The sequence below is a fragment of the Capsicum annuum genome, chromosome 5, assembly GCF_002878395.1.
Source record: "Capsicum annuum cultivar UCD-10X-F1 chromosome 5, UCD10Xv1.1, whole genome shotgun sequence".
In the NCBI taxonomy this organism is placed as follows: domain Eukaryota; kingdom Viridiplantae; phylum Streptophyta; class Magnoliopsida; order Solanales; family Solanaceae; genus Capsicum; species Capsicum annuum.
The window spans coordinates 81,914,167-81,986,255 of NC_061115.1; the positions used below are offsets into that span (position 1 = coordinate 81,914,167).

The window sequence follows — 72,089 nt, forward strand, 5'->3', positions numbered from 1 at the left end:
TTGGCAACAAGAGGCTGGATATGAATGGTTTACAAGTGGAGATAGAACTATCAAATTCTTTCATAGATAGTTAAAGGAAAAAGGAACAGGTTGAAGATAAGCAGAATTCAAGATGAATAAGTCAATTGGCTGGAAAAAGATAAACATATAGCAGATGCAGCTATTGGTTTTTAGTTGAAGCAATTCACAAAAGATAAGAAAGCTAATGACTTTTATCTATTAAATGATATCCCTGAGCTCATATTAAATGAGGAAAACATTATTCTGGAGGCTATACCCAGGGAGGATAAAGTGAGAAAGGTTGTGTTTAGACTTAATGGGGATAGTGCATGTGGAAAAGATGGTCTTTCTAGTGCTTTTATTAATCTTGCTGGGGCATCATAGGGCCTGACATTTTTAGAATGGTTGCTAATTCTCTTGCAGGAAATACTCTCCATAAATTTATTCCTCATACTAATTTAGTCCTTATTTCAAAGAAAGATAATATGCAATCTTTTTCATATTTGCGGCCTATTAGTTTAACTAATTTTATAAATAAGATTCTATCAAAAATTACTCATGATAGATTTGAAATCCTTCATCCTAGACTTAATTCCCAATCAATCAAGTTTTATAAAGTATAGAAGTATCATTGAGAATGTGTTTTTGACACAAGAGTTGATTATAAATATTGGTAAGAGAGGAAAACTAGCTATGTGGTGCTGCTAGATATGGAAAAAGCATATGACAGAGTTTCCTGGTTCTTCTTGGTAAATGTTCTAAGGAAAAGAAATATTTATAACAAGGTAGTAATGTGATTTAGAGGTTGATCTCAAATAACTACTACTCCATCTTGATGAATGGGCAAACAGTAGGCTTTTTTCACTCTACTAGAGGGATTAAATAAGGGGATTATTTTTTCCCAATTCTTCTGTTGAGGTGATAACTAGGATTCTTAATCAACTTTTTGAAGATCCTTGTTATGTGGGATATGGAATACCTAAATAGAGCTCAAACTTAAATAATCTAGCTTATGCTGATAATAGTATAAATTTTTCTTCCTCTAATGGTTATTCTATTGATAAAATTATGCAAATTTTGTAGAAATCTAAGCAACAGTCAGTTCAAAAGGTGAACAAGAATAAGATCTTTTTCTATATGTGTCAAAATTTGGATAAAAGTTAAGTATTGATGGTTGAGCAGAAACAAGTATGGTCAATAGGTCTTATTCTTTAAAATACCTAGGTTGTCCTATTTCCTACACAAAGAAGAGTAAAAAGCACTATGCTAATCTTCTTGATAGAATAAAAGGTAAACTTTAGGTATGAAAGAGAACGATGCTACCATATGGAGGTAAAAAGGTGCTTTTGACAAGTATTTAGTAGAGCATCCCAGTTTATGTTCTATCTGAAAATGTTCTTCCAAAGTGTGTTATCAAAGAGCTATATAAATTTCTTGAAAAAATATTTTGGTATAATAAAAAGAATGAAAGAAGTAAGCATTGGTCTGCATGGGAGAATGTGTGTTTTCATGAAAAAGAAGAGGGCTAGGCTTTACGAGGCCTTAGTGATATTTCTCAAGAACGTTTTGCTAAACTATGATGGAGATTTAGAACATAATATAATTTGTGGACTAACTTTTTATGCAACAAATATTGCAAGAAACAAATCCCTACTTTAGTTCAATGAAAGGTTGGTTCACTAGTGTGGAAGGCTATGATAGAAATAAGGAGAAGATTAAGATTTTTCTATGGTGGAGCCCAAGAATGGTACCTCTACTAGTTGGTTTGACAACTGGACTAACACTGGCTCATTGTTCCTGCAGCCTTCTAATGTTTTGACTTGTCATCCCTTGAAGGATATTAGGGGGTTTTAGAGAAACAAGGCTAGAATTTTGAGAAAATACAGGAAGTTGGACCAAAAGATATGGTTGACCATGTCAGAACAAAGCTGAATCTTGTACAATATAAGAATGTATGTGATAAACCACGATATACATAACTAGTATTAGTAAATTCACCACCAAAAGTGTTTGGGATATATTAAGGCATAGATTAGATATTAGTGAAGATTTGCAATCCATTTGGTTCCAAGGAGTTCCTTTTAAGTACTTATTTCTTACTTGGATCATTTTCTTGGGAAAGATACCAATGGAAACTCTTATGAATCAGTGAGGACCTAATATTTCTAGAGATTGTGCATGTTATAATATTCTTAATGGGGAAACCATTGACCATTTATTCTTAAAAGGGGAGACAACAGAGAAAGTATGGTAGTATTATTATGGTACAATATGTGTAATTAATATTAGACTTAATGTGAAGCAAGTATAAGATTGTGGAGGGGGAACATGGTAATTCTTGAGTGAAAACAATGTACCAGATGATACCTATTGTTATTCTCGTGTTTCTATGGCAGTGAAGGAACAATAAAATTCATGGTGGCTCTTATAAGTGGAGGAAGATATTCGCAGAGATCAATAAGTGTGTTGCTAACATTTGTGAAACTAAGAATCAAGATACAGGTTGCTGGAAAAAACTAGGATTATATAACACATGTTCTTTATGCTTATAGACCAATATATATGTAATCACCCTTCAAGTTATTTCCTGTGACTCCTCTTATTTTCATCATTAGAGCTTTCCCATAGCTGTCCCAAGTTAGTTATGACTTGTTGGAACTGATAGTTCAATTATCCGGCAGTTCGTTTAGTTTTTAGAGCCATTTTCCTTTTAAAAGTCATTGTTAGTTCCAAATGGACACCGAGCAAAAACCTTAGTGAAATGATATTGGAAGCAAATTTTGACTATGCCAGCAGCTCCAAAATATTAATTTTAGGTTTGTTATACCTTTGGTTTGGGTCTCACTACACTCGAATTTATTTTGACCTATTAGTTAGAATGTTTATAAATTAGGAATTTGGGTGTAGGACTCACATATGGTTGAAATAACCTTGGATGGAAAATCTAAATTTGCCAACGCGTTTGAAATATTGAAATAAATATCATTTCATATTTTGCTTGCTCATATTGGATTTCGGATACATCCTGAGGCATTGGCCAAAATTAAGAATTTATTCTTAGTTTCAACTGTCATCTGGTGCAGTAGAAGGTACCATAATAGCAGCGGGTGTATCACAATCACAATGTCGCAATTGCGGCCCGTATGCTTGCAATTATGTGAACCAAGGACCTAGGAAGGGGTATTTAAATGCTCTTTTTGTCGAGAATTGCCCATTTTCCTATTGCTTAGAGTCCCATAAACCCTAATAGAGTGTGTAGTCCACAAATTGAGTCTTATGTGTTGATTGTGAGCTTGAATAACTTGCATATTATGGTACAATATCTGTAATTAATATTAGACTTAATGTGAAGCAAGTATAAGATTGTGGAGGGGGAACATGGTAATTCTTGAGTGAAAACAATGTACCAGATGATGCCTATTGTTATTCTCGTATTTCTATGGCAGTGAAGGAATAATAAAATTCATGGTGGCTCTTATAAGTGGAGGAAGATATTCTAAGAGATCAATAAGTGTGTTGCTAACATTTGTGAAACTAAGAATCAAGATACAGGTTGCTGGAAAAAGCTAGGCTTATATAACACATGTTCTTTATGCTTATAGACCAACATATATGTAACTACCCTTCAAGTTATTTCTTTTAACTCCTCTTATTTTCATCATTAGAGCTTTTCCATAGCTGTCCCAAGTTAGTTATGACTTGTTGGAACTGATAGTTCAATTATCCGGCAGTTCGTTTAGTTTTTAGAACCATTTTCCTATTAGAAGTCATTGCTAGTTCCAAATGGACACCGAGCAAAAACCTTAGTGAAATGATATTGGATGCAAATTCTGACTTTGCCAGCAACTCTAAAATATCAATTTTAGGTTTGTTATACCTTTGGTTTGGGTCTCGCTACACTCGAATTTATTTTGACCTATTAGTTGGAATGTTTATAAATTAGAAATTTGGGTGTGGGGCTCACATATGGTTGAAATAACCTCGGATGGAAAATCTGAATTTGCCAATGCATTTGAAATGTTGAAATAAATATGGTTTCATATTTTGCTTGCTCATATTGGATTTCGGATACATCCTGAGGCATTGGCCAAAATTTAGAATTTATTCCTAGTTTCAACTGTTATCTGGTGCAGCAGAAGGTACCGCAATCACGGCTGTATCACGATTGCAACATCACAATTGCGGCTCGTGTGCTTGCAATTATGTGAACCAAGGACCTAGGAAGGGGTATTTAAATGTCATTTTTGTTGACAATTGGCCATTTTCCTATTGCTTAGAGTCCCATAAACTGTAATAGAGTGTGTAGTCCACAAATTGAGTCTTGTGTGTTGATTGTGAGCTTGAATAACTTGTATATTCATGATTAACAATGAATCTAAGGTATGAATCTTTAATTTTAGTGTTGAATTTTTAATTATTTGACCAAAAGCCCAAATGGCTTGAGGGCTTGACTTTAGCCCAAGTATGTTTAGTTTGCACCAAATTCTTGAGGGATATAACTACCTAATGGTATTTGAATAATGGGTTGATCTTGAAAACTCATTTTTATATGTGGGACCCACCTAGGTTTTTTTTATGTTGTTTTGAACCCAAAGCACAATGGTGCAATACGGGTATTGATATTCTCATAATAATGCATTGATTATGTTTTGATAGCTTGGATCCTCAAAGAAGCTTCGCGAAAAGGGAAAGCAAAGGTTGTCAGTTTGTGAGCTATATTCGGATTTTAGGTAGGCTAGGCTTACTTCTTGTTAGATTAAGCTATTATAGTATGACTTTGATATCTTGTTAAGATTGGGAGGGGATTTTGGTGTTGATAAGGTAGATGGTAATGTTTGGGATTGAACTCATAAAGTATGATGATTGACTTATAGACTAGAACCTTGGTTAGTTGAAATTTTTATCTCATAAATAGCATGAGAATGCTCTAGTTGTTCTAGTTAGACGGGAGGGACCTTGTTACTTATATTAAAGAGTAAGTTGACCTTAGCTGTGCATAGTTAGGAAAATTGCCCCTAGTTGCTTTAGATGAATTAAGAGTAATACTTGAGGAAGAATTGTACCATAGAACTAATGTTGATTGATAGACCTTTAAGATATCACTTAGATGGATTAACTTAGTCTCGGGTAGAAGTTAGACTTGAAGAGAAATTTAGGGTATTAGAAGCAAAGCTTGACCCGCCTTAAGCTTAGACTATGTGCTTTCATTAGTGACCTAGATATTTGTTAAATGCATAGGATGTGCCTTTGGTAATATGATGTCTAATCCCGGTAAATAGTTTATTCATGATGTTGCTATTGGAAATAACGTGCATGATTGTTGCTAATTATTGATAATGCTTGGATAGAAATGAAATGTCTTATAGATTAATCCCATGGCTATGCTATCACTTAAGTCATTGACTAAATTACCATGTGAGCCCTGGATTATGTTATTACTCATATTATGTTCAATCCTAGTGACTAACTAATGTTTGTGCTAAGAATCCTCTTGTGTGCTAATAATGTGAATTATGCTAATAAAAAGGGGCTCTAAAAGATATAAATATGGCTTTATATTTTACCATGCTAATGATTATGTTATGCCCAGTAATATATTGGGTGTTTATACCATATGAATACATATGTGTAGAATTAAGAATTCACCTAGTGGGTGTATTTAGCCTTGCATAAATGGATTAATTAAGGAATGATACCTATTAGAATGAGCTATGTGGTAGCTAGTTAGCTATTAAGTATTTATATCACTTGATGGCTATAAGTCCAGAATACTAGTTAATAAACCTTGTTTAGTGAAAATGTGGTAACTAGCAATTATGGTTGTTACGTGACTGATGATTTTAATAGGTTAGCATTGGTGATTATTAGTGATATTGATGACTAGGTTATGATGGCTATTAGTTGTTAAATGAGGATTTGTAGATTAATAATGCTAGATAATAAGAGACGTTAGTTGATAGATAAATAAATGTTCAAATGATGATTAGTGACCTTTTCTAGCTAGTGACTAGTACGATTATGATGATTAGAAATGAGCATTGGTTGAATGGCTTCTATGGTCTAGTAGTGAATCCTGACTTAGTACTGAATGTTGTCTATTTAGTGATTAATGGTTAGATGTCATCTCGTGAATAAGTATTATGTAAAGAATCGGTTAGCCTAATAATTAGAGGTCATTGATGACTAGTGCATTGGTAGTTTTTTAATAATCATCAGTTAGTTAATAATGAGTAGGTAGAGTATATTAATGAGATAGATAGCTATATGGTGATATGGTTATAGGTATTAGTACTTTATATATGTTATTCCATTAGGGTATTGGTTAATGATTATAGATATGGGCAAATAGCCATTGATGGGAATATGGAAAACCATGGAAAAGAAAAAGTTGGTTATATATCTATATATATTGATGATTTGATCCTTTGATGCACTCTCCGATGGTATAGGACATCGTGATGGGTTCTTTAAGTTATGTTTTTTGGTTGTACTCTCTGGTGGTATGGGATGCCGTGGTGACTTCTTTTACTTTATGCTCTAATGGATATTTGTCTCCAACTTGGTAATTATGCATTTGTATTCATATTAGTGTCGTTTTTTGCTTTTGGATTATTTATTTCTTATATATGATGGTCTTGCGTGTATTGATATGATATGTCATATTATCATTCTAGTTTGATAATTTATTTTATATAGTGACAATGAAGATGATTCAGGTTTGATTCTGTACCTTAACTTAGAGATATTATCTTGCTTTATATCATCTTTATATCATAATTTAGCTCAGTCGATCGATGATGCCTACTGAGTACCGATTATTTTAGTACTCATACTATACTTCTGTACCTTTTTAGTGTAGACTCGAGCATTAGTTGCTGCCGTTGAGTTGAGAACGTACAGTGTTGATCTTCCAAAGATAAAGTGAGCTCCTGGAGTTTCGAGTCTCTTGCTTCCCTCTATACTTGTTTGGTCTTTTATATTTGAGATGGATATATTGACTATTTTAGACTTATGGGTTGTATTTCCTATTATCATACTTAGATGTTCTTGTACTGATATTACGAGGTCGTGGGATTGATATTTATATTTTTATTGTCTTCTTTTAGTTGAACACTGTTGATTATAATTGTGTTTGTGTATTTGAGCCTCGTTAGGAATTTCTACTAAAGTAACCCATTGCCTTAGCTTCGAGTCATAATGTTGCCTTACCAACTATGGTTTTTAGTAGGTACCATCATGATTCATGAACTGGGTCATGATAAATTGGCATCAAAGCCTTGGTTTTAATGATATTGTTGGTACAAGAGCAAGTGTCTAATAGAATCCTGTGAATCAGAACGTTGACGTTCGTTTCCTATCTTTGGAACATTCTTAAGAGTCATTCACTTCTTTCACTCATATCGTGCTAAGAGTCTGAGTTGGTTTGTAAAATATTTCCTTGACTTTACTCTTTTGCAGATGCCAAGGACACATGCTACCTCTATGTGAGATGGGGATTATGAGATTGAGCCTAGGGATCCTACTTCTGTTCAAGGATAGCCTCATGAGGTGTCCCCAGTTAGGGACCAGGATGGACCGTCTCCCCCAAACCCATTCTTGCACTTGAGCCAAAGATTTCTCTACCGCAGCTAGAGGTGGTCCAGGGACCAGTCCAGGCTTTGCCAAGTTATATTTCCTCTCCATTGCTTAAAGATGCCTTGATTCAACTATTAGGTATTATTGGTGGTGCGTCATCAGATGGTGCACAGACTATTGGGGTAGGAGTACAGCCTGCAACTGTAGCTCCTGGAGTTAAGTTTCTTCTCTGTCAGCAGTTGTTCAGTCAATGGCTTCTTAGCCAGTTGCGACCTAGCCTGCTATGTCTGCTGAGGAGCAAAAGATGCTGCATAGATTTTTGAAGTTAACTCTGCCTAGATTTTCTAGTTCTCCTGGAGATGATGCATTTAAGTTTCTCACTGCTTTCAAGGATAGGCTCTGTGGATTAGGCCTTGTTGATACTCGTGGTGTAGATTACACCATATTTTAGTTGGTTTATTTGCTCGACACTGGTGGAGAGGTTTTATGAGTTCTAAGTCAGTTGGATCTTCTCCCCTATTATAGACTCAGTTCTTCGAGACACTCTTAAAGAAGTATATGTCGCGCAGCCTTAGAGATCGACTGAAGGATCAGTTCACCATATTGAAGAAAGGTTCTATGACAATCACTAAGTTTGAGGCCCATTTTGATGAGTCGACCAGGTATGAGACTTCTATTTTGGATACTGGGTATGAGAGAGTTTACTGCTTTATGAGAGGACCGAGACTACAGGTAGGACCTTTGTGGAGTTTTTAGATCATGCTAGAGTGATAGAAGACATGCATCATGAGGGTCGTGATAAAAGGCCTAAGTACCAGGGCATATTTGGTGGGAGCAGTAGTAGTTCTCGATTCAGAGGTGGTATTTCTCATGTTACATATCCTTCGCATCCATATTTTTATCCTCAAGTTCAGACTACTCGACCAGTTCTGGCAGCTCTTCAGACTACTGACAGAGGTTGATTTGGTACTAATGGTCACGCTGGTAAGGGCGGTGATCAATCTTTGAGAGTTTCATCTATGGGTCGTGCTAGACGTTGTGGTTACTCCGGTTTAGCTGGATCTATGATTTTTGGTTCTGCTTGTGACTCTTGTTTTACTTGTGGTCTTTCTAATCATTTTTTGCAAGAATGCCCTAGTCGTGGGGCGATATTTGTTCTAGCCCAGGGTGCTACCCCTATTTAGATAGTTTATCCCTCAGGTGGTTCACGAGGTCATAGAGGTAGTTATCAGGGTGCTCGAGGTGGTACTCAGGTAGGACAGAAGGTTGTCCACGTTCCCAGCTAGGTGGCGGACGTGGTCAGTTATATGCATTTTCCGCTAGACCTGAGGCTAAGACTATGGATGATGTAGTTATAGGTATGATTTTGGTGTGAAGCGAGTCGGTTCTTGCTTTGTTTGATCTTGGATCCACTTATTTTTATATATCTGCTTATTATGCACCACAGTTGGACTTGACTAATGATTTATTATCTGCATCATTATATGTGTCTACTCTCGTGGGTGAATTTTTAGTAGTGGATCAAGTATTTAGATCATGTGTTGTGACAATTAGTGATGCTGATACTTATGCCGATCTTATTATTCTGGTTATGCTTAATTTCAATGTGATTTTAGGTATGGACTGGTAATCCAACTATTACATGATCATGGATTATTTTGCCAAGATCATTACCTTATTCATGCCCGGCGTACCCCCAATCATATAGCAGAAAGCGATTAGCCATGAGATGATAGGGATTATTCTTATATTTGATCTAGAAAACTTATATCGAGAGGCTGTGATTCATATCTTGCTTATATATGTGATACTCGTAAAGAGAGTCCGTCACTTGACTTTGTTCCTGTTGTTTATGAGTTCTCTGATGTGTTTCCTACCGACCTATCTGGTATTCCCCCTGACTGTAAGCTTGAGTTTTCTATTGACCTTACCTATTTCTATGGCACCTTACCATATGGCCCATACCGAGCTTAAGGAGCTAAATTCTAAGCTTCAAGATCTTCTTGGTAAGGATTTTATTAGATTAAGTGTATCCTCATGGGGAGCTCCTGTACAGTTTGTAAAGAATAAAAATGGCTCTATGCATATGGGTATTAATTATAGGCATCTTAATAAGGTGACTGTGAAGAACCTTTATCCTATGCCTTACATCGATGATTTATTCGACTAGCTTTAGGGTGCAACCATGTTTTCTAAGATCAATTTGAGATTCGGTCATCATCAGCTAAGGATTCGGGTTGAGAAAATCCCAAAGACTGCTTTCAAGACCCGTTATGGTCATTATGAGCTCTTGGTAATGTCTTTCGGGCTGACTGATGCCCCAGCCACATTCATGGATTTGATGAATTATGTGTTCAGGCCCTATCTGTACTCCTTTGTTATTATGTTCATTGATGAATTCTTGAGTATTTGAGGAGTAGTAAGGAGCATGTGTAATATTTAAGGATCTTTATCCAAACCTTGCGAGATCATGTGCTTTTGGTCAAGTTCTGTAAATGTGAGTTTTGGCTTAAGTCAATGCCATTCCTTGGAAATATGATATCTAAAGCTGGTATCATGGTAGACCCAACAAAAATTTCGATGATTCATGATTGGGCTAGGCCTACGTCTTCAACTAAGGTTCATAGATTCATTGGTTTGGCCCGATTATTATAGGCACTTTGTTGAGAGCTTTGCCACTATTTCAGCCCCTATGACTAGATTGACTCAAAGGGAAGTTCTTTTTCGATTGTCAGAGGAGTGTGAGTTGAGCTTTGGAGAGCTCAAGGATTATCTTACTTCTGCTCCAGTGTTAACTCTTTTTGTTGAGGGTGAGGGATTCACCATGTTTTGTGACGCTTTGGGTATTGGTCTTGGTTGTGTTTTGATGCAGCAGGGTTGTGTCATCACTTATGCTTTTAGACAGCTTAAAGTGCATGAGCACAATAACCCTACTCATGATTTAGAGTTAGTGGCAGTAGTTGTTGCACTCAAAATTTGGAGGCAATATGTGTATGGGGTGCATTGTGAGATTTTCACTGATCATCACATCCTTCAGCATCTTATGACCCAGTGAGAGCTTAATACTTGACAATGTGTATGGATGGAGTTGCTAAAGGACTATGATGTTTCCATCTTATATCATCCGGGTAAGGCAAATATGGTAGCTGATGCCTTGAGTAGCAAGGCAGTAAGTATGGGTAGCTATGCATGCATATCAGTTTCTCAAAGGCCAATGCACGGGACATTCAGTCCTTAGCCAATTTGATGGTTCACCTTGATACTTTGGATCCTACAAGGATTTTGGCTTATGTGGAGGCGAGGTCCACCCTATTTGAGTGATTTATGATCGTCAATATGAGGATAGCAAGCTGTGTTTCCTCCGTGATCAGGTGGTAAGTGGTGAGTCTGAGAGGCATATCATAGATTTTGAGGGTATCTTGAGATTCCAGGGTCATATTTGTGTTCCTCGACTTGATGACTTGATTCAAATTCTTTATGAGGCATATATTTCTAGATATTCCATTCATCCCGGTACTGCTAAGATGAATAGAGATTTGAGGTAGCATTACAAGTGGGATGGTATGAAGATAAACTTGGCAGACTTTGTGGCTTGTTGCCTATGTGGTCAACAAGTTAAGGCCGAGCATCTACATCTTGGAGGAATGACTCATAGGTTGCCCATTCTCAAGTGAAAATAGGAATAAATTACTATAGATTTCAATAGTGGTTTACCTCATACTTCACGTGGTCTTAATGGTATTTGGGTTATTGTGGATCGTTTGACCAAGTCGGTATATTTCATTCCTATTCAGATGACCTTCAGTGCTGAAAATTTAGTACATAATTATGTTCTGGAGATAATTCATTTGTATGGGGTGCCCATTTCAATCATATCAGATCGTGGTTCTATGTTTACTTTGCAATTTTAAAGAGCGTTCCAGGAAGAGTTAGGTACTCGAGTGGATTTGAGTACCATTTTTCATTTGCATACTGATGGTTAGTTCGAGCAGACTATTCAGGTGCTTAAAGTTATGCTCTGAACCTGTGTTATGGATTTTGGAGGACAGTGGGATCAGTACTTAGCATTGAAGAGTTCATATACAATAACAACTATCATTCAAGTATTGAGATGATGCCTTATGAGGCTTTGTATGGCAGGAGATATCATTCTTGATAGGATAGTTTAAGACTTTTGAGGTGAGACCTCGTGGTACAGAATTGTTTCAGGACACATTAGATAGAGTCAAGGTGATTCAAGATAGGTTAAGAGCAGCCTAGAGTAGGCAGAAGGCTATGCTGACCGTAGGCTCCGTACCTTGAGATTCGAAGTTGGTGATCGTGTGTTCCTTTGTGTTTCACCTATGAGTGGTGTGATGAGGTTTAAAAGGAAAGGTAAGCTCAAACCTCGGTATATTGGTCCTTTTGAGATTCACCGCGCAAGTGGCAAAGTGGCCTATGGTTAGCCATGCCTCCAAGTTTTACTGTTGTTCATCCGATTTTTCATGTCTCCATGTTGCGAAAATATATTCCTGATCTATCTCATGTGCTTAGGTGGGACTTAGTCCAATTGGATGAACAGTTGACCTTTGTGGAGGAACCCATGCTTATTTTAGCTAGTGACATGAGGCAGTTGTGTACCAAATAGATTCCTATAATTAAGTTTCAGTGGAGGCACTGCCCAGTGGAGGAGGCCACTTGGGAGCTTGAGAGCGATATGTGGACCCAATATCCTCACCTGTTTGAAGCTTCAGGTATTTTCTTCATCTTTAACATTTGGGGACGAAAGTTTCTTAGTAGTGGATATTGTAATGATCCTTCAAGTTATTTCTCATGACTCTATTTATTTTCACCATTACAACTTCCCCAAGTCATTTATGACTGCTAGAACTGATATTTCGGTTACATGGTAGTTTGTTTGGTTTTTAGAACTATTTTCCTATTTAAAAGTCGTCGCTAGTTCCAAATAGCCCCAGGGAAAAAACCTCAGTAAACTAATATCAAATATGAATTTTAACTGCGCCAGCAGCTTTGGAATATAGATATTATATTAGGAAGACCTTGGGTTTGGGTCCCACTGTACCCGAACGTATTTTGATCTATTAGTCAAAATATTGATAAATTGAAAATTCAAGTATGGGGCCCACATAACGTCAAACCGACCTCGGATGGAAAGTATGACTTTTCCAATGTGTCCAGAATGTCAAAATTAGTGTGGTTTCATATTTCGCTTGCTCATATTGGATTTTTGATGCATCCTTAGGTATTGGCTGAAACTTGGAATTTACTCCAAGTTTAAGTTTTCATCTGGTGCAGCAGAAGGTACCGCAATTGCGATGCTGCAATTGCAGCCCACCTTCATGTGATCACGTGAACCGAGGACCTGGGAAGGGGTATTTAAATGCCTTTTTTGTCGAGAATTGGCCTTTCTGCCATTGCTTTGAGCCCCATAAACCCTAATAAAGTATGTAGTTCACAAATTGAGTCTTGGGTGTTGATTGGAAGCTTGAATAACTTGCATATTCATGATTAACAACGAATCTAAGGAATGAATCCTTCAATTTAGTGTTGAATTCTTGACTATTTGACCCAAAATCCCAAATGGCTTGAGAACTTGACTTTAGCCCAAATATGCTTAGTTTGCACCAAATTCTTGAGGGATATAACTCCCTAATGGTATTTGAACAATGGGTTAGTCTCGAAAGCTCATTTTCCATATGTGGAACCCACTTGGAGGTGTTTGGTATCGTTTTGGACCCGAAGCATAATGGTGCAATATGGGTATTAATATTCTTGTAATAACGCATAGATTGTGTTTTGATAGCTTGGCTCCTTGATGAAGCTTTGCAGAAAGGGAAAGCAAAGGTTGTTGATTCGTGAGCTATATTTAGATTTGAGGTAGGCTAGGCTTACTTCTGGTTAAATTCTTTATTATAGTATGACTTTGATATCTTGTTAAGAGTGGTAGGGGTTTTAGCTGTTGGAAAGATAGATGGTAATTTTGGGATTAGTTAAAGCACTTAGGCTATTGAACTCATAAAGTGTGATACTTGACCTATAGACTAGAACCTTGGTTAGTTGGACTATTTATCTCATGAATAGCATAAGAATTCTCTAGTTGTTCTAGTTAGACGGGAGGGACCTTGTCACTTATATTAAAGAGTAAGTTGACCTTAGTTGTGCATAGTTGTGAAAATTGCCCTAGATGTTTTGGATGAATTAAGAGCAATACTTGAGGAAGAATTGTACTATAGAACTAATGTGGATTGATAGACCTCTATACATGACTTAGATGGCTTAGCTTAGTCCCTGGTAGAAGTTAGACTTGAAGAGGAATTTGGGTGTATTAAAAGTGAAGCTTGACTTGCCTTAAGCTTGGACTATGTGGTTTTATTAGGGACCTAGATACTTGTTAAACGCATAGGATGTGCCTTTAGTAATATGATGGCTAACACTGATAAATGGTTTATTCATGATGTTGGTATTGGAAATGAAGTGCATGATTGGTTGCTAATTATTGATAATGCTTGTATAGCAATGCAATGACTTATAGATTGAGCCCATGACTATGCTATCACTTAAGCCATTGACTAAATTACCATGTGAGCCTTAGATTATGTTATTTCTCATATTATGTTCAAGCCTAGTGACTAACTAATGTTTGTGCTAAAAATCCTCTTGTGTGCTAATAATGCAGATCATGCTAATAAAAAGGACTCTAGAAGATATAACTATGACTTTGTATTTAACCTTGCTAATGATTAGGTTAAGACCGGTAATATATTGAGTATTCATATTATATGAATTCACATGTTCATGCACCTATTAATATATTGTGTTGATAATAAATAATGAGGTACGATGGTATGTCTTTCCTTCCTTCTCTTTCACTCTATCCCTTGTTGGACTTGCATTTATTATTGATCTATTTGTACATATATATTGATGTTATAATGATACCCAAATATTTTGGAGGATTTATTAATAATATGATGATACCCAGCAAGTCCAGAGGATATATTAGTGATATGACGATACCCAGCAAGTCCAGAGGACATATTCATGATATGATAATACCTGGCAAGTTCGGAGGATATATTGATGATATAATGATACCCGTCAACTACGGAGGATGTATTGAAGATATTATAATACCCAACAAGTTTGGAGGATGTATTGATGATATGATGATACTCAACAAGTCCGGAGGATATATTGATGATATGATGATGCCTGGCAAGTCTGGGGGATATAACGATGTTATGTATGGTAAGCATATATATGTTTATGTATGGTTATGCCTTTATATGATTACATCTATATTTACTTTGAGGGTATGATGATTTTCTTGGGATGTCAGTTATAATTCTTCCATACTAATCACTTGCTAAGTGGCGTAGCTCATGTTAGTGCTATATAGTAAGTAGAAGTAGAATATGTCGAATATTGAGTTAAGACTAGTTGGTAAGTGAAATCTTGCATAGAATTAAGAATTCACCTAGTGGGTGTATTTATCCTTGAATAAATGGATTAATGAAGGAATTTTACCTATTAGAATGAGCTATGTGGTAGCTAGTTGGCTATTAAGTGTTTATACCACTTGATGGCTAGAAATCTAGAGTACTAGTTAATGAACCTTGTTTAGTTGAAATGTAGTAACTAGCAATTATGGTTGTTATGTGTCTAAAGATTATCATAGGTTAGCATTGGTGATGGTTTGTGATATTGATGACTAGGTTATGATGTTGATTAGTTGTTAAATGAGGATTTGTAGATTAAATGATGCTAGATAATAAGAGACGTTAGCTGATAGACAAATAAGTGTTCAAATGATGATTAGGGCCTTTTCTAGCTAGTGAGTAGTGTGATTGTGATGATTAGAAATGATCATTGGTTAAATGGCGTCTATGTTCTAGTAGTGAATCTTGACTAGATGTTGAATGTTGGCTATTTAGTGAATAATGGTTAGATGTCATCCTGTGAATAAAGATTATGTAAGGAATCAATTAGGCTAATAATTAGAGGTCATTGATGACTAACGAATTGGTGGTTTATTAATAATCATTGGTTAGCTAATAATGAGTAGGTAGAGTATATTGATGATATAGATATCTATATGGTGATATGGTTATGGATATTAGTACTTTGATATATGTTATTCAATTACGGTGTTGGTTGATGATTATGGATGTGGGAAAATAGCCGTTGATGGTAATTTGGAAAACTATGGAAAAGGAGAAGTTGGTTATATAGCTATATACATTGATGATTTGATCCTTTGACGCACTCTCTGGTGGTATGGAACGCCATGATCAGTAATTTACGTTATGTTCTTTTGGGTGTACTCTCGATGGTATGGGACGCCGTGATGAGTTCTTTTTCTTTATGCTCCAATGGTGTTTGTACGCCAACTTGGTATTTACGAGGTTGTAATCGTATTAGCCTCAGTGTACACTTTCGGATCATTTACTCCTTATATATGATGGTATTGGCGTGTATAGATATGATATGTCGTATTATCATTCTAGTTTGATCATTTATTTTATACACTGATAATGAAGATGATTCAGGTTTGTTTCTGTACCTTGACTTAGAGATATTATCTTGCTTTATATTATATTTATATATAGATTTAGCTCGGTCAGCCGATGATGCCTACTGAGTACACGTTATTTTGGTACTACATTTTTGTACCTTTTTTATGCAGACCTGAGTACTAGTTGCCGCCAAAGAGTTAAGATTGTGTGGTGTTGATCTTCCGGAGACAGGGTGAGCTCCTGGAGTTTTGTGTCTCCCATTTCCCTTTATCCTTGTTCAGTCTTTTGTATTCGAGACGAATGTATTGACTATTTTAGACTTATGGGTTGTATTTTCTATTATCATACTTAGAAGCTCTTGTACTAATATTACCAGGTCGTGGGATTGGTATCCATATTTTGATTGTCTTCTTTTAGTGGAACACTGTTGATTATAATTGTGTTTATGTATTTGGGCACAGTTGGGCATTTCTACCGAAGTAACCCTGACACGACCCGAACCAAGGCCTTGTTGCAATGGGCAATCTCGAGTCCAACCCAGACCGAGGACCATTCCAAGACCCAACCTAACCAACCAACATGTACCCTGAGTCGAATGAACTCCGACATAAAACTAGATAATGTATTAACAGTGTGGTGACTTTAGGATAAGCCTATATCCAAGGCCAACCCAATCAAGTCGATCCACCCAAAAACCGATACCAATCACCCAAACCAACCAATAACCAAGCCAAAACCATAAATCAAAACCAAGATAATAACCTAATCTACATATATATAAATCATATCCAATCTATACCATACCCAAGTCCACAGTTGTCCATGCAAAGCCTTTCGACCAACCAAAAAGTATCTAGTCGGGACATGCCCCCGGCATAACCATAAACCAAGTCTATAAAAGATAAAATTACATAAAGTAAACCATGACATAAAATAGATACCTTTCGAACTATGTAAGCTCACCACTTCAATCCAACATCGACTGTCCCCGAATGCGATCACAAGGCAGGTGGAGTAGAATGTCCGGTTCCTGAATAGCATGGGTACACAGCTGCCCAAAGACAAGTTTGCGGGTGAATTCTAGCATGCACTTAGGATAAGGAGAAAATAATGTCATTTATAAAATTATGTAAAAACCATCCATATACACAACCATACATATAGATATACATAACCATGTCGAGAAAGTGGACTGGGTTTAGTATGCCACTAAAACCCTTACCTGGGTTGTGTAGCTTTGCCGTCCTAAACCACCCACGGGCTATATGGGTTTAGCTCTCCTCACTGAAAGGGCCCCGATACGTGAATCCATACAACCAGGGAAGAAAACCTGGGATGACTTGTACATCTCCCAAAATATAAAGTGTGACATCATGCACACGGTCACTAGGACCAAACCTCACATCGGCAAATATGAGTTTCCAGTTTTGGTCCCCTCGAGACCTCCACCTTCCACGGCTTTGCTACACACCCCTCCATTATTGCCCAATTTAAACCATTACCAAGCAACCAACCAAAATATTTGTTATCAACCAAGTCCATTAATAGTGGTATCGCCATACTGACCATAAGTTGCAAGTATTGTCCATAACCAACCATTTATGGATAAGGGATTCCCATGTACCCTTCCATTTACCATATTAAACTACTTGGGGGATTCCATGTACCCTATAAGCACTATCAATTGAACCATAACCGTTATTCAAACTAATTTAATTAGTGCATTCACTTGGGGGGGTTCCCGTGCACCCCACAAGTTTTTCAAATAGACCAACAATGACCACCAAAACCTTACCATTTAAACCAATCTAAACCGTTTTAGACCATGCCAAATGTTTAAAACATTTATGTCATTCAAACCATTTAAACCATGCAAAACCAAAAAATCCATTTAGGGTTCAATTACCAAACGTACCATGTAAGAGTTCCAATGAAAGTTCAACAATAGAGTGAAAACATTCATTTAGGAATTTTATCAAACATGTTAAGGGCATGCCTTTACCAAGACCAAAACCAATGCATAAACCACCATAATTAGGGTTACTCAAGGCCCTTTTTGTTAACATAACCAACCAATAACCACATATACAAACCATTACCAAAAACATGTAAAAACATAATTCAAACTAATACCAAACAATGTGCATCAAAACCCTCAACATATATTTTGAAAACCACCATTCATGATTCATAAATCAATGTTTAAAACACAATACACATGACTTTAGTTGGAACTAACAATGAGGGAAGTAGTAAATTCTTTATACAAGAAGATTCCGAAGAGAAACATGACTCTTGAGCCCCTTTGAACAACACTTGAGAAACCTTAGCCTCCAATCTTCAAAAATGAGTTTGAGAGAGTATGTGAAGTGTTTTAATTCTTTAACAAGTGTTAGGAAGGGCTACCAAGGATTATATAATGTGAGTACATAAGGGTTTTGAAGTAGTAAATGTCCGAACTACCCTTGACTTAAAATTAAAACATGCCACGAAGTAGGGTACGACTTATCCATGCCATCTGTATCCTAGGGTACAAGTCGTACCCCTAACTTATAACCAAGACCTTGCCAATACCCTATATTTTGGTTCCTATATGAATCACACCTCTCTAACTCATGCTTAAGGGTACGAGTGGTACACTAAATCGTACCCACCAATTATACCATGGGCAGATTCCACAAGACAACGCATTCAAGCACCATATGACTTGACTTACACCACTCGTATATTTCTATACGACTCGTACTATGGTGAGCCGTATCTTGGGCAGTGTCCAAGACAAACATACTGACTAGTGTACGAGTGAACCCTCAATACAACCCCTAACTCATATTCAAGGGTACAAGTGGTACCCTTGAGCTGTACCAAGTCCATAAGTCTAAAACCAAAGAAAATTTTGCAAGGGTCCAAGACTTGGGATATTTTAGTCTCTCTCACTAGGATCATTCATCCTTGAATGATGGGTAAGGGTAATAAGAAGAATGACATAACATATTAACACACATCAAACTTTCCTCCAACCGAAATAGGGGACAAGAACACAACCCAAGATTAGAAGATCATAACATACCCCAAGCACGACTTACACCCCAACACTTCCATTCAGATCTCTAACTAAGTTAGAAAACAAAGATGCAAGAGGAACCATTCCTTACCTTTAACCAAGTTAGAAAAAAAAAAGACATGTTGAAGAACACACACCTTACGCACGAATTTCTAAAAAAAAGAACTAACACGAACACTTAGACATCGTGTCCCTTTTTCTATTCCAAAAAACTTTCTCGAACTTTTAGTTCCACCATGGAACCTTTACTGAAGCCACACCTTTTGTTCATAACTGACAAACTTACCATTCTATGATCCTCATCGGGACCCTCTTAAAGAACGAGGAATTTAAGATACCAATACCACCCAAAGGAACCAACCAACCAAGTACCATTCATACTTACACACAACATAGATTATCGGATGAATGGACTTATGCTAGAGAGTAAGTCCAGTTCAACTTAGAATTTATCGAGACATATCACTACGAGAGCTTGAATCTAACTATACACCACCACTTCCCTTTCAAGCCTAACCAAAGCTAAAAGGAGTTAACTTAAGCCACCGGGCTCTACTCCTTACATCTATCCCCAAACACTACTCCTCTTCCATCACCATTATAACAAGAGAACTATGAGTAAAAGACATGGGCAAACCATGTCCAACCACTATAACCAATACCCCCAACCTATAATTGAACACCCAAAATCATACAACTATTAAGCCATGAAAATAATTCATAAAACCATGCCTTACCAGACCTCTCAGGTACACTACACAGCTTATTGGTATATCTACTAACCACAACACTCAAGCCTACCGCTTATATACCCGGGTATGATCTATCCATCAAAAGATCTAGCACCCTCTATCATTTTCACAAGGATTTTCCACCACCTATTCCTTTCCTAACCACTTTTCATGACAACAATCTTACCTCACTTTCCAAAACCTTAATTTTTAGTAGCCACCCTAGAATCTTCCCCACTTAGGTGCTTCTACATTTCTCATTTCAATAGATCACCATGTTTTCAAACTACTACCATCCAAAGATCAGAAAATTCATTCAAGAAACCAAATTATAAGAGGTATCTGTGCCTCCCAAGGCAAGATTCCAGAGATAAGACACGGTACTATAGGCATGACGTCCTTCACAATAACCACCTAGACCATAATAAAGAAACATCCCGACTAAACTATTCCATAAAAGGAGTCCTTAAGACTGAACACTGAAAGAAATACAACCACACATACCATGAGTAACTTAACACAAGGTCAAGGCTCATATCCAGGGAACAAGGCGAATGCATAATGTGAACCTTAGTCATAAGTGCTATAAGAATACATGCAACACTAGTAGAATAATCTCTTAACCAAGAGAGAAGAGTGTCACTAGAATATGAAACTCAAACTTTCCTTGAAGTTCACCACTAAAAGAGAATTCTAGATTAACTACCAACCTTCATCCCTATGCGTACCTAGAGCCCAATATAGACATGAAAAACCATGAGACAAAATTGACTCCAAGGTTTCCAATTAAACCAAAATTATTCAAAATTAAAATATGGCACCCAAGGCCTTTTCAAAATCATTTGAATCCAACCAAAATCAATTCATGTTCCTTAAATCATTTATGCAATGCAAAGATTTAAGAATAGTCAAATCATATGATAAAATTATATTCAATGAAAATTTCATAAATAGTTTGTGAGAATATAATTTCCAAGATCAAGACCAAAACCAAGTAATTGGGGAATCCATAGTACCCCAAAATCTATTTAACATTCTCATGCATCCGACAATGTTCATAAACATAAATAAGTGTGAATAATGCATCGTAATCCATGGAAAATCAATTAAATGAATAATCATGTTAAAGCCCTCAATTATGCCAAAACCCACATTTAAAATCATAAATTTAATAATCAATTGAATTCTAACAATAAAGTACAAGTATAGGGACAAAGACACATGTTAGTTCCATGATCTATCCCGTCTAATGACTTAACCCCCAATCCATCTGCTCATCCTGAACGTTCGATCTACAAGTCATAACTTTACCACTATTGTATTCCTCAAGTCATCAACCTTATCTAACCCATCAATTTATTCCTGCAACTCCCACATTGATATCCCCAAGCTAACATGCTCTCTTTACCAAGGTCAAGCATCTACATTCAAGCCTAGGATCTACTAACCACCATTCAATACTATCAAAATACCCCATGTAAAATGGAATATACATATAAGGTCCACCCCAGGGAAAACCATTCCCCTTATGCATTCAAGAGTGAAAATACTCCACATAGGAACATTAAAACTGATGAAACCTTTATCCAAGAGATCCCTTCATTAACCTCCAAGCCTCTTTAATCCAATCAAAACCATTCTATACCAAAGAATAGAATTTGAACAAGTATTCAAAACAAGACCAATCCCAAACCAACCTCTCCATTAGAAAGACGCCATAAGGGTCGCTGAAAAGGACCCCAAGAAACTTATACACCACTAAAATCAAATGTAAAAAAAGACCTTTCGGGTTAGAATCTTTAACCTAAATAAAATAATAAAGACACCCGTTGGAGATCAACCTTCGAGTTTAAGATATAATATAACTTTTCCTTTAATAGCTAGGGAATAAAACTATTATCCCATTTTAAAACTAACTTACCAAGGAGCCTAAAAAGTTCAACAATCTAATAATGAAAAGCATAAGTTCAACCAATTCATCCCCCGAATGACATCAAAATACACCACATTCGAGTCAAACAAATCCACCAATTCTATTTTATTACCAATAGATACCACACACTCCCATATACTCTTTTGAAATTACAAAGTCACCTACCAGGGTAGAAACAAAAGAAAAAAGAGTCTGAAATAACCTTGGGACTAAAACTAAAATACACAACCACAAATGGGGCCACAAAAGAGAGAGGACCTCAAAGAAAAGAGTTTCCAATATACTAGTGTCGAAATTATAAGACGCCTCATACTTTTGAGGGATAGTAAGAATATTGAGATAATCCCAACCAATATCAGAGCTAGAAGTAGCACCTGTGGGTGCAAAAACTAAAGAAGAAGCAATTGATATCCTGTTTGCCGAAGCAACAATCCTTATGGGACACTCTCGTTGCATGTGACCCACTTGACCACAACAAAAACACCAATTCCTTCATCACAAAAACCACGGTGTAACCGACCAAAAAATCTATAAAGAGGATAGGATAATGCAGATTGGGCCCCAGTGGCCTGAGACTGGGAACCTTGTTCCCTAGAAGGATGTACCAATCTAAAAACACCTGTCTCCCAATGAATCTAGGTAGGGAATAAAGATATAAAATAAGATTTAGTGCTCACCCAACTCTTTTTTTTGGACTATTTACCATTATACCTTTAGCCTCTCTTTTGGTTTAGGAAACTAATACCCTCTTACCTTACTCATTTACCAACCTTACCTCATTCCTCCCCATACCAATATAACTGGACTGATATGATAGAGTTATCACTATCTGGGCTAATAGAATAATAAAACATCAAAACTCAACATTGGTAACCTCTCCTTGAGGTAACCAAATATGAGTACCACCTTCTGAGATAGGGTCAGTGGAGACCGATAAAACTCCATGAGGAAAACTAGAAGTTGCAACCCTTAGATGGGTTTGTGCTTCATGAGTTGGACTAGATCTATTCATATTGTCCTCGAGTAGGACAGGTAAGTTTCCACAAACTTTAGATCATTAAGAAGACATGATCCAGAGAGTGAACCAAAGAAGATTCAGAGAGAAGTTCAAGACCTTAGACTCCATCACTCGAAAGTAAAAAAACCAAAAAAGTGGAACATTCTTAAATGCATTGTAGCCTCTTAATTATAAGTGTGGTATATGACATACCCATAAGTAAGACTCTACTCAACATGATATTATGGACACCCTATGATACTAAAACCTAAGGCTCTAATACCAACTTGACACGACTCAAACTGGGGCCTGATCGTAATGGGCAATCTTGAGTCCAACCCGGACCAGGGACCATCCCAACACCCAACCTAACCAACCAATATATACCCTGACTCGAATGAACTTCAACATATAACCATACAATATATCAACAATGTGGTGACATTAGGATAAGCCTATATCTGATGTTAACAGAATTAAGTTGATCCACCAAAAAATCAATACCAATCACCCAAACCAACCAATAACTAAGCCAAAAATATAAATCAAAACCAAGATAATAACCCAATGTACATATACATAAATCATATCAAATAGATGGTGAAAATCTATTGTGAAATGATAAATGATGTTAGATCTTTTGATGGATAAATCATACTGCAGGTATGTAAGGGTAGCTTGAATTATTATGGTTGGGAGATATACCATAGTTCTGTTGGGTTTGGTGATACATAGTTTTTATGAATATTTCATGGTTTCATTATTGCATAATTTTGGTGTTCAATCATAGACTGGGTACTTTTGTTTATAAATCGTTGGATATGGGTTTGCTCATGTCCTTTACTCATAGTTTCCATATTATAAAGGTGATGAAAGTGGAATAGTGTTTTGTTATAAATGTAAAAAGTAGAGCCTGGTGTCTTAAGTTAACTCCTTTGTTCTTTGGATAGGCTTGAACATGGAATTGGTGGTGTGTAGTTACACTCAAGCTCTTATAGTGGTGTATCTTGGTAAACTCTATATCAAATTAGGCTTGCTCTTTAGTATGAGTCCATTTATCCGGTAATCTCTGATGTGTGGGGGTATGGATGGTCCTTGGTTGGTTGGTTCCTTCAATTGGTATTGGTATCTCGGATTTTTAGCTCTTTAAGGATCTTAGATCGGTAAGTTTGCCGATTGTAAAAAAAATAGGAACCTTGCTAAATTTCATCATTTTTGGACCTTTTTAGCTTGGTACAAATCAATGGAGTCACTCTTACCCTTGGGAATGAATCATGAGCTATCTTGAGGGTCTAATCATAACCTAGGTAGTAAATTTGTCTTATTTACTACCCAAGGAATGACTCATATGGGTAAGAGTCATATATGAGCATATGAGTGGCATAGCGCAAGTCGTATGGTGCATGTATAGGTTGTCTTGAGGAATCTTTCCACTATACGGTTGGTGGGTATGGTTGGGGGGTATTACTCAAACCCTTAGGTATGAGTTAGAGAGAGTGAGTAATATAAAAACCAGTCGGTAAGGTCATGGAAAGGTTGGGTACGGGTTGGGGTACCACTCGTACCCTTGGATACGAGTGGTAAAGGGGAGTTGTACCCCTAGACATGGCTTGTTTTAATTATTAAGTCAAGGGTAGTATGGATATTTCCTCCTACTAAACCCACCCTTGTGTTATCATATTATATACCCTATATGGCCTTCTATAACACTTATTAAAGGATCATAACACATCAAATACTCTCTCAAACTCACTCTTGGAAGATTAGAGGCTAGGGTTTCTCATGCGTTCTTCAAAGCAGCTCAAGAGTCATGTTTCTCTTTGGAATCTTCTTGTAAAAATCATGTACTCCTTCCTTCATTGTTATTAAAAATAAAGGCATGTATATTGTGTTTTAAACATTGGTTTAGGAATGGTGGATTTTGAAATATTATTGAGGGTCTTCATGCTTATGGTTTGGTATTAGTTTAAACAAAGTTTTTACATATTTTTGGTAATGGTTTGCATATGTGGTCATTAGTTGGTTATGGTTTAACAAAAGGGGTCTTTAGTAACCTTAATTATGGTAGTTTATGCATTGGTTTTGGTCTTGGTAAAGGTATGCCCTCAACATATTTGATAAAATTCCTCAAAGAATGTTTTTACTCTATTATTGAAGTTTCATTAGAACTCTTGCCTGGTTTGGTTTAGTAATGGAACTATAAATGGTTTTGGAAGGTTTTTCATGGGTTAGATTTTATAAATTCTTTAAATGTTTGGCATGGTCTAAAATGGTTTGGAATGGTTTAAAAGGTAAAGGCGTTAGTGGTCATGGTTAGTATATTTTGAAAACCTTATGGAATACATAGAAATCTCTTAAGTGAATACATTAACAAAATTAGGTTGGGTAATGGGGCCAATTCTCGATCCTAATTGGGATTGGGATTGGGATTGGGATTGCCCATTACAATAAGGCCTTGGTTTGGATCATGTTAAGTTGGTATCAGAGCTTTAGATTTTGGTGTCATAGGGTGTCCACAAAGCCATGTCAAGTAGAGTCTTTTTTATGGGTGTGTCGTGCACCACACTTATAATCAGGAGGCTACGAGGCATTTAGGAATACTTTACTTTCTTGGTTATTCTACTTTTGGGCTATGGAGTCTGAGGTCTTAAACTCTTCTCTAAATCTTTTTTGGTTCACTCTTTAGCTCATGTCTTCTCAAGATCTAGAGTTTATAGAAACTCAACTGTCCTACTAAAGGACAACATAAATGGATCTAGTCCAACTCATGGGGCATAGACTTGGTCAAGGGTTGTAGCTTCTAATTTTTTTCATGGAGTCCCACCATTTTCCACTAACCCTATCTCAGAAGGTGGCATTCATTCTCGGTTACCTCAAGGAGAGGTTACTAATGCAAAGTTTCAACATTCTACTAATCTATTGACCCAAATAGTGACAGCTTTGTCGCGCCAGTCTTATCCTATTGGTATGAGAAGGAATAAGGTGAGATTGGAAAAAGGTAAGGTAAGGAGTCATGGTTTCCTGGTTAAACGGAAGTGTCCCATAAGGGTTTATGCTTGGGCAAATAGGATATTCGTTGCTACTTCTTTAGCTCTTGATCTAGGGGTGTTACTTCTATCTCCGATATTGGTATGTTGAAAACTCCTTTCATTGTAATGCGTGTGGTTTATTTGGTTCAGGGTCCTCTCTCTTATGTGACCTCATTAGTGGTTGTGTATTTTGTTTTGGTCCCAAGGTTGTTTTGAACTTTTTTTATCTTTTAATTCTACCCCGATAGGTGACTCTGTGATTGTCAAAAGAGTCTATGAGGATGTGTGGTATCTGTTGGTAATAAAATGGTCTTAGTGGAAATTTTTTAACTCGAATTTGGTGGAATTTGATATTATTTGAGGGATGGATTTGGTTGCACTTGTGTTTTTTACTATTAGATTGTCAGGATTGTTTGGCTCTATAGTGAGTCGGTCATGAATGAGAGGACGACTTCGTTCCCTAATTATTAAGGGAAAGGTTATATCATGTCTTAAAACTCAAAGATTTGTCTCCAAAAAGAGGTGTCTTTATTACTTTGTTTGGTTAAAAACCCTAACTTGGAAGGTCCTTCTTTGGGTCAGTTTTGGTGGTGGATAAATTTCCTAAGGTCTTCTTGTCGACCCTCATCGTGTCTAACTAATGGAGAGATTGGTTTGGAATTTGTCTTGTTTCGAGCTCTTGTCCAATTTTTATCATTTCTTTATAGAATGGTTTTGATTAGGTTAAAAGGGGCTTGAAGATAAATAAAGGAATCTTTTAGATAGAGGTTCCATCTGTCCTTGTGTTTTTTTGTGAGGTGCTTTCATGCTTTCATGCATAAGAGAATGGTTTCCCAAGGAGTAAATAGGTTGTTGGTGGGTGAATAAGGGATTTGGAGTCCCTCTATCAGACTCGTAGACTGAAGAACAAAAAAGTCCCTCTAGTTAAAGTTCTTTGGCAAAATTATTTCATCGAGGGAGATACTTGGGAAGCAGAAGCAGACATGCATACCAAGTATCCTCACCTCTTCTCCGCCTACTCAGATCAAGCTCAAGGTATCAGTTCTCCTTAAGATTACTCCATTTCATGTTCGGTGTTCATCACAAACTTGGTATCAAGTACCATTGCATATTCAGTCATGCATTCATGTATCAGTTCAGTTATATAATTACACATCAGACATGCATTCTCATTGTGAGAAACTTAGTTTCTCAGAACACTCAGTCATGCATTCATGAATCAGTTACACATGCATCAGATATGCATGTCTAGTATGATATGTTTAGTTATCAGTCATGACAGCTAAAAGGTCATCCATGTTCAGTATGTGCGATGGTTTATGTTCTTCCCCTCACTCTCAGTTTCATTTGAGGAAGAATATTCTCAAGGGGCAGATATTGTAATACCCCGTACTCTTTTCTAGCTTGAAATCGTCTTAAAAAATGTTAGAAGCTTTCTTTGAAAGATAAATCCTCATTTGTACATGTGGTATTTTTAAAATTTTCACTTTTTGTCACATGGGAATTTCAACAAGCTTTCCATCAATATAAGATTCACTTAAATCCGATAACCGGACAAGAAGTTATGACTATTTCAAGTTCCCATCAAAAAACAGCGCCATATTGGTCAGTGGCGCGCCGTGCCACAAGCTAAATGGCAATTGTCCTTTTCCAGTGTCTTAGCGCGATTTCTCCCATGTCGCGCCAAACTTCCAGGTCATAAAGGAAGTGGAAACGCGATGGCTCCACGTCGCTCCATCCCTCAATTTTCCAATTGTAAAATTCCAGTGACACAGTGTGATAGCGCCGCGTCGCGCCAGGGGTCCAATTTGGGAAATTTTCACTGAAATTAAAAGATGCGTCTAGGATTAATTTCCCACCCCTATTTAAGCCTTGTAACATAAGATTCAGCAATTGGGAACCAAAATTATACTCTTTTCCCTCAAAAATCTCTCAAGAACAACCTAGGTCTTTTCATAGAAGATTCAAAATCAAGAATTTCCTCCGTCAATCTTCATGTATTTATGAACCAAGGTATACATATTGCTCATTCATGTATTCCTTCCATCCATGAAGCTCAAGAACCTTGTTTTATCTATAAATCATGGTATTTATGTTGTGAGTTATTTGTAATCATGTTGTTGATATTGATTGATTTCAAAGTTGGAATCTTTGCATTTTTTTTATGATATTATGTTAACATGCAAGATAAAATCCATGAATTTAGTTGCTTATGATGTGTAATATGATGATTTTACCTATGCCCTAATTGTGCATGCAAGGTGTTGGATAAAATGCTTGGAAGAGTAGAAATCATACCTTATAACCCAAAACATAAAGTAAATGTGACATGCATGTCATCCTCTTATGTTTATATGGTTTCCATGCTATCATTGTGAAATGTTTATGTTGTTGGAATGCCATGATATTAAAACATAAGATTATGATATGATTATAAGCATTCCCATTCATGTTAGATAGTATGATAACCATGTACTTCGTGAAATCCCTAACTTATTATATTATGGATTGTTGATGTTGGTCATGTATTCAAGAAAGTCAGGCTTTGTCAATTTCCTTCCATCAGTCCTGGGGGTATTGTACCCGACAATTTAGTTGTATACCTAGAGCCAATGTCATGTTTTCAAGGGATTCTCAGTCAAGCCATGTTCAGTAGAATTCAGTCAGTCTCATGACTCAGGAAAACTCAGTAATCTCAGTAATATTCTGTCAGTCAATGAAACTCAGTTAACTCAGTCCAGTTCAATTCAGTAACCCATGTTCAGTGTCTATTCAGATGGGAGTAGAAATTAGCACCGAGTGAACCCAAGGATGAGAAATCACCTGCCAGTAGAAGGTGTGACTCTTAAGAGCAATCCTTATGTTCCAAAACTACGTAGCCAGCATAGGTTGAGATATCATACCTGCTATTTGAGAGTAGATGAGGTGGCTTAACCTGCTAGTTGAGGGTTCCCACCATTCTCATTAGAGTAATCTGCTAGTTGAGGGTCACTCATATGTTGTCTTTACCAGTGGCTAGGTATTGACACCCTTCCAATTAGAGCACAGATTGGACCCCAATTCAGCTATAATGCATTATTTGGGGCATGTAGGTTAGATAACTACTTCCCACAGTTTCATGTTACAGAACTAGGATGGTCAGATACAACCAAGCAGTCTCAGTAATAGAACTCAGATAGTTCTACAGAATTCAGGACTGCCAGATACAATCAACTCAGATTCAATACGGAACTCATCTAGTTCTATCAGATTTAGGACTGTCAGATACAGTCACTCATGTTATCAGTTATATCAGTTATCAGAACTTATTCATTACTCATGTTAGTTATCAGTAAACTCACGTTATTAAGATTTTAGTTATAGTTACTATGTATGTATGCATGTATTTCACACTCATATTAGTCAGTTAGTCAATATTGTTCATGCATATGAACCCCATGCATTCAGCCTACCCCACATACATACTAGTACATTCAAAGTACTGACACATTTGCGCTATAGAGTCTTTACCGTAGGTTCAGAGACACGAGCTCTAGAGCATCAGTTAATTCCAGTCTCAGCAGTCAGAGTTAGAAGTGAGTCCTCATCTTCTAAGGACACGATCATCATTTTAATATCTCATTAGTTAATTTATTAGTTGGAGTTAGTTGGAGACATGTCCCATCAACTCCTTATTCAAACAGTCATGTTTAGAGGCTTTTCAGACTATAGTATGTTTAGATAGCTTATTTCAGCTTTGTTTTGGGTATTTCATACCCTATCCATATGTTATGATTTATAAGATCTTATGTTACAGTTTTGAATCTTATGGCCTTTCAGTTCATGTTTTTATATTATACGGTATGTTATGCAGTATACAACTACAGATATCAGTCATGGGTTAGCTTGTGGTCCTTCAGGGTTATGAGCACTATGTAGCATTTCGGGTACCAGATTCGGGGCGTTACAACCACTTAATGACTGGTTGAAGGGTAACACTAATGGGGCATCCAGGGAGAAACCCAATCCCCAACTCAGTTGCATTTTGTGTTAGGGATATTGGAGAAAACTTAGTGGTGGCTAAACGTATGTTGATCTCAGATACTATAAGCCTGATGGCTGAAGCAAGAACAATACATGTATGTTTGATTTATTGTAGAAACAACTTCATTCAACAATTAATTATGGAAACTAATTCTTGGAGTATTTATCAGATTATTCAAGGAAAATAAGAAATTCCATGGTGTGTGACATTAGAGATCAACAATATTAAGGAATTGATGAGACACGTGTCAGTGAGAGTATTACGGTCCCTCTAAAAAGGTATTACTTTTATTGATTTTTTAACTAACTTAGTTTTTGATTTTGTAGGTGAGTACCAATTTAATGATATTACAGAGATTTCAGTTATAGAAAGAAATATAATGACATTAGACAAACAAGATATACCACACATAAGAAAAAGCATTCATTCTAGTTGATTCACATACACTAGTTTTTTAAGTAATTTGCATAGGTGAAAAACACACAGTAGAGAGAAACAGATAAATCAACTACTTGTATATACCAATATGAGATCGAAGTTCGTTGGATAGGAAGATTCTTACCTGATGAGAGCTTGGGATGGTGATGGGTACAAATATCCACATGTTGGTATTAAAAAAGTTAAGTTTATCTACAACACTCTTGATGTGGTCACAACCTGTTAGAAGTTTCAGTATATAATAACATTATTCATTGTTGTTGGCTTCTAATTTCTCAGATTTGATGGTGATATCAACATCCATTGAAGTTCAATTCATCAATTTGAAGGAAAGGAACAAAATAACAAGCGAATTGGGATTGAGAATCTTAGCTTAGAGGCCATGAATTGCATTTGAAACAAGAAGAATCTACAAACGTGGAGGTCGATGAAGCACCAGATCACGAAAAGAAGTGTGGATAGAATAATTAAAGCTCTATTGACATTGCCACTTTCCTAATTGAGCTGGTTTTTATTTCTGATTTAATGATCTAGTTTTATTTGTTGTAGTTAGGATCCGTTATTTAGATCAGACCATTTTTGGGCCTGGTTGTATAATATTGAATTTTTTTTAATAAATAGGCCTCTGGCCGATTTGAATTAAAAAAGATTAATTTGATAAAATAAACTCATAATAAATAATTTCTCAAGTAAAATCAACTATTAAAAAACAGAGGGAGTACAATGAAGAAAGAAATAGATTATTTTATGAGTTATTAGAGCCCGCTTAGATTGGCTTACATTAAGTGCTTTTAAGCCAAAATTGACTTTTAATCACTTTTGAAGTGTTTGAATATCTATAATATATTAAAAGTGTGAAAACCCTTTGAAAAGTGATTTGAACTTTTTGCCCTTCAATTAAAGTCTCTCCTTTAGACAAAATCGTCTTTTTATTATCATATGATTATTAATTAATTATTATATTATAATATAAATTAACGATAATATATGTATTAGGAAAATTACTAATTAAGGAGTCTAAAAATATAAAGTAAGAGTTACTAATTAAGGAGTCTAAAAATATATGTTAAGAGCTATTAGAATAATTTGTAATTAAGGTATTCTAAAGTATATGGTGTAAATAAATTTTATATATTAAATTCTTCTTTATTTGAATCATGTAATTTTTTAATTGAATTAGGTTAAAAAATATTTAATATTTAAATATTTTGAAGGTATTGAAACTTTTATACATTTAATGTATGTAAACACCTAATTTTTTACCAAACCTAAGTGTCTTTGCCATTTTAGTGTTCAATTTCGTTTTAGGGTCTAAATTGGATATTTTAAATTTATCTTATTTTTACTAAATTTATTTTAAAAATTTTGAGAAAAACTACAAAAATAGAGTCACATTTTAAATAAGTTTTTACTTTTATTTTTTAGTTTTTATTTGTTTATTTTTTTATTTTTAGAAAAAAAAAAACAAAGAAAAAAATGAAAAAAATAAGAAAATAAAAATTTTTCTAAATTATATTTGTTTCTTCTTTCAATTTTTAATAAAGAATGTAGTGATATTAATATTTCTTAACCATATTCCTAAGACTAGCTAGTCTTGTATTTTGTTAGTTTTAAAATAGATTTTTATTATTTTTTATTTTATTTAAAATATTAATTAAAATTAAAATTAAAAAAAATAAAATAAAATAATAATAATAATAAAAAGAAAAAAAAAGGAATCCTAAACTACCCAAACCACCCACAAGCCCCACTCTCACAAACCTCTCCCCCATTTTCCAAACACACACACACACGACACAAACACACACACACATACACATTATATATAACACACACACATGCACCATACAAAGGAGGGAAAGAAAAAGTCAGCACAAAAGAAAAACGTTAAGAAAAAGCAAAAGAAAAACGTTAAGAAAAAGAAGAAGAAAAAACAAAAAAGGGCAAGAACAAGAAACAAAAAAAAACAGAAGAGAAAAAGATTGAAAAAAAAATCAAAGGAGAAGAGGAAAAGAAATTCGGGTTTGAGTTCGGGATCTCCGTTTGAGTTTTCAGTAATGGCATTCTTGCTTCTATACTGAATTTATTTCATCACACGGGTTTTTATCCAACTCAGTATCATTATTTTTTGTAAGTTTTATTGAGGATCAAAGCATAAATAACGTTATTTATATGATTTATATGCTATTCATGTTTAAAGCTCGATTACGTTAAATAATTTATCTTTTATTATCTTTACTTAGATACCATTAATCTCTATATTTGTAAATTGTAAATATGTTAAGAAGTTAATAAGTTGATAAAGAAAAACTAAACATGATGCATTGACTAATCGTGGGTTTTGATTGTTAGACTAAAATTAAAAGAAGTCATGTTAATCAATAAAAGGTGGTTTTAATTTGTTGTTTCTTTATCTTTTTGTGAACAAAATGCGGTATTTAAATTTATTTAGAATTTTATTATAGGTTAAGAACTTAATTTGATTCAAAGTCTAAAATTTTCAAAAGTTAAAGTGAAGGTCTTAATTCTATTTTAGTGATCAATATACATCACTGTCACTTTGTGAAAAATATTGTTAGTGTTTGCACGCTATGGTATATTTTGCTGCAGAGGCTATTATTTCTTTTGTATTAATAGAAGTTGGTAGGGAGGGGATTGGAGGATTAACCGAAGGTTCATATGTTCATTTTCATGCATGTCTACCCATTATTATAAATTGATGACTTGAAACATATAGGATTTTTTTTTGTATTTCTTAAATTATATGATATCCAACTAAATAGGTTTATAACTGCGTTCTTATAAAAAAAAATATTAATGTTTTACTTCGTTTTAGTTGAAATGTCAAATTTATCTATTTTATTTTATTATTTTTTTAACGTTCCAATATTAGAATAGAATTAAGAGAGAAGATGTCACGTGGGTCCTTTGAAAAATAAATTTGCTACTCACATAAAGGATATGGTCAAAATGCTTGACATGGACTTAAATTTATTTTCATTCTCTTAAGGGAAAAAGATTAGTAAAAGACCAAAGTTTCTCCAATAACCATTGACCATAGTTTGGCTATTCTTTATTTTTGTACTTAGAACTCGGGATTTTGGTTAGTTTTCTTATGTCGTGACTTTATTTCAGTATTAAATATTTTGTAAAATATTCAATTTAAAGTTTTGGGTGAATATCAAAATTACAACAGATGTCTATCTTAGTATGTTCTATTAATACTTTAGACTAAGACCAATCTTATGATCTAATTACCAATCAATCGTAGAAAATAAGTGAAATGGATTGCAGATTTATCTAAGACCCGTCATAAATTATAAAATGAAAAAAAGAGGAAAAACTCATTTGCAAGGAAGCGGACTTATAAAAGAACAAGTTAGGTTCTTAATCTCAAATAAATTAAGTTTTAATATACAAGCAAAAATTGACGATAAGGTTGGAAAGCCCTGCTACCGACTATTCGTCATAATTAAATTAATTTACCATTTGAAGCCAATTGAATTGGGTTGGGGAGGTTTTAAACCCATTAGGTGCTTATTTAGATTAGGAAAATAGGGACGACTTATAAATGCCGTAAAGGCGCGAGAAACGTGCCAAAATTTGTGGTGAGGCCGAAAAGTATTACTATCGGTAAGCCACACGTCAATATAATAAATAATTTCAAAATAAATTAAAAGCGGGAGGCAAACAACTTTTAGGTTAACAAATATTATGAATCCTAAAAAAAAAAAAAATTAATTTGAGCCAGACGTAAGTCATTAAAGCGACCGTGCTAGAACCACGGGACTCGAGGGGTGCCTAACACCTTCCCCTCGGTCAACAGAATTCCTTATCCGGATTTCTAGTTCGCAGACGAAAAAATAAAAATTGAAGAGTCATTTCCTTTTGAATAGGGATTTAATAAGGTGACTTGGAACACCCAAACTCAATTCCAAGTGGCGACTCTGGAAGTAAAGTAATCCCTTTTCAAAACGTCACTTTAATCGGAAAAACCGTTTTCTCCAAAACCAACTCCCTAGTGGGGTCAGACGCGGTGAAAAACCGGGGGTGTGACAATGTATGTAAAATATGTTTTTGTTAGTAAAATCACGTGTGGGTAAATATTTTGAACAAAAACATTTTAATTTTTGAATCCTTTACCCATTTAAACTACACAGTCCTAAGACTTAACATTAAAATTGATCTAAATTATAATATTTAGTATTTTTAAATTAATTAGAATTTTACTTTACATACAAAAATAATTTCTATAATCCTATTTAAGCAATATTTTGAATTATAAGTGACAAGAAATACACCATTTTTCTATTTCTACTTATATTTTTTTCAATTATTTTGATTTTGAATCAAGTTGTCTTCTTATATTCATTACCATCATCCTTTGTGTCTTTTTTTTTCTTTGTTTTTATAAATAGTTTTAATGATTGTATAAATTATAAATAATCAACAATTGATATAATTTCTCGTGTTTATCTTTCAGTTGAAAATTTTGATCGATCGAAGAATCGGACGAACCAAGCATGTTGTCGCTGAATGAAATAGCCAAAAGTCTAAGGTTATCTCTTTTCCTTCTTTTTTTTCATTCTTTGTGTAATTATGACTTAGTTTTGATTATGTTATTTAATTATACTTGACACATTATTTATTAAACTTATTTGTTGAATTCAAAAGTATAAGGTTATAACTAAGTGTTAAATCTGAATGTATAGATTAACCTCAAAATAACTCTACCTTATACTTTATTGTTGTGCATTTGTTTGTTGTAAGTAATTTCACTATTTTCTCAATTTTGTTAAAAACATTATGCCCTGATGTTTCAAACATCATGAGGTTCTTTGCATGAAAGTTCAAAAATATATTTGAGGTTTTTTAATTTTGTCCTTCTCTGGTGAGATGTTTTAAAATGTCATATCAAATTATATTTGAGGTTTTTTAATTTTGTCCTTCTTTGCCTCCTTATATTTGAATTAGTAAAAATTTAATTGTAAAAGGTGCTATTTTTTAGATTGATGCTTTGTTACTTTGTTTGCTCAATTCAATTTCCTATATTTTGTTTGTTTTTATTTTATCATGCACTTAACTAAACGAATAAAAATTTCTTTGTATTTGATTTTATATTTTTTATTTTGATTGTAAGATAATTTGTTAACTATTATATATTAAATGTATTGTGATGTCTGTTAGTATCAAAGCACGCTCTTGTGGTGCTGAGTTAGTGTCAAAACATTGCTCTTGTGATTTTCCCCTGCTTTGATTTGTTATAACTAAATTTATTATAGAAGGTTTGTTAGATAGTTAAACTAGCATTGTCTCACTTATTCTCAATATTATTAACTTCAGTAATCAAATCGTTAATAATTATGTGATAACTACTAAGATTTTTATGTTCAAACAATTCTATAAAATTGAACTCATTAAAGTGAAATATACGCGCAAGACGCGTATATAATCTATTAAAACTGTGAATCGCTTTAAAAATATTGTTTGAACTTTTGGCCCTTTATTAAAAATTTTTGCAATAGACAAAATCGTTTTTTATTATTTTTCTCAAATTATTAATTAATTATTTTATGATATATAAAATTAAGGAATCCTAAAACAGTATGATAAGAGAAACACGTATGGTGAGAAACATTAGAAGAATTAATAATTAAGGAATCTTAAAATATATGGTAAGAAAATAATATATATAGGAATGAATGAAGGGCGTACTACTAAAATTAGAATCCATGTTCTATATTGAAATAAAATTACTATACTTATATCTAAAAATATAATCTGATGACTTTATTTGCTTGAAAAGATATATTTTTATGAAAATAAATTATTCATTGAATCCAATAATATATGGTAAAAAATAATTATATGGTAAAACGTAAGTAGGAGAATTAAAGCAAAAGAGTCCTATAAATAATGACCTTATAATTTTTAATGTTCCATGTTAATACAAAGTATAAATTATTCCGGCTTATAATTTTATTTGAGGATTGTTACTTTTTTTTTTTTTTTATCTTGAGCCTGGACTTGATGAGAGAAATTTGCTTTCAGAATCTATGCAACTATATTATTTTGTTGGTTTTTATGTGTATTTATTTTATAAACAAATAATATATGATCCCAACTTTTTAAGATGACACCATATAATTATGTTATTATTGTGAATTTATGATTCGATTGTCTATCTCTTTTTCTCTTGATTATATATTTTGTTGATGAACAATATATATGTTGCCAATATTGAAAAGCTTCATGTTTTATTATATATGGGTATTACAACTCTATTCATATAAATCAATTTTAGAGGTCTCTTTTTTGTTTAATTTGTGTTGCATGTATTACGTTTAAGAATTTGTGATATTGGTTCAAGGGTGAAGATTCTAATAATACCACAACTTATATTGGTTTGGGACTTATAATTTATCATGTTTTTCTTTCAGTTGAAAAATTTTAAAAATTTGAACGAGAATAAGCATATTGTCGTCGAATGAAGTAGACAAAAAAATTAAAATTTATTTCCTTAATATTTATCAGCGGTGGACCTACACATAATTTTTTGGTGCTCCGGCACCCACTAAACTCGACGCGGAATAGGTATAATTACATAGAAAATATACAAAAATAAGTATAAATTATATAAAAGCACTCATTAAACAAGAAGTTGGTTAGGTGAACTTGCATTTAGGTTGATCTTAAGGCTCTCTACTGGTAGGTGTGCTCGGGTTCAAACCTGGTTGAGGTGATTTTTTATTTTTTTCTGTAGTAAGCACCCACACTCATTAAATCCTTGATCCGCCACTGATATTTATCATCTAAAATATTATTTGACAATGCACAATTATGACCTTTAACTATTCAAAACTACACAAATATGACCTCTCTCCAAGTCAACCCTTTTAACAACGTGATACCATGTGATTGGATTACCTTTCCACATAGGCGTGAGTGAGACTCACGCATGGGGTTGCAAAATCGGAGGTCATATTTGTTCAGGTTTTGAATAGTTAAAGGTCCTATTTGTGCACTATCAAAGTTTAATGTCAAAGTTATAATATGGTATCAAGTTTAGGGTCATTTTTATGTATTAAATCTTTTTATTATGTATTTAAAACTTTTAAAAATTTGATACTTTATAAATTTTTCTTATTCTAACGTTTTTATATTTATTTCTAGATTTTTCAAATCTTCTTAAAAGCAAATTTAGTTGATTTAGAACTCTTAAACTAATGAAAAAAGTATTAGTTGTCATTAATTTTCAGGACTTCTAATAAGAAAAGATTTTATCACAAAATATATTTAATTAATTTTCAACTCTTAAATATTAAAAAAATAGTGAAAAGATGATTTTGTCTAAATTAATGATTTTTAATGAAGCATAAAAAGTTCAAACAACATTTGTAAGGCGCTTCACACTTTTAATATAATATAGATATAGATATAAAGTGAGATCTTTCTGGTTGGCATGACTTAAACTTGCTGACATGAACCAGTTGTTTAGTATTTTGAAGATGGTAAAAGAAGACACAATCTATATCTAATTTGTCATCCCTATACGATTAAAGTAACTAACTTAGGAAGTTATAATTAAATAATTCAAATAATTAATCACAATGTTGAAAATGAAATGAGCATATATTTCAATTGAGAATAACAAATAACATATAAAGGTGAATGATTTGTGTTATACATCTGATTTAGTAGTATACATACGAAGTAGCACATAACTGTGGACGAAGTTTTATGAGACTTAACAAGGTGGGAGGAAGAGAAAAACCGTATATATCAATATATAGCACGTAAATGGATCTCCAGAGTTCAAATTTTCCTTCATTTACATTTCGGTGGGTTCCACTACTATTTTCAATCTGTTTTACCTTGATTATTTCATTTTCCTATTCATGCTACAGCCTCTTCATTGATCCTATAAAATATGACTTTGTAAACATGATTTATTAGTAATCATGAAACAGTCAATTTTATTTTCCGGCATCCAGCGGCTGCCTGCGTCTCAGGCTATCATATTGGTCTTTACTGCTCCAATTATGGCTTCAACTGTGGCTAGAGTCACGTTGCATGAGAAATTAAAAATTGCAGAACTTGTGGTCATATGCAGAATTGATAGAAGTCCTCACTGATCTTTTATTTTTCTTTATTGTTTAAACTTGTATGGTGTGTGCATAGTTTGCTGTTCCAACTTGATTGTGCTGTTTGAAGTAGATAAAAAGATTATATATACTTTTTCATTTCTGGGCTTTTTGGGCTCACAGATAGTTGAAAATCTGGATGTTTTCTCAACCCCTATGAAACAGAGAGAATTGTGAATGTACATTGTTCTTGCACCCTCACATTATTGAAAATTGGTTTCAACTTTTGGTCCTTCTCTTTTCGTTTTTCTTGTGGAGTGCCCCTTGGCACGCGGTGTAGTTGCTTGAAAATCTGAATTATATTAACTTATAAAACTGAAAGAAAAATTGGAGATAATACATTAGTCTTGCATTCACCATGTCCATGACAACACTGCAATCTATTACAATGTCTGGTACTGTCATGTTCCTTCTTTTTGACAGTTTCCTTTGTGTTATGGGTGTGTTGAAGACATAAGCAAGTAAAAATGTGACCTTGGTAACAACTTAAGTCTTTAGATGAGATGGTTGCACACTTAAACCTCGTATCGGAGCATGCAGAGGTTCTGAGTTCAAGTCTCTCCCCACCCATTTTTAAAAAAGAAACTTCATGTGCTGTACTCATCAAAAAGAATCAAGCCCTCACATGAGGGGCGTGCTGCGGACATAACTAAGTAATTAAAAGTTCTCTTTATAACAGAAGATAAGATGGTCACACATTTCAATAGGGCGCAAAGGTGGGGTTATAGATGTTTGAAAACCTGAAGCTTCTCTTAGCTCCTACAATTTAAGTGGTAAGAGGGGCAGAATATGTTGGTCTTGCATTCAGTGTTCTGTTTCATATGTGCCGCCCAGCTTAAGGAATCAGGATATCTAAGAGTTCCTCCAACACTTCCAGTTTGCCTAACAGTTGAGCCATGTTTTTAATTTCCAATCTGACAGCTTCTCCAATCCATTGCTGCTTACATTGACTAGTGGTTGTTTCAGTGTTAATAGCAAAACTATACCAGTCAGGGAACTCTTCTTCAAAAGGAACATGTATCTAATGGAGATTTGCTATTCAGTCATGATTTTTATGCTTCTAGAGGACCCTTAGTTAACTGAGAAATCTGCTGTTCGTACTAGAATTTTATTTTATTTTTGGTTGCTCTTACGGTACGTTTCTTAATTTCCTATCTCTTATTCTTGTGTTGTTATTCTCTTATCACTATTGTCTTGTTGCAGATTTAGCTAGCAGTTTCTTTGGTGTGCTGTTTATTTTTCAACCAGTGATCAGAACACAAGGTACAGCAGTTACATATCTGTAACTGATTTTGAACTTACAATTTTTCTTGGAGAGTTGGTACCAACTACCAAACTGTTTAGAACTGAGTAATTTTCTGTAGATTAAACCAAAAGACGACAACCTTTTAGTACATTTCGAATTTTAATTTTGACATCAGATGATTCAATTGTTTGAAATCTAAACTACTACTACTTCGGCCACCTGCCCTTGTCTCTAAAGATCTCGGTGAACTAGGGTCTGGTGGGTAGACCTCTTCAAAGAGAGAACTCTTTGGGGGTTTAGGAGAATTAACTTGGGAAAAAAATGTTTGCTTTCGGTTGTTAATTGTTAAACCTGCAGAAAGGGAGCTTATCATTTTGTTATTCCACAACCCCCAACTTGAATGTTATTTGAGTAATCTTTGAACTGCTTCTTATACGTATTATCCATAATAGACTTCCTTGACACTTGTCTTTCCTTTCGTCTTGGAAATTCTAATATAATACAATGGATATGGTATTTCCAGATTTATAGAATATCTAGATGGTTGCTAGCCATATAATTTTGTTTTACTTGTATAAATAGATGAAAAAAACAAAAGGGCAGTCTTGTAAGATATCTTCACCCTAATCGATCTGCTCTTCCAATAAAATGGTGCAAGAATGTCTTGGAAAGCTAATTTATAGAGAATTCAAACAGTAGTCTGATCTTTTTCATCGCGGTCTAGAGATACAAATTTGAGAGCATTTCTTATTTGCAAGAATGTGTTCAGAAATTATCTCCTTGTCGCTTATTCTTTATCTTGAGTCGGGGGCCTATCGGAAACAACCTCTCTACTTCTTCGGAGGTAGCGGTATGGACTGCGTGCATCTTACCCTCCCCAGACCCCACTTTGTGGGAACACACTGGGTTTGTTGTTGTTGTTGTTGTGTTCAGAAATTATCCTTTTCAAGAGTGGAAATCCTTATGCGCTTGAAGTTAATAAGAATGTTGTTTCCTTGTACTGCTTTCACTTCCGTGTATCTCTCAGGATTCACCTATTGTCTTCCAGGAAACTGAAACTGCCCCTTGATTTTGGTATCCGAGTAGACTAGTATAAGACTCACACGACTTCCTTCCTCAAGGAGGATAAGTGTTGGGTGATTCTGTTTTTCCTTCTGCTACTGAATGAATACCTTCAATCCTCTAATTAGCTTTTATACCCTTATGCTGTCAAATATTTGCTGATTGTGCCACTTTTAATTTTGACAGTGCAGATACTGTTTTCATGTTGCTCATTTATGTGCAAACTTGACTAGAACCCTGATGCCCTCCAAATATCTCACTCTCTAGTTACATATCAGTTGAATGTGCAGTGCAGTGTGATAGCTAGGAGTGTTCATGATTCGGTTTGGGTCGGTTTTGAGGTAAAATCAAAATCAAACTAATTTAGTCGGTTTTTTAATTATTAAAATCAAACCAACCCAATTGTAATTCATATCTTCCGGTTTGGTTCAGTTCTTTCGATTTTGTAAAAAATAATGATATTTCTATCTTTTAATTTTGTCCCGTACAATTTCAAAATAATGCTCCATCATTTTTCAACTTTTAATACGTCATTTGCCATTTATTGTGGTGATTACAATTTTCTTGGATTACAGGGAAAATATCTAAAGATCTATAATCCTTAATCAATTGAACAAAGTTGATTAGAAATACTACTATGATAAGAAATATATATATATATATATATATCATAGTTGTTTCTTTAAATAAATGAGTTTGGATTCATGATTTTCTATTAATAAATGAGCTTAAGGTATAAAGTTCATTATCCTATAAACGATAAATAAAATTTTAATGAAAAAAAGTATTTAAAAGTTAAAACTATTTATAACAAATAATATATCATATACATAATTATAAATTTTGTGTGTATAATATGTCGGTTCGATTCGTTTTTTTATTCGGTTTGCTTTTAACATAACCAAACCAAACCAAGTATTTTCGGTATCCAAACCAAGCCAAAACCAAATAAAATCGGTTTGGTTCGGTTGTCAGTTCTTATCGATTTCTAATCAAACCATGAACACCCCTAGTGATAGCTATTCTATAATCTCTTCTCATTCCAGAAAGAGTATCCCAAAAGAAATCCTTGTCCCGTCCCATCATCAGAATCCGACTTATGTTAAGAGTACCATTCATGGACTTGTGAACACCTTCGTGATTACAATTGTTTGCTTTCTTCTAGGGAGTTGTTCATCTCTAACTCTTTCTTCCATTCTCAGTGTTATCTTAAAAATAGTTTTCCCTTTGTCAGCTTTACCAGAAAGTGCTTTCCTACCCAAGACATATTTTATTTACTTGTACTTGCTCATTTTAAAGGCCCTCTTACATGAATTCTACATTTTTCATATATTTCTGTTGGAGAAAAATCACTTGATTTTATAGTCTTTTACATTTTAAATTCTATATTTTAAACAATCATACCAGTTTGCTTGATGGAACTAGTAGTCAACTAACCTAGTGCCCTCTATCAAAATAGTGGTTGGGGCCTGGATTTATTACTATGTTTATTGGAGAAATGAGCTGCTCCCATTAGGATAGGATGAATTGCACCTTTTTATATTTGGAAAGGTTGATCTGCTCACTAACGAAAGCACTCACAATCTCATTTGGTTTGTTATTTGAGTTCTCAAAGTATCAGCATGGAACTTTTTCACAGGAGCTTTCCCAAGTTCGACAGGTGTGAGTGAATTTCACATCTTTGCTGTTTTGGTTAGCTTATTTTCATCTGTTGCCAGTGGAGTCACCTACTGCCTTACGAGAGCAGGAGCCAAGGCAGCAGATCAACCTGTGTAAGATTGTTGACTTCTCTCATCTAAGGGATGCTTGTTTTATTACTATTAATATGCGTACCTGCTCCTCTGCGCGTAGCCTTTAATTTCCATTGAGCGACAAAACCGTCTTCCTCAACCAAACTTAGGTACCCATCATAACGAACAATGAATATATCATGTCATAAAACATTTATAATGCTAAATGTAAGCATATAGCTCACGTGGCCTAAGTCATGAATTGAAAAGCATAAGTTTGGATATAAGCCGCAAAATGATAAATGCGGAAGCATAACATACAAACATGAGAAACAAAAGGTATAGAGTCCCATGTCCATAACTAGATCTCTCATTGTGGGTGTGTCATGGAACCTCTAAAGACGTAAATAAGAGAATAAAGGTACGGGGCATTCCTTGGCTCAACAAAAGAATTGTATAATGTATCAGCACCAGCTGATGACTTAGGTGTGGCTAATAAAAAATGACTGGAAAGCAAAGGCATTTAGCTCGTGCCATCTACTTTGGGAGCTCCTGAATTTGCCGGAACACAACCAATAAATTGCCCATACGACTGTCATCGACTCCTTCCAATGAAGTTGGAATGAAGCTTTAGAAAACATGAACATGCATAGTAAGCAAAATATCATAACCATTTTGTAGATACATTTGTAAAAGCGGATAAAAATTGCAAAGCAAATCATAACCGGAAATTGCAGCCACAAGCATTTGACTTAACTGAACTATAATTTACTTTAACTTGTGAGTCCTTATAGACACCGACGCTGTCATAATTGTGTCATGTGTACATCATGACAACCACCAATGCTCAATCAGCAAGGCCGTCTCATGATAATGCTGTATGGTTTGACGATGTATGCTAACACTAATGGTACCTCCTATAGGCATGGTAAGAGTAGTTGCCATTTAAAAAGGTATAAACTATAATCCTACACGTGAATGTATTGTTTCTACATATAACCTGTTGTGGATACGCGGAACTCAATTAATTAAGTAGTAAATTATATTTTAAGTAGTTTTCTTTATTTTTCTAGAATAGGAATTAAGTGTCCTAGTTTCATAAGGATTAGGGTTAGAGTTTATGTTTCTCACTTCCATATGGATGAGACTTTCTAGAATAGGATTTTATGTTTTCTACTTTCATAAGGATTAAACTGTTGTAGTATGACTCCTATTTAAAGGGGTTTTTGAAGAATAAATTGATAAGTCGTATTTCAGAAAAAAAAAACAAGAAATCAGAGTTCTCTCTTTTATTAACCTCTAAGGTTTCAGCCTCCCTTTAATGAGATGAATTTATATATATCGCCTGATGAATCAATCCTTCCCTAAAGATCCTAATAATTTGGTATCAGAGCCTAACACAATGGGCGATGAGATCAATTCCAGATTCCATGAAGAACGTGCAGTTACAGAAACCCTAATGGACTCTAAAATTAAGCAATGGAACAACACACAATGGGCGATGAGATCAATTCAAGATTTCAGGAAGAACGTGCAGTTACAGAAATCCTAATGGACTCTAAAATTGCAGCCATGGAACAACGCCTCAACGAAAGAATTTGTCCAAATCATCCAAGAACAATTGTCTAGCTTAGGAATTGGCTCCTCAAAACCAGCAACCCACAGAACTGAGTTGAGTAGCATCCCGATGATTGGCATATCAACCACTCCTACTACTAAAGGCAATAAACCGCCTATTCAATAGACTGACCAGAATCATCCAACAAGTGGTAATTCTCATTCGACAGTACCAAGGTACGCAAAAATGGAATTTCCTACTTACGTTGACCCCGACCAATTAATTTGTGGACATCGTTGGGAACAATTTTTTGAAAATCAACATACAATGGAAGTAGAAAAGGTTGAAGTGGATGGGTTTCACACGTTGGGAGAAGCACAATTATGATATTATCAGCTTATGGGCCAATTAGTCATGCCCCAGCAAACGGGTACAATTGAAAGTTATCAAAGTAAGTTTCAAGATAAGTTGGCTAGGGATGGAATTAGATGATTCAGTTGACACTATTTTAGAAGTTTGGAATGACTGCCTTGAAATTCGAGCTTGAGGACAAGCTCTTTCAATGTGAGGGAAGTGATATTGTGGATGCATAGAACTCAATTAATTAAGTATTAAATTATATTTTAACTAACTTGCTTTATTATTCTAGAATAAAATTTAAGTCTCCTAGTTTTATAAGGATCAGGGTTAGAGTTTATGTTTCCTACTTTCATAAGGATTAGACTTTCTAGAATGAGGTTTTATGTTTCCTACTTTCATTAAGATTAAACTGTTGTAGTGCGACTCCGAATTTAAAGGGTTTTTTGGAGAATAAATCGATAAGTCATATTTCAACAAAAAGTAAGAGATCAGCCTTGAACTCTAATGTTTCAGCCTCTTTTTAACAAGCTAAAGATATCGGAGTTCTCTCTTCCATTGAACTCTAAGGTTTCAGCCTTCCTTTATCAGACTGAATTTATATATTATCGCTCTGTGAATCAATCTTTCCTTAAAGATCCTAACATAAACGAATCTTTTACTGTTGGCAAATATTCTTTCGATTTCTAAGGTCCATACTCCTCCCAAAACATATAACTTGTAACATGTGATCACATTTAGGTCCTTTACATTTAGACTTAGCATTGAGGCCCTTAGTCGATCTTTTTGAATGCTCCCTCTATCCCAATTTATGTGGTATTATTTGGCTAGTTACAAAGTTAAGAAGAAAGCTTTTCAAACTTGTGGTCTGAAATAAGTGAAAGATAATTTCCTGTTTATTTTAGCTACGAAAGGCCGTAATAGCATGATAAAAGTGGTTATTGCTAATGGATGGTTCCAATGTTTTGAAGTGGCTAGGAACAATAATCAAATAATGAAAATCACTCACGTGCTGTATGAGGGTGATACTCTAATATTTTGCGGAGTAGAAAAGGAGGAGTAGTTGAAGTATTTGAGAGTGATCTTAATTTTGTTTGAGGTTATTTCAGGCCTTCACATCAATCGGAGGAAGAGCCCCATCTACCCCATAAATCAGGTGCCTGATATGGAGCCTTTAGCAACAATTCTAGGAGGTGAGATGGGAAACTTACCTACACTTGGGCATGCCTTTGGGAGCCAAATCGAAGTCTAAAAGAATGTAGGATTCCATTTTGTAGATGTGTGAGAAGAAACTGTCAAGGTGGAAATCACAATACTTGGTGGTGGTGACTCACTCTAATTAATGATGTCCTGGATGCTTTCCCTTTTCCCAATCCATCTGGATTCACTCAAAGGCTAGAAAAGATCAGGAGAACTTTTCTCTGGCAAGGGAACAAAGAAAAAATAGATTTTCACCTAGTCAAATGGAAAGATATCACCAGAAGCAAGAGAAAAAAGGGACTTGGCATGAGAAATTTGAAGTAGCTTTGAAGCTTTAATGGCGTTGGAGATATTCACAGGAACCTCAAACTTTATGGAGCAGAGTCATCAGGAGCAAATATAGGGAAGAAGTAGTTGGGTTTCCAAGGAGGTCAACAATCCATATGGAATTAGTCTTTGGAGGTCTATAAGATATTTTTGGCCCTTTCTCAAAAATCATTCTCATATTAGATTGTTTAATGGAAACAAGACCAGGTTTTGGAAAGACAAATGGGTTGGAACAAGATGCCTCCTAGACCTGTTCCCGGATCTATTTGTCCTGGCTTTAGACCAACAGAGAACAGTAGCTGAGGTTTGGACACATCAGGGATGGGACTTGAGGTTCAAAAGAATGTTAAACGACTGGGAGATACCTAGACTTCTGGAGCTGTTTAACCAACCAAATAGGACACAAGATGGAGTTGATGCCTATAGTGGAGCGAAAACACAAGTGGAGCATACAAGGTTAGCTCTGGCTACTAAATCTTGAACCAAATAGAGCCACAACTCAATAATTGGCCTTGGAAACATATCTAGAAAACGAAGATACCTTACAAAGTATCTTGTTTCACCTGGTTACTTGCTAAAAAAACTGTCTCAACACATGAAAATCTGATTAAAAAAAATATTGCTCTTTGATCTAGATGCTTTCTCTGTGAAAAAGAGTCAGAGACAGTTAACCACATGTTCCTACACTGCAACATAACAAACCAACTATGAAAGATTTTCATCAATTTCAGAGACATAGCATGGACGATACCAAGCAAGATTGATGACACTTTGTTTAGCTGGGAGGAGGTAGGAAGTGGTGCAGGGAATAGAGAGAGATGGAGGATTATACCATCATATATATGGTGGACCATTTGGAAGGAAAGAAATGATAGATGCTTTGAAGATTAAAGAAATTTTGTCCTAAATATTAAGCTTAACTGTATTTTGCTGTTCTGTTTTTGGTGCATCAAACTGTATTCTGGTGACACAGAATCAATCCTAGATGTCTTAAGCACCAGTTAGGTTTGATTCTCTTTTGATAAATTTTACAACTATTTCCTTGTAAATATGTTTTTCAGTACTAAGTACTAGCTTCAATACAAATGTCGTTGAACCCTCCCCCAAAAAAAGTCAAAGGCAATTGACTAAGAATAATCTCATTAATGATAAAATGGGAAGTTTAAAGTTGAAGTCTTTCTAAATACATAAAGGTGTCAGTTTTTCTTAGGACTGTAAATAATGGATCTTGGGCCTAACTCAACCTCAAAAGTTAGCTCATGATGGGAGGATTCCCCAAGTCCATATAAGGAGACCAATTACTCATTCCTTTTTCGATGTGGGATACTTAACACTCCCCCACACACCCAGACCTCATTAACTGGAGCGTGGACAATAAAATATAGGGGCCCAACATCGGTAAACAAAGATTTGGGATGGGTCTGGCTTTGATATCATGTAAATAATGGATCTTGGGCCTAACTCAACCTCAAAAGCTAGCTCATGAGGGGAGGATTGCCCAAGTCCATATAAGGAGATCAGTTACTTATCCCTTTTTCGATGTGGGATACTTAATAGGGACAATAAGCATATACATAACATTTTTTTACTTGAAAACAAATTAATAAGTTTGAAATGAAGTAATCAAAGGATACATGGTTTGATGAAGAACGCTAGCTTAACTGTCAAAACATACATAAAGTGTTTTCCTTAAATCATAAAAAGGTAAGTTTATGCATATGCATGTTCAAAAGATGCTGGCTTGCCCCAAAGTACTATACTCACATTCATGCATTTTTCAAAAGATGCCTTAAAGGTACTTACATCTCAAGTTGCCTCGTCTCAATTTCACAAATAATCAAACAATTTCCAATAGTGTCCAATAGTATCAATCTATATATTCATAATTAATTTCTATCAATTTCCATCCAAGCTATCCCAACACAACCCATCTAGTATTGATACATTGCTCTTAAACCTTATTCATGTCCACCAACTCCAATATATATATTAAATTCCTTGTGTGTGCGTGGGGGTGGGTGGGGTGGGGTGGGGGGTTATTAGAACAATTATCCATTTCATTTGTTAACCCTAGGTTACTATTGTCATTTTCTTCACAAGCCTCAACTTTAGGGTTACTTCAGGATCATGTTTAGATCACAATTTCTATCCATACATACTATTAAAAATCTTATTAAGCACCATAATGGAAGCTCAAAGTATGGGATTACCTCTTTGAGTCAAAATCTTTACTCGGAAGATTGTCGGGATTCTTGGTCAATCTTGAAATTTATGTGGATTCCATGGGATTTGATGTCATAAATTGTAATAAATGAGTGGAATATACTCAAAACCATCATAATACCTCACCTCACCTTTGAAGTGATAATGGCTTGCACAGTCTCCTCAAAAACCTCTTCAAAATTCATTTCTCTCTCCCCTAGTTTTAACTTATATTTAGGGTATCCGGTGTGAGCCTATCACATGCCATCACCTTTGCCTGACTTTCTCCTTTCCTCGCGAAGTGACGCCATCACGAGTTTCGATGTCAGTCCCAGTTTCCTCGTGATGAGCATGCGGCACATGGGGCTAAATTTTCTGCCCCCACCTGAGCCCCTCTTCCACAACTCCAAGTCCCTCATGCGAGGGCGTGCCGCGCATGCCATGACATGAACTGGGACTTGATCTTCATTTCTTTTTTTGATATTTTTAGTCATGTTAGACCATTAAAATATAGAAGAATATTATTGAATTGTGTAACTACATTATTACGCCGAGACTCTATTTATAAACACTACATTTCAATCCTTTTTCAAGTAGGATGCTATATTACAATCCTTTTTCGAGTAGGATTCTGTGTACTATTCCTTCACTTATTCATATTTTAACACTCCCCTCAAGTTGATGCATACAAGTCATATGTATCAAGCTTGTCATGGATGCAATTAATATGAGAATCAGTGAAACACTTGGTGAAGATATCTGTAAGAAAACTGGTAAGGACTATTCGGGACGTCTGAGCGGTCATAGTTGAAAAGGAACAAACTGAAGTTGCGGTCGAAAAAGTAGTAAACGTTCGCCGAAAAATCCAATTTGTCACTCGAAAAATTGCAGGAAACTTGTATAAAATATATGGCTCAAAATCAAGAGATGAGTAGATCTTGAACAAGAAAGTCACCGAAAAACTATTTGAACAAGAAAGTCACGCGCCGGATTATTAGATTTGATTGCTGAAAAATGGTTAAAATCTAAGAAAAATTATATGGGTAGGGACAGAATGATGGCATGACCCTACTGAAAAAGAGAGATTATATGGGTGGGGTCGAAATGATGGCACGACCTTACTGAGAAAGAGAAATTGCTGAACTTTCCAAACCACGCTCGAGGAGACTATTTCAGACAGTAAATTATATAGGTAGGGTCGGAATGATGGCATGACCCTACGCAATTCAAATCTGAGGAATTACCGAAAATACGCACGGTGTTGTGCAACTCAGATTTGAGAATATAGTTGGAAAGATGTATGATGCTACGCAACTCAGATTTGAGAAAGTAGTCTGGAAAGATGCACAGTGCTATGCAAATTAGATAGGAGAAACTAGTCACCAGAAAGATGCACAGTGCCATGCAAGTTAGATATGTGAAAGTAGTCATCGGAAAGATGCACGGTGCCATGCAAATTAGATATGAGAAGCCATCGGAAAGAAGCACGATGACCCAACTTTTGCTAACATGATCATTAGCTGGACAGGCAGCATATATGAGTAATAGCCGTTTGTCGGTAGCGGAAGCTCTTTGATTCTCTACCAAGATTGTAGCAGCATATATGAGTAATAGCCGTTTGTCGGTAGCGGAAGCTCTTTGATTCTCTACCAAGATTGTAGAAACTCTGATACCATATGAGAAATATAAGAGAACAATATTATTGAATTGTGTAACTACATTATTACACTCACTTTATTTATAGACACTGCATTCCAATCCTTTTCCGACACTATATTACAACCCTTTCCAAGTAAGATTTTGTATATTATTGCTTGTCTTACTCATATTCTAACATTGACGCTTGAAAACACTTCCCAACTAGAACTATACATGTGCTACCACGTAGGTCTGTACACACCTTAGAATTACTTTTAAATGGCATCTGGGTCGTACATTGCCTAAATTAATGTTAAAAGCGTACGGGGATTCACACTTATTTTACAGATGGAGTAGAATAATTTTGTTCTCTGTATTTCCTAATTAGAAGGAAGAAGTATAGTAATTAGATTGTAGTGTATGGAGGAACATAGCCTTCAAATTCTGTTGTAAGCTGTTCTAGGGAATAATTTCTTTTACAGAGTTAAACCACGCAGAGGACATGAGTACTGATCAAGCTCATACATGATATAAAAGGTTGTTAATATTTAAGACATTGTGGTTTTTCCAATGACCGCTAGCAAAGAGGAAAGATATCTCATTTGTGCTTTAATCACCTGACCTTTGATGTAAACTCCCAATAAGTCAAGATTCCTCAAATGTATTAAAGAACTGAAATACCTTGTAGAAAATAGAGTTTTTCCATTTTGGCTTTGATCACTCTGAAAGTTTGATGCCAAAAGCTCACACGTAAAGAGTTAGTTTGGGAAGATTTTCATAGGTCTTTTAAAACATTGCGACCATGTGTTGTCTGCAAAAGAACAATGTAGATGTCAAAAGTGTATCAGCTCCTTTGCTCTTCTTACGTGACTCTTTGCTCCCCCAGATACTTCTCAAGCAAATGATCTTTTTCCTTTCAGGCTTCCAGTTCTTATGTTTGCTCTATTTGCTAGTCCTGCTGCTGCGAAATCTTCTTTTGCCTTTGAAGTAAGATACTGTACATGTTAGTTCTTTGTTAAATAAAGAGGCAAATGCATATAATCTTGGTAGATTAAAGCTATTACAGGTTTTATATGGCATTTGCTGCTATAAATATTCATTAAGCATCCACAGAAGTTTACTATGAAGTGTACATATTTTGTAAATTAGATCACCCAAAGGCATTGGGCTGTAATTTTCCCTATATTTAATGCCACTGCCATTATGTCGAAGAGGGTAATTTTGCAATTTTTCTTGTACTAAAAGAAGTGTGTAGAGTGACTTGCAAGAAGAAAATAAAAGGATTTTATTCTAATTTCAAGTTCAATAGCCACCTGTATCTCTCTGTTACTCGCGAGTTAAGTTTGATTGGAGTTGTGTGTTCTTATCTTGTCAACCTTCTATTGGTGTAGTAGCTAAGTATCCTTCTCGACTTTCTGTTGATTCTTTTCCAATTGTCTTATTTTGTTGAATGCAGAACTTTGCACTCCCTAGTTTCTATTCTTTCCTTCTGATGGCTGTACTTGGTGTACTAGGTTTCTTTGCAGAGATACTATTCTGAACTCTAATTTGGTCATATGATCCAATATCTAAATTCTGATTTCTTAGACACATCCTCCAATTTGTGCTTATAACGCCTTACTCTGCATAGATAACTTTAGCACGTGGACTTCAGCTTGAGAAAACCAATAGAGTTGCCAATATCCAATTTGTTGAGGTATGTATCTGATCATGTTGTTTGTTGAGTTCCCTCGTGTATGGTGAAACTTCCTTAATGTCACGATCCAATTTACGGGATTGTGTAGGCACCTACTCTATTTTAACTAGATAGGAGAACCCTAGCCACCTTACCAGTATCGTGCAGAAGTCAAGTAAAACCGTCATAGTAAGTTAACGTAGTCAATAATAAAAGTTCTTAGAACATTTATATACATAATTAACACCTTATTTACTACCCAAGACCTAGTCTAAACATGTACAAGAGCTTGTGATACAATGAAGAACAAACAAGGACACAACTCCTACCATAGGCATAAGATGATCAGAAGCTGATGGTGAATATTTGTCTCTTCAAATAAGAAATCTCACTGATCTTGCAACATATCTATATCCCAAAAGGGGGGTGGGGTGGGGTGGGGGATATAGCAAGAGTAGCATTAATACAACCATACGTACTGGTAGGCATTATCGGTCGACCAGAGTTAGAAACATATAAAAGCATATAGAAATCTTAGAAAGAAACATGATAATTCAATTTAACAGTTTAACACCCACATTCACATTCCATATTCCAACACTTCCTTTTCGTAGCAAATCCCGATTATGACTTATCAACTTAGTTAGCCATTTTAGTTACAAGCGAACAATCCAATTCCCTTCTAGCAATTCTACTTTGTCAATAACACCATAACTAACTCTATGAGTCGGAAATGGCTACATCATTCCCACCCATTTAACAATGATTCTTCTACCCTCTTATCAAATTTAGGCAACGTCACAATAATTCTCAAGGTGTAAAGTCACAACTCATAAAATATGCCAACTAACATGTAAACATGATCACACTTAGGCATAAATCAAGTGACTGAATTAGTAATCAACACATAACAAGTAACTTCAACCTACACATTACCATCCACAGATAACTAATTAAAACTCCTAATAACCTCAATTAGACCAACCTTCACCCTATCGTGACCTCACAATTCAATCGCAAACATGGTTCTAACCACAACGGAAACTGTAACACACCGAGGCACATATATCAAATCATCTCACAAGTAGTCTCATGCCACTTTTATTGTCACGACACTGATGCAATGCAATCAACAGTCAATGAATCAATGATATGAACAATGCATCAGAACCATCAAATCAATCATATAAATGTGTACACACATACTAAGGATCTTATATGCCCATTAGTCATGACTCATGACCTGCAGGAGACTAGCTCAACGTATGTACCATATTAGCGAGTTACCCGACCCATATGTACCCACGAGGTACCTGACCCACCGAATATCAGAATATACGAATATCTCAATCAACATTAATCAAAATATGATAAGGTGCACGAGTATGCAATTGCACAGTTTATCTTAAACATTGAATCAACTTCAAGTCTCATCATTTCATGTATACAATCAACTACCAAGTCGCTTCACCAATCACGAGGTCAATCACAATCATTCAACTCATGGATAGGCATGAAAATCAAATTAAGTTCGTAACTACAATTTATTACTCAATGTTCATTAACTAACCCGGTCCTTGTCCAACACATCACAACCTCCGTACTCGGAATAACTAAAGGTTCCCCTGTATGGTGACATCTCCAATCTACGAACAACTTCCTTGACCAATTATTATTATTATTTTAAACTGGTAATTGTATTTTTCAGCATTAAGGGCTATGCTGGCCACCTCCAAAAGTTTACAGAAAGAAAAAAAGATTACTTACAGGGAACCTATAAAGTCCACTAATTGAATTTGCTCTTCTACACTCTCTTCTTTACACCAAAAACCTAGAGAAGTAGTAACTTTCCACTTAATTTTCTGAATAGTGGATTCTTTTCCTTCAAAGATCTTCTGGTTCCTCCCCTTCCAAATAGTCCACCAGATGTAAGCTGGGACTGTCCTCCACCATCTTTTCGGGCTCTTGCTTCCTCCTCTTCCAGCAATGGAAGTGAACATTGTCCAAACTTGTGATGATATTTTAGAATGCAAAAAGAGATGTTTGTTGGTTTCTAGTGCCGCTTTACACAAAAGACATCTAGATGCTATGTTGAACTCCCTCTTTTGTAATGCCTCATGTGTCAAGCATGCTTTCCTAACTATTAGCCAAGTAAAGCACTTTACTTTTTAGGGGCTACACTCTTCCAAATAGCATTCCAAGGTCTGGTTGATTTGCCTGCAGCTTTCATTCAATCCCCTCTTGTATACCCTGTTAACTGGGAAAATTCCATCATTGTCGTGCTTCCAAATGAGGCTGTCGGGATCCAAATAAGTGCCAGGGAAGTTTCCTATTAAATTTAGAAGATCAGCTACCCATGGTATTTCCCAATCATTTAGGAATCTTCTGAAGGTCAGGTTCCACCCTTGAGGAGTCCACACTTCTTGTAGTCTGCAATTTTGAACAAGCTTATAAAGAACAGTCCAGGAAAAAGAGATTGGAGAGATCCGTGACCACTCCAGTCCTCCTTCCAAAAAAGTACCATGTCTCCCCTGCCAACTCTAGCTTTAGTGTGAGTCTTGAAAGTCAACTAGAGATTCCTGATTGACTTCCAAACCCTAACCCCATAAGTATTAGTCACCTTATTAGTGCACCACTGCCCCTCTAGACCATATTTATGTAGAATAATCTCCCTCCACAAGGAAGGTTCTTTGTTAAATCTCCATAGCCATTTCAAAAGCAAACTCGTATTATGAAGTTTTAGGTTTCTCACTCCCAGACCTCCAAAACTCTTGCTTCCTTGGCCAATTATTAGCGATCCCGATCTATACGTCCCTACTGCTACTTCTTCGACCTCGTACCTTACTTTATCCACCATTTATACATTATTAATATTACCTGAACTCTTCCCACATCGACTACTATCCGACTGTACCAATCCACAATATGCCCCAGCACTCGCAAGACCACTACATGAACCTGCCCTCTTCCTTAATCCCGTTGCACTACTTCCACAACTATGAACTCTTATGATTCTCTATCATCACCCGTTTCATCTAGTTCACATAAGCTTAACTAATATTAGCATCATAATAACCCACTACTTCGGGAAACACCCACATAAACACAATACATGACAACCCCTATCCATCCCACGATATTTACGTTATTAAACCAACCAAACTCCGTGCCCGTAGGGCTAAGCAAGATATCTCCTGTCAGCACTATATCCTGCATATGCAATTACCAAGGTCTACTACTGTTTAACCATAACCTACCTCGATGTCAAGTTGCTGCTACGGAGCGTATGGATCTTCCTTCCCTGCTCCTATGATAGAGATTTTGTCAATAATTGCTCGACAATATCGTTGGGATACGTCCTATTGAAGCCTTGCCTCTTCATCAAGTTGTCCTAAGCTTAGGGTTAACCCTAGGTGTTTTCAGTAGGAGGCAACGAAATTAGAATAAGAGCTGGTGGAAAAAGGGTTTTGAAATGCGGGGCTGGCTGCCCGAACATCGCTGCAGTGGGTAAAAGTGCCGTTGCAGCGGATTCGGGCAGTCCAGCCCTTCTGAATTTTTGGTTGATTATTTTCATTTTATGGATTTTTACCAAGGTTTTCAAATCTTAGCAAGGTCAATAAAGAAACATCTCATTCACGTCTCTCCCATCACGTGATCATAGAAATGATGGACAGGTCGTTACACTTAACTCTTGTTGTCTAATATGTACAATAGTTTGAACCGAGTGTGGTAGTTGTTTTTGTATCTGCACAAATTGCTGGATGAAGATCGGATTGTTGTCCACCCTGTTTTGCTTTATTTTACAGAGAATAGTGAAGCTGTCTTTAGTTTAAACCTAGAATTAAGTAAATTAAAATCTCCCCTCTAAAAGTTTGAGATTTTAAATGGGTGTTCATATAATTCAATATAGTGTGGAAGCAGGCCAAGGCTTTTGCACCATTATCAAAGAATTTCCATGTACCGAGCCAAAATAAAGTCTGGCTCACACTTGAGGGCAATGTTAGGGATCTAGTTAAGTTGATAAAACTATCATTTTCTATAAAAGCATAAGCTTTAAGATGATTTGGTCACGTAATTTCAACACTTTATTCAAACTCAAAGAACTCTACTTAGCTGCGATAAATATTTGAATGGTCTATTCTTGGATCTCGTTTGTGGAATTGTTTGCCACTCAACTAAGCATAGTGCTACATCTCCAGAGACTTGTGAATGGAAAAGATTCACTGCAATTGCAAACTCGTATTTCTCTGCCAGAGACTTACCTACCATACAAATAAGTCCAAAGTTCCGGTGTGATTTATTTTTGTTCTTTATGTAGGAAAATTACTTTAATACCATACATTAGAATTGGTGTGTCAGAGCCGAGCTTTGCTTTCTGTTATCCTACTGTATTATGTTGAGGCCTCTTTGTGTTGTCCTGAATGATATTGTTCGGTATTACAGGTTGCATTATCACAATTTCTTGGAATGGGCTCAACAAGAATCGTTCCATCTTTTTGCAGATTAGTTGGACGTCTAATCATCTTAATTTCAGTATGCTGTACCATGTATATTGGACCTGAGAAAGAGATTGAATGACAAAGTTGACTCTTCTGATTTGTTTTTTTTAAAATTCTTTTTCCAATCTCTAACAACCATTTGTGTCCAATGCTTCAAGGGGTTCTTCCCTTATGCATGAGTGCAATGAATGCCAGTTTGTGCCAGGACTTACGTCATCATGAACTTGTTCGACCATCTGTCCGGTACTCGTAAATTCAAATGTGAACTTTTGCCAAATTTCCTGTTTTGTAAGTCTAGTGCTGGGGGTCATCTTTTTGTGCTTATAAATCTTGATGTCAATGTATCAAAAAGAATGGGAATCTTAGTAGCTCAATTGGTTGGTTACCTAAATTTTTACCTCATTGGTGAGGGTTTGGTTTCCCGGCTTGTAATCCCCTCCCCATTTCCCTACTTCCCCCCCCCCCCCCCCCTTTTTTTTTTTTAAAGTATCAAAAAGTGGACTATCGAAGTATTTATTTTTGTTAAATACATTTGGCTTCTGAAAGGATGACCACCTAAAACAAGTTTTCGAAGGTTCTTAGAAACCAATGCATATTTGCTAATCTCAAAAAGTATACTTTCTATGTGGATCATGTGATTATCTTAGGTTTCGTAGTCAGTTCTAAGGGAGTTGAAGTAGATGAGAAAATCAAGGCTACAAACGAATGACCGAAACCTATTAGTGTAACTAGAGTTGGAAGTTTCCATGTACTTACTAATTTTTTTCGGGGGTCTGTGCCAGATTTTATCGTCATTGTTGCTCCTTTAATTGAAGTAATTAAGAAAACATTGTTTACACAGGGAAAGAACAAGATAATGCGTTTAAACGCTAAAGGATAAATTGTGTAATGCTTTTCTTTAGCAATTTCTCGATTTTACCATGTCTTTTGAAGTTGAGTCCAATGCCTTGGTTAGGACATGGGTGTTGTTTTGATGCAAGACTCTAAGCTAATTGCCAACTTCATTGAAAAGCTAAGTGGACAATATTGATTATTGAACTACTCAACCTATGATAATGAGCTGCATGTCTTGGTAAGAGGGTTAGCTTCATGGCAACACTACTTGTGACCTCGAGAATTTGTGGTCAAAACTGATCATGAGTCATCAAAGTACTAGACGATTCAAGGTAAACTTATACGCATATGCTAAATCGGTGGAATTTGTTGAAACTTCTTATGTAATTTCCTATAAACAAGGAAAACAGAATGTGATTGTTGACGCGCTCTGATGAGGAGCGTCTTGGTTTCCACTCTTACTTCGGAATTGTTAGGTTTTTGAATAATCATATTACTCTATGCTATAATTCTGTTGATAAAAAATTTTAAGAATGCAAGTTGCGTTCTTTTGAGAAGTCCAATCTTCAAGATGAATTTCCATTTAAGGAAAATAAGTTGTGTCCCTAACTGCTTTTTGCATGAGCTATTTATTAGGGAAGCACATTGTGGAGGGCTAATGAAACATTTTGGTATGTCCAAAACGCTAGAAGTATATATACATATATATATATATATATATATATACATATATACATATATATATATATATATATATTTGAATATTTTTATTGGCTAGTCTGAGAAAGAATACTAAAAGAGCGTGTTACCTAGGACCTTTACATTGTTATGTGTTCCTAATTTTTCTTGGATTGATATTTCTATGGATTTTATTTTGATATTACCAAGGACTAAATATATTAATGATAGTATATTCGTGGCAGTAGATAAATTTTCTAAAATGGCACCTTTTATTCCATGTAAAAAAAGTAATTATGGATCTCATTTAGTTGCTTGTTTGTAAAGAAGTGGTTAAATTGCATGACATATCTAGAACATTGTTAATGATAAGGATGTCAAGTTCTTAGGTCACTTTTGGAGAATTCTTTGACAAAAATTGAAAACTAAATTGCTATTTTTCATATCTTGTCACCCACAAATTAATGGGCAAACAAAAGTGGTTAATAGGACTTCAGGCAATATGTTGAGGTTGTTTTGAATGGGAAAACTTTTTGGGAATATTACTTACATTTACATATAGAGGAATTTGCTTATAATAAAACTTTCCATTCTTCTAAGGTAAGATTTCTTTGGAGTTGTCTATGAATTCAATCCCCTTACTTTCCCTGATGTACTACCTGTAAGCACTAATGATTTTACTAATTTTGATGATAAGAAAGAAGTTTGAATGATGAAGGTGATTCATGAACAAATAAGGCTTCCAATTGAAAAATAGAATAAGAAAGCAATCTTGCAAAAAATAAGAGAAAAAATATGTTAATTTATGCATGGTGAGTTAATTTGTGTGTATATGAGAGAACATATTTTCTTCCAAAACAAAGACCAAGTTGGATCCCAGAGGAAGTGGCCATATAAAGTCATTAAAAGGATCGGAGAAAATGCTTACAAGCTTGGTTTTCCTAGTGAGTTTCAAGTTAGTGCTACATTGAATGTTCTCAACTTTTTGTATTTGATGCAAACTTAAATCTGAAGGAATATTCTCTTCAAGAAGAGGGGTATGATAGTATTTATGGAAGCTCTATTCCATCGAAGGATAAGGACGAAGCTTTAGAAACTCCAAGGAGGCCCATGACAAGATCTCAAATCAAGGACTTATCTAAAGGAGATGAATTATCCAAATGCTACAACTATTTGGTATCCCAAGTTGAAGTTCAATCAGAGGAATATTGGGGTCCAAAATTCAGCGTTGAAGAGGTTTAAAGTGGCACTCGAAAGAGCACATAATCAACCCAAAATAAGGCCAATTTTATCCCTTAATTGGAGATAAACCCAACAACCCAAAGGTCATGACCAAGAGAGTCCAGAAAGGCCTTAGTTCAACCGCAAATATTAGGGTTTTAGTTTCTGGCGTAGCCATCAAACTAGGATTTATTTTCCTAAATTTTAGATTATTATTGTTTTAGGGTCTTAGTAGGGTTGACAACTACCTTTTTTTTCCTATAAACAAGAATTCTTAAAGGCCTCAGTTCAGCTGTAAATATTCAATTGCAAATTCGAGTTATCAGAAGATATGCTACTCCTTATTAGCAACCTGGATTTGTTTTTGTGCTCGACTAGATTCAATTTTTGGGTCGTTCAAAAAGGTTATTTGAACAACTCTATTATTGTTTATTAAGTATACAAGTACTTGTTATTTTTGCAGAATTATTTAATTTTTATTATTTATGCACATACCTAATCGCATATAGATTGATAAAAAGTTATGCACTGATGACTTTATGATACCGCAAAGACATTAAATTTATACTGATTGTCTTTTGGCTCATATTCAATGATAGAGCTTTAAATGCTAATTAATAAATCTGGTGATTTATGTCACATCCATGAAAAGATTCTTTTTTCTATTTATTGAATATTTTCTGGGTAAATTCTCAAATGACATATTTGTATCAATGTTTTTTTGTTTATAAAGTTGCAGATAAATTTACAGACAAAGAGTTACATAATTTTTTTGAGTGCTAACCGGTAAAATTAATAGTAGTTATTTATCAGAAATTATCATCTCAAAACAAAAATTGATGATCTCTTTTAACTTTTTCCAATAACTATCCCCATTAATATTGTCCTCGTTCACTTTGTACAAAATTAATCGATGAGTGATTATTTAAAATAAAAAATAATAATTCGCGAACGTTCAAAATAATTTTACTAGTTCTCTGATAGTAGTAGTCAGTTTTCTTATCCGAACAGTAGATGGTAACACGTCTTTCAGTTATATGTGTGTGTGTTTTATTTTAGTTATAATGATATCAATAGTCATAAAATCTTAGATTTGTCTTTATTTATGGCACATGTAGCTTATCTTACATTAGAAAATTCATTATCAAGACAAAATAAATTTGATATTAAAAGCAAGTTAAACTATATATATTTAGTATCGATGCATATCTCTATATTATTTGATGAATGATATCATAATTTTTGGTCTAAGTTAAGTTATCTCTTTTGTCATTTTTTTTGTAATCCTATATTGAGTTTCTTTCATTGCTTAAATATTTCATAAACTACTAAGTTGAAACTGCACATCTATACAGTGTCATCATGAATTTGTTGATGTGATACTATTTTGATATATGTTATTAGGTTAAGAGCTAATTTCGAGTTTGTCTTCAAATTGAAAATATTAATCAGAAAAATAGAAAACAACATGGAAGAGTCTGCCTTAAAATATTTCATTGGCATGAAAATGGAAGATCTCCTAAAGATGTGATTCTTTCAGCTGTCAAAAAAATCAAAGGCATGCTTCAAATGATTTTTTGTGTTAAACTTTCAAAGTATAATGTGTATAAATATCTTAATGAATCCCTGAAAAAATGACTAGTATATGAACATATTTGTTGTACATATGGCTTACTTAACATTAGAATTTTGTTATCAAAGTGAAATAAAATTCACATTAAAATCTAATTAAATTACGTATTTTTTTTACAGAGGACTTCTAATAATTTATTAGAACATTACCTTTTTAAAAATTTTTGAGAGCATGAAGATGAAGGGGTCTTATAGCAGCATCTGGTGCTCTTAAGCTCCTTCCAACAGCTCATATGCTTTTTTTGTTCAGAGAATCTCCATTTGTGATGAATTCATTATTGGATGTCTCCGATTTCTTGTAACAATGAGAACAAAAAGCAGTCAATTATGCAAATAGGCAGGAGGCTCAATAGAAATAGAGCGAGTACACCTAGAATATATATAACTGAGTCATTAGTCAAAAATTACAGTGCATCATCCTATTATATATGGCAGAGGTTGTTAGTAAAATATTGCAATACATTAACTCATATATTAGTAAATTTCATCTTAGAGAGCCATTTAAGATATTTGTACCCATTGTACTTTGTTGAAGAAAATGGTCAAATGCCTCTGGAAGCTATTTTAGTGAATTTTCATCATCTTGTATTTCGGTAAGTTGATTCAACTTTTCTTAGTTGTTACCATATTATCCAAAGATATGTTATTCGAAGACAGCTGGGGTCTTACTATATTTGATGTTAACTTATGGAATCAAGCAACCATATGTAAACTCTTGTGGAATCAATGAAATAAAAAGATAAAATGTGGGTGCATACTTATTATGAAAAATGAGGCTCTCTATGGGGGGCTCAACCTATCCAAGCTTCTTGGGTCATCAAGAAAATTTTCAAAGCTTTTAAGTTTTTTAAGAAGGCTGAAATTTTGGAGAACGAAGTAATAAGTTAGAATGACTTCTCTATCAAGCATGCGTACTTGAAAATTAGAGGTGAATTTTCAAAAGTTGCTTGGAAAAGATTGGTGTGCAACAACATGGGAGCTCGTAAATGGCATTTCATATTGTACTTAGCTGTGAATGAGAGGCTACTAACTAGAGATAGATTGGATAGATTGGGGCATATAAAAGATGCAGTGCCCTATGTGTGAATGCCGAGTTTAAAGTTGTGAGCGCTTGTTCTTTAAGTGCACTATATCTAGACAGATTTGGACATATACGATACACTGGCAGGGTATCACTAGACAACCTATGGACTGAAAATCAGAGGTGCAATGGGCACTAACAAACCCCAGAGGAAAAAATGTGAATGTTGAAATTTATAGATTAACATTGGTTGACAACATCTAGTAGCTATGATAGGAGAGGAATAATAGAGTTTTTCAAGGTAAATGAAGAATAGTGGCTGAATTGATTCAATCTATTGTTCAAGATGTGCATTGTCATGGGGTTAAGTGGCTAAGGATGGGGAGTAGACTACAAGAACTTGATTACTATCCTATAGTTTTGACTTCTTAAACTTGTTAGGACAGTTTGTTTGCACGGCTGCGATGATTGTTTAGATCTACATTTTTTTGAGCTGTAATTATCACTTAGAATTTTGTACTTATCAAAAAATCAACTACACATGTTCTTCATGGGGTCCTATCACTTTTTCTGAACCAATTAATTGTTACACCCTAAAATGCCTAGCATGGCTTTGAGAAAGTGCGCACTAAAAATAAATATTAAAATTATATATATACTTTCTTCTTCGTAACATCATAGTAGAGACATTCATTGAAGTCATCAATAATTTCTCTACTATTTATGATCTCAAAATTACTGCTACCATTAAAGGTGATGTAGTCAACACCTTCATCTCCACCATAAGCAATAAATTGTAATTTTACCCCACTCTCCACAACAAGAAACTACCAAGTAATTTTTTATATCCAACTTCAAAATCATTAGTTCTCCATTAAAATATCATTAAAATACCACTTTAAAGCTATTATGATAAATTTGTTTCATTAACAAAAATTCTTCGAACGACTTACTAATGGTGTAGATCTCTAAATTCTTTCTCAAAATATTCCCCTCGAAAAAATTTTTGAACAACAAAATTTATTTTTTCAAGTCAATTGTTACAAAATATTCATCAGTGAGTCTTTCAAATTGATGAATAATTCTATCATTGTTGCACATATTCTTATTTATAAGTATAACTTCACTAATAGTTTTTAAAATTGATAAATGAAAAAGAGAAGAAAAGAAAATTTTAACATGTGCCTACTTTGTTTTTGACTTATGAAATCGAAGAAAACAAGAGAGAGAGAAAAAAGGATGCTTTCATTCTGGATTTTGGGATTGACGAAAACAAAAATAAGAGAAAGAAAAGTAAAACACATGGCTTCTAGGATTGAAGAAACAAGAGGAAGAGAAAGAAAAAAAAGAAGAAAAGAATAAAATAATAAATCAGAAGGAGAAATAATTTTAGTTATTTTTTTTGTACAAATTTATACGTGTGAAATGTGTGTCTTCATGGTCAATATAGATGTGGTTGTGGATTTTGGAGATGTAATAGTATTAGTTTTATACTGTTCAGCAGGTGTGTAACTGATAATACTAAGACCTGGGGGAGCTTTTAGCCATTTTCTCAAATTTGCTTCCATAATCTAAAATATAATTTGAAATATCCCCTTCATTTTCCTTTCAACTACATAAAACACACATTTGAGGAGATTTTCAACATTTCCAACTGCAGAGAGTTCATTTATTCCATTGAAATAATTTATGATAATTTTTTTCATGTTGATTCCTATTTTTTTGCAAAAATCTTTTAATCTGAAGACAAAATAATAATTAGCTCTTAGCTTAATGACATACCAGCACATCAATAAATTCATGGTGGCGTTGCATAAATTTTTGATCCTAACTCAATGCTTATGAAATGTTTAAGCAATGAAAAGAATCCAACACAACATTACATTGTGCACTTCTGTTGCATGAATAGCATACTTAATATTGAAATTTCTTTTGTTAAAAAAATAATTTTTTTAATAAAATATAATCAAATTATGCACTTTTTCTGAGAGGACTTCTAACAATCGAACAAAATCCTTATAACATTATTCATGTGAACAGGAAGAGGACTTGCAAAAACATCAATATTTAGTGCTCATGAGATCATTTCACAAGCTCCTACACCTCCTATATTTGAAGTGGTTTCCTTTGAGAACAATCCATTATCAGATGTCTCCAACTTCATATATAAATGAGTTTTTATAGATTTAGACTAAACATAATGGATTTCATAATTAATTGTGATCAATAATTTGAACTATGTATATTTATGTGTGTAAAAGACATCATACATATGCAGATAACAAAATCCAATGACTTTGAATCCTAAATTTATCACCCACTCCTTAAGTTTCACCATCTGAGAATATTTCGTAGCCGTAACAAGGTGCTTAGAGTCACAAGTGATCACCAAACTAACTCAGAGCCTAACATGACATTAAGAATACTGTATAAACAGAAGAACAGGTATGGAAACTAAGGTCTAATTGATATATGAGAATCAAAACTAAATATCCAAGTTAAAACAAAAATGGAGATCATTAAACATGACAAGAAATAGAATCTCTACTGTATATCGGAAAGTCTCTACTAAGACGAGTTGCTGGTATAAGCTCCCAGCTAACTCTAACTGTTTGAAATTGCATTAAAATAAAATAAAATAAAATACTGATACTAGTTTTTGAATGATGCGGACTCACCAAAGTATTGCTACTGATGTAGTAGGAGATTGTGCTAAGTGCTATCTGGATGTTGAGCGTTAGAGTCTATATTATGAGATAATATAGCAAAAAAAGAGTACGAGATTAGTACTTTGAATATATTGAGTATATCAGATAGAAAATAACTAATATAGACTGAAAATAATGCATGTAATATAGTAAACTGATGTAAGACCAAGTAATAAATATATACTGTATGATGAGCTGAATATCTATATATAAGATCATAAAAGTATTTGAATATGAACTGTGGGCTGTGGACTGTGGGAGCTACTAATAACCTACATATCCAATCTAATCCTAATGGGTTCCAAACTATAACCCCAGTTGGAAAGGTGTTTTGTACCTTGCCAAGGGTACGAATATTGATTGATGTGGATCCACTAAAATGATATCCAAAGGGACTAAGGCATCAAGCCTAGTCTGGCGAGTGATCCTTTAGAACCTATGATGGAACCGTAGTTCTGGGACTTAGGGACTTCTATTAAAGGTCTCAACCTAACTAATATGTTAGCCCTTATCCCTGTGTTCACTCAGTTCTAAGTATTACTTTCAACTTAATAACACCGATAAATGCAATACTCAAAGATAATATTAATTTAAAAACTGAAAATAAATAAATTATCTGAAAGAATTCAAAATATGTAAATTGGAGGATATAATATTCATAAGTATATGCATGAAATCCTAGTTCATCCGGTGTTCATAACTCACCATCTCTAAAGAATGCAATAATTATGTCAATTTTATAAATTTAGTGAATTTAAGAAATTTAATAACTCAAGTCCGATAATCATGGTGTTCACAATGTAATTAGGATTTATGATTATAACATGTAATGGTACTGAATTTTATGTTGAAACATAGGTTTATAACTCAATGGTATTAAGGAATTGGAATATGAAGAAATTTACAATATTCATGAACACGAAGCTTTGAAGAAAGAATTATACTGAGAAATTGAGTTAAATTTGGGACTCAATGGGTGAAAGAAAACCCACTTATGAAATCCTACATCCCTAGAAATCAAAATCCAAGAAATCTTTGAAATTGGGAACTGAAGTTGAAGAACCCTAATTCTACCTTGGAGAAATAAAATGACCTTTTTCTCTGTGTTAAAACTAAGTGTCGATTGGTTTCTAAGTAATGAGGGATTAATCTAATATTGACCCTAAATATTCAGCTCTAAAATAGATTAAACGATGTAGTTTTGATGTTAAAAGAGTGAAAAAAGATTGATGTGCCTCCTTAAATTCGTAGGTGGTGTTTGTGGTTGGGATTTGGTTTGGGCTCTCTAAACTCACTAGATGAGTCTTAGTACGATCATGGGACCCATCTATGATTGTACCTTGATTTATAGATTTCAATCGGATCAACTTTAGAAGTAAAGATCATACCTAAGTTTGTGGTTTCCATCCATGGTTGTGGTTACCGATCATGGTTGGAAGGTACATTTGTCAACTTTTAGATGTTTGAGACTATTTCAATTAGACGGGAGTATTGTATGGTAGTACAATCTCACCACAATCGTATCTACGCTCGTAGCTTCTCACTATTGGATAGTGCTTTACTAAAATGGTGATAACTTTTTATTCCTAAAATGTTGATAACTTTTTATTCCAACATTGGATTAAGGTGAACTAGATGTGTTGGAAAGGTAATTCAAATATCTATATTTTGTTGGGCTTGTTTTAAAAATACTTTAAAATCTATGAGTTATGCTTGTTTAAAGTTGACTATAGCAAGATTCTTCTTAAGGAATCAATCAATAATGAAGGTTTTGACTTAGACATGAGCTAGGAGTTACTTGTGGCCTTAATACATGTCTAAATCACTTCTGAAATCACCAAAACATGATGATTGATTTCACATATGCTTGAAACATCATTCTAAGCTTAGCTTGGATTTTTTGGGTGTTACAATATGTCCCTTTTAGGGTCACTCATCCCTGAATGAAAACTAACTAAGTTGAAGTGTCAGGGAAAGAGTTGGAAATCCCCACACTGAATTTCTAAGTGCTGAATACTGACATGATAACTGAGTTTGTAACTAAAACATGGATTGAACTAAACTCATGAATTCCTGTTATGATAGGAGAATATCTAGGTGACATGAGACAAAAATAATCAATTAATTAAGAAAAAACTATTACCTCAAGCTAGAATTAAGTTCGAAGGGAAAAGATGGGGGTACTTGATCATCATATCTGCCTCTGCTTCTCAAGTAACTCCCTTAACTAATTGATTTTGCTAAAGAACCTTTACCAAAATGACCTTCTTGTTCCTCAACTTATGAACTTGATGGTCAAAGATCTCAATTAGGACCTTTTCATAAGAGAGACTATCTTTCACACCCACGCTCTCTAAAGGTAAAACTGATGCGGGATCACTAATGAATTTCTTAACAAGGACACATAAAAAACTAGATGAACAAATGCTAAGTTTGTAGGAAACTCTAACTCCTAGGATACATTGCCAAAACGATCCATAATCTTATAAGGACCAATATAGTGCAAACTGAGCTTTCCCTTCTCACTAAATATTTTTACCCCTTTCGTGGGTGAAACTTTCATGTAGACCAGATTACTAATAATGAACACAAGTTCCCATTTTCTCAATTCTGCATAGGATTTCTGGCGACTCTAAGTCATTTTCAGCCTTTCTCTAATCAACTGAACTTTCTCCATAGCCTCATGAACTGAATATGAACTTATAAAGGAAACTTCACCAACTTCAAACCAGACAATTGGAGATCTACACCTCCTACCATAAAATGCTTCAAATATGGCCATAAGTGACCCGATCTGAATGGGGACCTTGTCGTAATGGGCATCCAAAGTCCAAGTAGAATTGGGGACTACCCCCTGTTACCCAACCCAATAACCATTAGGATACCTTGAGTAGGTTGAGTACTGAATAAATAAGAAGATAGCACAACTGGACAAGGACTGACTTTGGAATAGGTCTATTCCTAGACCAACCCTATCAAGTCATCCCGCCACACCAAATCGTACCAACCAAACCATCATTCTAAACCAATACCGAAATAAGGGCCATAAATCAGGCCATAACCAAATAAGTTCCAAAACATAATATGATTAATCCCAAAATGAAATATGATGGAACAACCAATAATATCGTTAACCGATATCAACCCCAATGCCAATACCAATGCTAAGGCTGACACCAATACCGATCTCACCCATTCCAATCATAGTAGTAACACAAAGTCTCTAACCAAAAGAGTAAGAATATCCAGTTGGGACATACCCCCAACCATAGCCAAAACCAATATCCAAAAATAAATCAAGTGTCTAAGAATATCCATGACATAAAAAAAAAGACTTCCGAAAAGATGGAAGCTCACTACTTCAATACAACTGTTGTCCAAAAGTCAATCACTATATAGGAGCAGTAGAATGGCCGGTTCCTGCATAGAGTGGGTATAAACCCATCCAAAGATGGGTTAGCGAGTGATAGCTAACGTGATCTTAGGATAAGGATAAAATAATTCTATTTATAAAACCAAGTAAAACCATCCATATGTTCATAACCATAAATATATATATAACCATGCCAGGAAAGGGAACCGGGTATAACATGCCATTAAAACCTTTATCTGGGCTATATAGCTTTGCCGTTCTAAACCACCCATGGGCTATATGGGTTCAACTTCCCCTGCTGAAAGGGCCTTAGTACATGAAGCCGCATGACCAGGAAATAAAAACCTGGGATAACTAGTACATCCACCAAATATAAAGTGTGACATCATGCACACGATCACAAGACCAACTTTACATCGGCAAATATGAGTTTCCAGTTTTAGTCCCCACGGGATCTCCAACTTCCATGACTTTGCTACACATCCCGCCATTATTGTCCAATTAAAACCATTACCAAGTAAACAACCAATCCATTAACTAATTATTAACCAAGGCCATTAATAGTGGTATCATCATACCAATAATATCTTGCAAGATTTGTCTATAGCCAACCATATATAGGTTTAAGGGATTCCCTGTGCCCTTCATGATTTCCAATTAGCCAAAACCATGGCCACCTAGGCCTTTCCAATCCATTTAAAATAATTTAAACCATTCATACCATTTAGGGTTCCATTACTAAGTTTAAACCATGCATAAGTTCCATTCGAAAATTAATATTATAATGAAAACATTGTTAAAGGCATTTTATCAAACACATTGGGGGGCATAGTATTTCCAAAACCAAAGTCCATTACCAAAAAACCATTCCCATGCAACCAATTATTGAAAAACACCATTAATGCATATATAAGCATAATTAAAACATGGGAAAACCAAAAAACATAACCAAGCATTTATAACCGAAACCCCCAAATCATATTTGATAATCCAAAATCATACAACAATGAAATCATAAAACATTGTATAAAACCATGCCTTTAGTTGGAACTAACAATGAGGGAAGAGAACATGCCTTAATTGATAAAGTAGACAGAGAGAAACCACCAACAAGATCCCCAAATTAGTCCTCTAGTTGAAACCCTAGCTTTCTTGCCCAAAAACTTTTGAGAGAATTATAGAGTGTTTAGGAAGAGTTTCTAAGTGTTAATGAAAAGAATAATAGGGTAAATAGCCTCCCAAGAGAGTTAGAAGTCGCGGAACCTTATTAGGATAAGTGGGGAAATATCCAAAATATCCCCACTTAAGTTGCACAAAATCCCGTCATAGGGGTAAGACTAACCCTCACAACTTATACCCTTCGATACGAGTGGTACCCTCCACTCATATCCTAAGCCTCAACCCTTGGACCCAACACTTTCCAGTGTATGACTCATCCTACCCAAGTTGTATTGACTACATATAATCCATAGCCTTCACCCGTATCCCTAGCAAGATAGAATCATAGAAGGTTTGAACACTGTCCACCATACGAGTCCTGTGTACGATTCGCACCCTGGTTTACGGCTCCTGGTGAGTCACTCATACTCAGATCCAACTTAAGTTACCAAGTCTAAGGTTAACGAAAGGAACCAAATGATCCATATCCAACCATATGACTCGTACCACCAAGTCATGCCCATTCCAGTCACCAAAAACCATCCCACCAACCAACGCTAGTCAGTAAATGAATGGACCATACCATCCGTACCCTAACATATGACTCATACCCATAAGTCGTATTGGGTCCAGAGACCAGAATTCTAGGAAATTTTCTAAGGTCCAAAAATAGGGTGTTTCAGTTTCCCCCACTAGGAACATTCATCCTCGAATGACGGACAAGGTAGGGGTAACCACACACACGAGTCATTTGCATTATCAAATATATTTCTAATCCTTAACAAAGTTTGAAAATAAAGAGGAAAATACATTAATCTTTCCTTTAATAAAATCAGAAAATAAAGATGTATTGATGACATATGCCTTTCACACGAATCCCAAGAGCAGAAAATAGATACGAATACTTGGACTTTATGTCCTTCTCTACTTCCCATGTAGATTCTTCCACCTTATGGTTCCACCATAGAACCTAAACTAAAGCCACATCCTTGGTTCGCAACTGAAAAACCTGCCTATCCAAGATCTCAACCAAGATTTATTCATAAGACAGAGAATCTAAGATACCTAACTCCTCCAAAGGAACAATCAAAGAAGGATCAACATAACACTTCCTCAACATGGAGTCATGAAATACCGAATGAACCAAACTCAATATAGAAGGTAACTCCAACTTATAAGAAATATTACCAACCCTCCGCAGAATCTTATAAGGACCAACATACCGGGGACTGAGCTTCCCCTTCATACTAAACCATACTACTCTTTCATGGGAGATAGCTTGAGTAAATCCCCAACCTTAAACTCTAAGTCTCTACGCCTAACATCCGTATAGGACTTTTGACGACTTAGGGCAGCCTTAGGCCTATCCTAAATCACCTTCTCCTTCTCCATAGCCTGGTAAACCAAGTTGGGACCAAACATATCTGCCTCCCTAAGGTCAAACCAACCAATAGGAGATCTACACCTCCTACCATACAATACCTCAAAAGGAGCCATATCAATACTAGAATGATAGCTATTTTTGTAAGAAAACTCTACCAAAGGTAGATGATCAACCCAATTACCGTCATAATCGATCACACAAGCCTGAAGCATATCCTCTAACGTATAAATAGTTCTCTCTTCTTGCCCATCTATCTGCAAATAAAAAATAGTACTCATACTCACCTTAGTACCTATCCCTTCTAAAAAGATCACTAAAAATAAGACGTAAACTGCGTGACACGATCTAAAATAATTGAAACAGGTACTTCATGTAGCCTCAAAATCTCCTGAAGATAAAGCTTTGAATAATCCTTCATTGAAAATATAGTCCTCACTAGCAAGAAGTGAGAAAACTTTATCTTCTTATTCATGATGACCCAAATTGAATCATCATGATTCTGAGACTAGGGAAGACTGGTAACGAAATCCATATTGATTACCTCCCATTTTTATTTGGGCAAAACAATCTACTGAGGTCTTATATGTTCAACCTTAACTTGTTCACACACCAAGCACTTGGCCACAAAATCAGCCTCAGCCCTCTTCATACCATTCTACCAATACATCTTCTTGAGATCATGATACATCTTTATGGAACCGAGATAAACAATATAGCGTGACTCATGCACCTCAGCCAAAATTCTTTATCGCAAACAGTCAACATTAGGAAAACATAACCTCCCTTAGTACAGTAAAGTATCGTCACTACTGATCTCAAACACCATTAACCTTTGCCCATAACATCACCCTTGGTTTTCATCAAGACAGAATCAAACACTTGCTTCTATTTAATCTCTGCACCAAGAGCCAATCAAACCACTTCTTGTACCATTACCCCTCCAGCCTTGGAGTCTAAGAGGTAAACTCTAAGATTAGACAAGTAGTGAATATCTTTCACCAATTCCCGCTTTTCTTTCTCCACATGATCCAAACTCTCCATGGACAACCTACTAAGAGTATTAGCAACCACGTTAGCCTTAACTTCTTGATAGTAAAGACTCATATCATAGTCCTTGAGAAGCTTCTACCATCTCCTCTGCCTGAGATTAAGCTTCTTCTGAGTGAACATATACTGCTGACTCTTATGATCAGAAAAGATATCCATATGAACACCACACAAATAATACTGCCATATTTTCAAAGCAAACACAACTGCCAACAGTTCCAAATCATGAGTAGGATAGTTCCTTTCATGTACCTTTAACTACTTGGAAGCATAAGTAGTCACCTTCCCATGCTACATCAACACACAACCAAAACCTTCCTGAGATGATCACAATAGACCATAAACCCATTGTTTCCATCCAACAAAGTCAAAATTACAGCCGACGTTAGCTTATTTTTCAACTTCTTAAAACTCTTCTCACAAGTATCAGACCAAGAAAACTTAACCTTTTTTGAGTCAGCTTAGTCAAAGGAGTAGCTATCGATGAAAGCCTTCCATAAACTACCTATAATTCCCAGCCAAGCCCAAGAAGCTCTGAATATTTATTGGAGTCGTGGGTCTAGGCCACCTCTTAATCATAACCACCTTTTGCGGATCCACCATGATCCCCTTACTAGAAATAATATGACCGAAGAAGGTCACAACATTCAACCAAAACTCATAGTTAGAGAACTTAGCATACGGTTACTGTTTCTTTAAGGTCTACAATTGTCATGACTCAAGGCTGCCCCCTAGTTATGAAAATGATGCTTACGGTCACAAGTGATTACAAGCTAACCCATGAGCTAATACCTATTGTGAGCACTGAATAATATACTAATAATAAGAGACATATTTGGAATTAACTGATAAAATCCATAAGGTTTAAAATACTGACAAGATAATGTAAAATTGGATACTGTAATACGTATCAAAATATGTCTGAAATATCTGATAAAACCAACTAAATATCTAACTAACTGACTATATGTCTGAAAGCCTCTAAACTAACTGAAATAATTTGATGGGATAGGGCCCCAACTCACTCCAAAATTTCTAACTAAAATAAAATACTAAAAGACTGACATAACATAACAGGTCCTCGAAAT

General features: G+C 35.0%; 1 protein-coding gene and 1 long non-coding RNA gene across 2 annotated transcripts; one reads left to right on the top strand and one right to left on the bottom strand.

Annotated features, from left to right (window-relative positions):
• The first annotated feature begins 7,858 nt into the window (after positions 1-7,858).
• On the top strand, positions 7,859-56,024 carry LOC107871885. Its single transcript, XM_047412154.1, has 9 exons — positions 7,859-8,005; positions 8,101-8,237; positions 12,818-12,876; positions 39,655-39,714; positions 42,381-42,531; positions 50,692-50,758; positions 51,228-51,304; positions 51,407-51,467; positions 55,890-56,024. The coding sequence occupies exons 1-9, from the start codon at positions 7,859-7,861 to the stop codon at positions 56,022-56,024; spliced, it is 894 nt and encodes a 297-aa protein (XP_047268110.1).
• Positions 42,748-48,627, bottom strand: LOC124898897. Its single transcript, XR_007055789.1, has 2 exons — positions 48,142-48,627; positions 42,748-43,117 (listed from the first exon to the last, which is right to left on the bottom strand). It is a non-coding gene; the product is annotated as an uncharacterized LOC124898897 (long non-coding RNA).
• Positions 56,025-72,089: the final 16,065 nt, after the last annotated feature.

What these genes read in the sequence shown, in the direction of transcription:
- LOC107871885 (XM_047412154.1), top strand. Translation starts at nt 7,859, where the DNA reads ATGTCTGCTGAGGAGCAAAAGATGCTGCATAGATTTTTGAAGTTAACT. An exon ending in GCCTTGTTGATACTCGTGGT is followed by an intron (nt 8,006 to 8,100) that starts GTAGATTACACC and finishes CCCCTATTATAG; the next exon opens with ACTCAGTTCTTCGAGACACT. An exon ending in TTCATCTGGTGCAGCAGAAG is followed by an intron (nt 12,877 to 39,654) that starts GTACCGCAATTG and finishes GTCTTGTTGCAG; the next exon opens with ATTTAGCTAGCAGTTTCTTT.